Here is a 72,089-nt window from a genome sequence, read left to right as displayed (position 1 = left end):
ACGAAGAAGGAAAACCTCAATTAGCTACTTTCAGTCATTTAGCCTTCTAGACCCTTCGATTGGAGATGCTTATTTTAGCCCTCTGGCCCTCCAAGATATTAATATTTTAATGAACAGTACATGACCATATTTGCCTCCATCTTCAACCGAGGGTCAAAGGGCCATATGGCTCGTTTTAGCCCTGTCACAAAAAATCGTCTCCAACCGAGGGCCAAACATAATTTATTATTTAAAAAGTACAACTTAAATTCAAATCCAACGGTTAAGTGACATAGAAGTTATAGGAAGTTATAGAAAGAAAAAAATTTGTAAAATAGAAGTTATATGAAGTTATAGGAAAAAAATTATGTCAAAAAAAAAAAAATTCAAAAATAACGGCTAGCTAATGTCAGCTAACCGTTGCATTTGAAATTTAGCCTAGAATTCTTGTTGGATATAACCGACAAGAATATATTTATATTAAATATATTCATGTCAACTATATCCGACAGGAATACTAGAATTTATGGCCCAGCCCGAGGCTGGCTGGCTGGTTGGTCCTTTGGCCCTTTCATATTCCGTGGGGCCCACAAGCCCTCTAGCCTAGCCCTCGGTTGATGATGATTTTCGAGTTATTTTCGGCCCTCTAGACCCTTCGGTTGGAGATGGCCTAATATTTTAATGAACAGTACATGACCATATTTCTTATCATCTCCAACCAATGGCCATAGGGCTCGTTTTAGTCTTGTCACAAAAGATCTTCTTCAACCGAAGGTCAAACATAATTTATTATTTAAAAACTACAACTTAAATTCAAATCCAACAGCTAAGTGATGTCAGCTAGTCATTGGATTTGAATTTTTTTTTGCTATAAATAAGGTGAATGTTGGGCTATAATTCACACAACTTTGAATTCAATCTCTTTCAATTCAAGTTTGCAATGAATTCCAACTTTGGATCATTTTCCGATTCCAACTGGGGGTCCTTATCCAATTCCAAATTGGAAGAAAAATGGGCGCAGATGAGACGAGAAGATGAGGAGTCTGATAAAGAAGATGAAGCATGGTTCAACGCATAAAACAAAACAGCAGACATAGTGCGTCAGCCAACTACGCAACAACCTCAATAGGGTGGCTCTGTTGCTGGTCGCTCTTACAAACCATGAAACAGAATGATGATGCATGCCAATCTGATGACCAACTACTTCAACCCCAACTCGGTGTACACAGAAGAGGATTTCAAACGTTGCTTCCAGATGAGGTGTCATGTCTTCGAACGTTTACTTCATGATGTACAGCAGGTCAATCCATACTTTCGATAGAAGTGGGACAGAGGAAGCCGTCCTGGTTTCTCACCTCATCAGAAGGTTACTGTTACACTCCGAATAATGGCTCCCTAGCTAATTCGATGGATGAAACCCATGGTATGTCTGAGTCTACATGCCTTGATACTCTTGAACAATTATGTGTCATAATTGTTCAGGTTTACAAAGACGAGTACCTCCGTGAGCCAAATAAAAAAGATCTGGATCGGCTCTTTCGTAGAGCTGAAGACCGTGGGTTTTAGGGCATGATAGGGTCATTATATTGCATGCATTGGGATTGGAAGAAATGTCCCACCGGATTACAAGGAGGCTTATGCGAAAGGTCGAAAAAACCAACTGTCGTGTTAGAGACGGTTGCCTCGTATGACACATGGATCTAGCATGCTTTCTTTGGAGTCCCTGGATCCCAAAATGGCATTACAATTCTTGGGCATTCACCCATCTTCAATAGCCTGACAGAAGGTAAAGCACCTCAACTTGACTATTACGTCAATGGCCGTCAATACAATATAGGGTATTACTTAGCAGATGACATCTATCCAAAGTGGGTGACACTTGTCCAAACAATTCCAAACCCTAAGAATGATGCCAAAAAGTTGTTTACCTTACACCAAGAAGCATACCAGAAAGATGTTGAAAGAGCTTTCGGTATTTTACAAACACGGTGGAAGATTATCGGCGAACTGGCAAGATGGTGGAGTTGAGAAAATTTGGATTCCATCATGATGTCTTGCATCATATTACACAATGTGATCGTGAATGATGAGCTAGATGAGTATATTGATGAAGAGTCCGATGACGACTAAGATGATCCAAATAGGTCAAGAAGGGCTTGTGCAAAAATATATAACGGGCCTAATTTCCCTTTCAATCCAAGAACTGGTAATAGGTGATATAGAATGATCTTGTTGCACATCTTTGGCCCAAAAATAGCATGGAGTAGGCGTTTAAGTTTTATGTTGTTAAATATTTTTAAAAATGTTGTTTAAGTTTCATGTTCTTAAATGTTTTTTTATTTATAATGTTATGTTGTTTAAGTTGTTAAAGTTTTTTAAAAATCTTTGTTCATGTTGTTTAAGTTGTATTTGTTTCATGTTACTTAATGTTATGTAATGTTTAATGATTTAGAAATTATAGGGAAAAAAAAAAGAATTTTTACAATTTTTAAAACAAATTTTGTAAAAAATAAATAAAAATAACAGCTAGCTGACGTCAGCAGTTAGCCGTTGCTTTTTTGAATTTCAGCCTGGCCCGGGCCAGGCTGGTTGGCTGGTTTAGGTCGGTCGGTTGGCCCTATGGCCCATTTTTGTCCAGTAAGGCCCACGAGCCCTCTGGCCTGGTCCTTGGTTAAAAACCGTTTTTGGGCTATTTTTGGCTCTCTGGCCATCTGGACCCTTCGGTTAGAGATGATCTAAGGGCTTCGAATTGTAACATCTGTTATAATTTTATTTTATAATACAACCATTTTCCACTAAAGGGTAGGGTCCATAGGCCAACAAAAATAATTTGGTTCAAACTCGCTTCGGCGAGAATAAAACCTAAGATCTCTCGCATACAATTGAAGATAAATATTATTAAGTGACTCCTTAAATAATTTAAGATTATATAAGAACTATAAATATAATACCATTAGTTATATGAGTCAGTTCAGTTTTTTCACCGGTTTAGAGATCTGGAGGCATAAATTAACCAAATAGAAAAAGGACAAGTGAACTTTACACTCGCCATGACGGTTTTACCTTTGACGTTGTGAGTAGAGATACAAACCACTCAAAGGAACGTGGCATTTGTATGCCCTCCATGAGGAACGTGGGTGACTCTTCATCTACCCACTCACCTCCAGCATCTTCTTCTCACCATAGTGCAAAGATGAAAAAACTTTGCGTTGGTGCCTCCGTCCTTCAACCAATTAATTCTCGAGCGTTGCTTCCAGTGTTGTTCTTCCTACTCCGTAATTCAGATAGCTAGTTGTTTATCTCAGTTTCACATACATAACTTTGTGCACACATGAACGAGCCTATAAAATTGTCAATTCTTATGTCCACCAAATGTAATATTTTTCCACTCATTTTATAACTAAAATATGGATGACAAAAGAGAATAATGTGAGTATAAAAAAAAAAAAAAACCGAGTGGGTGGACTGTGGACATAATAGCACTCTCTTCCTCATGCATCTGAAAACATTTTGTGTATGGACACGGTTTTGTAGTAGATGTGGAGCCTAAAATGATCCCAAAATTTCTAGAGGTGACACGTGGACTTTTATTCAAGAAAGACAAGATTGCCCTCAATAAATGGGCAAGTTTCTCAGATGCTCCCACGCGCAGTTCACATCCCTGGAGGTTTCAGCAGCTAAATACGATTGCCCAAAACTCATCTGCCCTTGGCAAGGAATTAAAGATAAGGATTAATTATTCAAATCCTATCTTTAATACATTCCCATTTGAAGATTGACTCCAATCAAGTAAGTAATCCTAATTTAAATAAATTAGGGATAATTACACCATTATCTCAAGATATTGTTTCCTATTTGATATCTTGGGAATATTTAGAGAATATCTCTCCATTAAACACTATGACCAGCCTTATCCCAATAAATACCTCATATTCTACCAAATTTTCATAGCTTTTGCAACCCTAAAAAAGTCATAAACATTTTACTCTCTGATAAGCTCATATTTGTATATATTTTACATCAAATTCACTTGTCTTTTCTTAGTTAGTTCCTTATATTTTTGAGCTATTTACTTTGTTTTGGTGTTTTGTAGGATTTGTCAAGCAAAGAAAAGAAAAATAGCACAAATGGGATTTTAAGTAACAAATTCGTCAAAATTACATGTGCATATCAACTGACTTTGGAAGCAAGTTGCGAACAAATTCATAAAATATGCTTGGAAAGCTACAGATGTCTATTTTCTGGAGCATTTCACGGATTGTTAATATCATTTTTCTGGAAGAAGTTATGGTTGTTTTAACACTGAAAGGTTCACAAGAGACTGAACAGTTTGTAACTGCAATGAAAGCAATATACCCAATAAATCTAGCAGCCAAAACTGATGCAGCCAAGAACAAGCCAGCTGTCACCTATTCAAATATCAGAGGAAATGGAATTAAAGATGAGGATTAAGTGAGAGTAATTAGCATAAAGGCTACCCAAAGAGTTACAATTGTTTTACCATTTTCTCTCACTTATTGTCATAACTAAATTGCTATTAGTGGGGGGAGTTATGGAGAAGAAAATGATGCAGCAAGAATTGGCTTAAAGGAACGTTGGGGGAGGGAATAAAGGAGAGTTTTTTTTTACAGAAAATAATTTTGAAAAAAAAGAAAAAGAAAAAAAAAGGTTGCAGGTTGCAGCGGAAAGGAATAAAAAAGGCAAGGCAGCAACACCATTGGGAAGGAAGGAAAGGAGAAGAGACCTTACTCGATTTCTTTCGGTTTTATCTTCACAAACTCATGTTGTACTTTTGGTTTAATTTGAGAATTATGTGTAACTAAATTTTTAGTAGTTAGGGGTTATTTTGAAGCCCCTAATATGATTGCAAGTTTGTTATGACATTTCGTTGAATTACTTTTATGAATGGATGAAAATTGGTTCACTACTTATGTCAATAATGAATTCTTTATATGTTTTCTACGGATGCATACTTAGTAAGCATATCTAGGATTCTAATGCTATGAATATGTGTGTACCTACCCTTCTCGAATGAGGACCTACATATGTTCTAGAGTAGTACTTGTTAATTGCAATTAAAACGTGGACCAAATTCTAGGATAAGTAAGATTACGCTAGTACTTATGATGCCTTGTGATGACTCAAACTCTTTTCGTTCTTAATGATTTCTACCTATTAAATCTATGAACACGTCATTCTCGATTGCATGTTAAGGACTAAGTTAAGTTGAAAACATCATTCTCTTAACATACTACATAAGAAAGAGTAATAGGTTGAGTTCCAACATTGAGCTAACTTCAGCATCTTCATCCGGAAATAAAAGGAATTTGAATGAAACGTAATATGTTTGCATGATTATTTGGTGGTGGATAACAATTCCCCTAACTCTTTTTTCTTAATTTGTGAACTACTTAAAATCTGTTTCTGTCCTGTTTTTGTTTGATTTAATTCAAAATAGAAACTCAACTCTAAAAATCCCAAAAATTTGTGTGAGTGTAGCTCTATGCGTCTAGTGTCTGCATATAAAATTTCATAGATTTCAGATCAGTGTAAGTCAGTATAATAATCATTTTTTGGTGGCTGGTCAATAGGGATAGCAACCCAATTTTTGTGACATTTTAAGTGGTTAGATAAAACATTTTTTTACGGGAAATACCCTTATTTTCATATGCTACAATTGACAAATCTTAGTATTAATAAGGAAAATCAATAGGACATTTGTGTGCTACTTTGTGGTGTGCATTTAATCCTATCAAATTTTTGGCACCATGTCGTCGGGGATTGTTATTTTTAGTTACTTATTTCTGTATTGTTTTCTTTTCTTGTCTAATTAGTGTTTTTTATCTTTTTATCTTTTTATTTTTTTATTTTTTTTTAATTTCAGGTACTCTTCATAGTATATACATACTTGAAGGTCCAAGAGCATTGATCTAACTTCTTACGATCTTGAGCTTGAAAGTACACTTCGAAAGCTTCAGAGAAAAATCAAGCAGAAGTGTGCATCAGTGTCTTTACCATTATCTTCTCCACCACATTTGAGTTCAGAAGAAGAGGAAGAACCACAAGAAGGCATGGCTGATAACTGTACTTTGAGGAAGTTGGCAACGCCAAATACGGATCAACAACCATTGTGCATCACATATCCAAATGCAGAAGGAGGATTTGAGCTTAAGTCTGGCATGATTCACTACTTGCCTAATGGCTGGTTTGGTATTGTTGTGCTTTGAAAAAAAACTACTTCTGTTGTACTGTAAGAATAAACAACTATGAAATAAAGCAACAGAGTGTTTAATAAAATTTTTTTTGTGAAAGTGCTTTTGGAAAAAAAAAGAAAGTATTATAGTGTTTGGCAAACTTTTATGTACAACAGTTGTGACTATGTGAAATGACTAAAAAGGATATAATACTGGATGTGCCATTAATTTAATTTTCTTAACAAATAAATGTGAATTACTAAATATACTTTAAATTACTAAATATACTTTATTTTTAAAAGAAAAATATTTATAAACTTTATCTTAAATATTAATTACTATGACAAACTATTTCAATTGAAATATTTTAGATTGAATAGCTAGGATTCATTAGTACAATATTGTTAATGTACTTGAAAGTAGTCTAATTAGATGCATTCATCAAACTTGTCGCTATTCTATTTCTTAATGCTTCTATCTCATGTGATCCTTCAACTTGATAATTTTGGTATTCTTCATCATAATCATCATCACTACTATTGCTCTCTTCACAAAAGTCCCTGGGGTCATCAAAATGACGATCACGTGCAAAATACCTCTGTATGTAGCTATGAAGAGTCATTGTAGCAATAGCAATCTTCACTTGCTTATTGAACGGGTAATTAGGCATATCCCTTAAAATTGCCCATCTTTTCTTCTATACCCCAAAAGTTCGTTCAATGATGCTTCTAAGAGAAGAATGCATGTGGTTGAATACCTCTTTATGACGCGTTGGTTCGGTACCCCTACGAAAATCTAGAAGATGATATCTTTCACTTTTGTATGGTCCCAAATAACCTCTCAATTGAGAAAGCTCTTTTTCTACAACTGAATCTTGTGGTTTTAGCTCCAAAAACTTTTTGCAGCTCTTCTTAGATTCCTCATATCTACATCAGCCAAAAAGCGCCTAAATCATATAAGTTTCCAATCATTAATTGGAAAGACAATGGAGATGGGGATTTCTAGAGACCTTTAGAAAACTTAAGAAATTAATACAAGCTATATTAGTTATGATAAGTTATCTTTTATCACAATGTCAGGGTACTTATTGAATTAATCACCGAGTAAAGGCCAAACAACAATTTTGGTCTAATCAACAATATTATAGCGGCTGACTAGTGGTAGGCTAGTAGCCTAGTTGGATAATGCATGAATGACTATCAATAATAACCCATGGTTAAGTTGTTTTTGGCTTTTGAGCACACACAAAAACATAGCTGATGTGCTGCATAAAGTTTTGAGATAATGGAACTTGGAACAACTAATTATGCAAAGTAGATCACAATGACGCAGAGAGAGTGTGATCACAACAACTGGCAAAGAAGGGTGAATATTTAAAAAGTACTTGCATATCTGATGAAGAATGGATGCCCGATGATAATATGCTTCTGAAAGTGCTGGATCTACCTCTACAGCAGCATTAAGATCATTAAATGCCTCGTTATAACGCTTCACCTTTATACTCTGTGAAATCCTCTCGAACAACTCAGCTGCATTACCCAGTTTTACATCTGTACAAGGTTCATGTTCTGTAAGCCATTATCAACACACCTTGACAAGCCATAAGTAAAACTCAACAAATTCACAGCACAGTAGGTTTAACATCTCTGTCACTACAGAATATCCAAACTACCATGCCAACTCCATACAACTCGACATTGTATACGTATAAAGACAAGAGTTTACTCTAGAATCTCCATCTACCAATTTCATACTAAAACTATAGAGCATATAGATAATCCAGATTCAGTCAACTTCCACGTATACAAGAGACGAATGGGTGTGAAATTCGTGATTAGAATCGTCAAGTTATTGTCTTTTTCCACCAATATGATTACAATCTTCAAAATGCCAAAAAGATTTCATCTAAAACCTAAACATTCCTAATGTTGAACATGTAGCCGTCTCACTCGTTCAAGTTTCAACCTTTATACACTTAATTAATGCAAATAATACAAGGTTAGGTCTCATCCCATGTATTAAGATGATTCTTTGATTGACATAGTCTTATAAGTGCTGCAATCTAATTAAAGCCCAGAATACAACATTGTCAAACACAAAGCTGGCTCATACTTTTCCTAGTATAATGGAAAGTGACAACCGACAAAGCCATTGAATAATCCAAACACAATAAATACAGCAAAATAGTTTGATGTCTGCTAAAGCCTAGAACACCAATAACCTTAAAAATAGCCCAAAAGCAAGAATCTTTCAAATTTGGCGCAAAAATTAAGGCAACCCAACTGAGAAAAAACATGAAATTTAACAAAAAGCAATAGATCAACGCACGAATAAATAGATCAAAGAGTGAGAGAAATAGTAGTCGAGGTGGCGCTGATCAGCACAACCCTGAGTTGGCAAGATTCTATCATCGGCTACATAGTCAATGAAACACGCTACTATATGTGGAACAACATGCTCGTTTAAAGATCCTTTTCTGGACCACATCTTCGCTGCCTATTGCCTCCCGACGACCTGAAGATTCTTAGCTCAATCCATGAAGGTGTCTATGGAAACCACTCAAAAGATCGCTCCCTGACACAAAAAGCTCTTAACGTTGGCTATTACTGGTCAACCATGCATCAAGACGCCAAGGAGTATGTACAAAGGTGCAACAGCTACCAACGTTTCAAGCCCGTGCCCGCACTACCTACTAACAAACTCCACCTGCAGCGAGTCATTGGCCATTCATGCAGTGAGCGATTGACTTGGTAGGACCAATGTAACCTGCCACTGAGGGCAGAAGCATGAAGATCATTGCAACCAACTACTTCACAAAATGGGTCGAAGTTGAACCCATGACTACAACTACCCAGACGGACATAGAACACTTCATATGGAAGAACATCATCTGCCACTTTGAGATCCCACACTCCATCGTCATCGACAATGGTCCACAGTTCGTGGGCAAAGATTTGGCAAAGTTCTTCGAAACATATGGCATCAAGTAGCACATATCCACGCCCTGGTATCCACAGGGCAACAGGCAGACCGAGGTATCCAACAAGACCATCATTGATTGCTTTAAGAAGACCCTCTCAGGCATGAAAAGCAAGTGGCCAGACGAGCTCCCTCGTGTTCTATAGGTATACTGTACCACCAAAAGGGAACCAACCGGCAAAACTCCATTCTCCTTGGCGTATGGTTCTGAGGCGATCATTCATCCCAACGTCATGGTGCCAAGCATCAACACTATACTGCCAAATTTAAAGCAAAACAAGAAGGAGATGGTCACCAACATAGACTTGGCAAAGGAAGATCATGAGAAGGTTATCACCCGTATTGCAGCCTATCAGCAGCAGCTCTTTTCCAACTACAACAAGAGGGCGAAAATCCGGCAGTTCCAGCTATGAGACTTAGTCCTTAGAAAAACCTTCATCACTGCCCTACGGGAATGCTTTAAAAAGATTGCTCCCATCTGGGAAGGTCCGTACAAAATCAGCCGAGTAGGCGGAATAGGCAGCTACACCCTCACCACTATGAGCGACAAAAAAATGGACAAGCAATGGAATGCCTACAACCTGAGAAAGTACTATGTGTGACCTCCTACCATTCCTTGGACCCTGTTCAAGACAAAGAAAGTTCGAAGACTCAAGCAGCTCGACGAACAAGACCTTGCATACCGAGAATTATCAGTTGTTATGCCATTACTGCATACGAGCAAAGTTAATAAAAGCCTCTATTTTGTATAAAGATTGAAGGAATTATTCACAAGCTTAAGTCAAATGCATAAACAAGATGACAAACTCTATGACAAGTAAAAGATGCCCTCTGCCTTGCAGACATGGCGTAAGCTCTCCAGTGTGAAAGGGTAAACTAATTGCCCGACACCCATCTGGGTAAGCTCTCCAACGTGATAGGGTAAACTAATTCCCCGACACCCATCCGGGTAAGCTCTCCAATACGAGGAGGGTAAATTGATCTGGAATATCCAGACGTGGATGGGTAATACAACTGCTTAATTCCCCCTGAATACAGCGACTACCTAGGCCAAACGATTCCTAGAATTGGCCACGATAGTCATTCCCCTATAATAGATTTAGCCAACTGAAAGATTTAATTCTGCGGGATCCCAAGTCTTTAACCGAAAGAGACACTAAGTGTAGGACCCTGCCCATGAAAGAGTTCACGTGACAAGATGGTCTATCTTCGACGTCCAAGTCTTCATGAACGTGGCTTGGTTTTAAAGTGTTGCAATACTAGTTAAGCGACTTGCATAATCAAATTATAGCTTGGAAGGATGTGGCATCTAAGGCGCAATTCCGCTTACACCTCACGCCTAAAAAGCCTCCGAGAGTTAGCGACGAGGCCTGAAGTGGTTACGCAGGTCGTTTGCTTTTATAAGTAAGACGTATGGCCAATGACCCAACGGCTAATAGCCCAAGGCAATCTGTAAGCCGAGACTTACACCTGCTATGACTACACGGACTCGCCTACTTGCTTAAAAGCAGCGCTTCCAGCCGACGATCTACGGTTTAAGTTTTGCTAGGATAAAGTCGAGGTAAGACTATAACAACTACACGAACCTCTTCTACTTCTTACGAGAAGCATGAGTCTAACCAACGACTCTTTAAGTTAAAACTTCGCAACATACCCCAGGAAGGCCTAGGCTCAAGAAGCCACTCAAAAGCTGAAGTACAACCATAGTGGTCACGCGGACTCATCTGCTTTCTTCGAGAAACACGTGTTCGGCCATTGGCCCTATAGGTTAAACATTTCACAATACACCCTGGGAGGGTTAAAGCTCATGAAGCCATCCAAAGCCAATATTCATAACTATAATAGCTACACGAACTTGCTTGCTTCCTACGGAGGCAACAAGTTTGGCCGACGGCACTATAAGTTAGAAATCTCTCACTTTTTCCTCTTGCAGGTGAAGCCCCGAAGACAAAGCTAAAACCTAAGTGACGTCGTGGATCGACTGCTTCACTGAGGCAACCTACCCAACCGATTGTCATAGGATAAAGTTTTTCAAAAAAAACATGGCAAAATAGAAGAATGAAGCAAAACAAGGAAAACTGTTTATTAAATTTCTAACAAATTGATAAATCGGCTCAAAGGTCAGCAAAGTTCAAATAAAGCGTAACAAAAAGGAAAAGAAGAAAATTCCTAAGTCTAAGCAAAAAGACTACTCATTGGCAACCTACGCAACCACTGGTTCCTCGACTTCCATGCCTTCAGTAGATGCACTGCTCTTAGCAACCAAAACTTACATCAGTTCATCCTCAGTCTTGCTGCTCCACCAAAGGCAGCCTCAAATGAGAAATCAAGCAGATCAACTGGAGAAATGGAAAAAGTCTCGAAGTACTTATTGGAAAACTCATAATCCGACGGCCTACTCTGGAGATGGTCTACGTAGCCAAGTTTGTAGAAATCAGCCTGACAAGAAGCAAGCGCCACTTCATAACCAACTTTCTCATTCTTCAGCTGCATATTCTCCTCAATAAGCCCAGTGTGAGCACCCTACAGCTCATCCAGTTCCTTTTTCAAGTTCTCGCTAGCAAATACCGCACCTTGCAGATCCACTTCCTTAGACTCAAGCTTACTGGCAACCTCCTTGAGACGAGACAATTCAACATGCATGAAGATAAGCTCCTTGTCGTTGGCAAAACAAGCAGGTCGTAGCTTTTAATTGACATGATTAAGGTCCTCGACCATCGGAAAAACATGACCGACTTTCTTCTCTGCAACTTCCAACATCGCTTGAGTTGCACTAAGCCTAGTCTTCAAGTTAACGACCTCTTGATGGGCAATCTCCATCTGCACAGAAGTGGGGGCAAAAACATCATACCCCTTTAAAATGGCGAGTTCAGATTTGAGCTTTTCGATATTTTCAGCAGCCAAGTGAAGCTGAGCCACCAACGCCACTTCGGCTTTCTTAGCACAATTGACAGCATCCTAATCAACGCATATAGACTCAATTGCTAAGATCAAAGTCTTATGCATTGTGGCAATCAGGGAGAACCTCCTCGAGTAGGCAGTACGCTTCACAAAAAAGTCTGAGTAAACAACAACTTTACCAACACTGTCAACAAACTTGAAGCATGCATCTACGTCCTCAAGCAGGTCAGCCTTCAGCAGCACACAAACCTTAAGAAACTCTCCAGCCTCAGACTCAGTAGATCTCTCACAACTGCTCGTGCAAGCAGATTTCCCCTTCTCAACAGACAAGTCAGTCATGGCAGAAGGAGGAACAGGCTAGGCACCACCTTAGCAACATAATCTATCTTACCACTCTTCATAGCAGTGAGCCTCTCAGAAACTGAACCAGACTTAACTCCTGACAGCAGGCTCAACAGCAGTGATCGGGCGAGTCAACGCCTCGTTCTTTATCCTCTTTATCTCTTCTTTCGGAGGCAGACCACATTTCTTCTCACGAAGAAGGTTGAGCAGCCAGCGCCACTCACGGTACTCATCAAGGATGCCTAAGGTAACATGTACTTTCTTCATATCTACCGAAGTATTTGAAGTTGAGCCAAACTCCGAATCTACATAGAACAAGAAAATCGATCAATAAATTAAAGTCATGGAGCAGCTCAACAAAAATTCAAGGACAAGAATGAAGTAGTTCACTTACCACTGATAAAGGTAGTCAGGACACATAGCTCAACAGAACAGTTAGACTCCTACTTTCCACTCACCTCCAAGGTATCTCTCGCCTACTCATGATCACATTTGCTAAAAGCATCGAGCAGCCTATAGCGAGACCTTAACTGCCCCACACCTTCCTTGTGGCCGATCTCAAAGACGTATTATAACTCATTTATGGTCAAACCAAGATCACAGAACTTACTTAAGTTCGAGAATCCCACCATCGCACGAACTGTATTTGGGGAGCACTGAGCATGGGCGCATTTCATGAAGCAGATCACCTTTTGGCAAAGACGCAGTATGGGAAAAGTAAATCCCAACACAAAGTAGTACGAATGGAATTTGATGGCCTTCTTCCTAGCAGTGGCACCCTCACCGCATGGCTCATGGACGCTGTCAGCTTTCACTTGCTTAACGCGAACCCCTGATGGAATCGTATGCTTGTACGCCTCAAGAAAATCCTGAATCAACTCGTCAGAATTGATCTTGACATATGCAGCCTTGAAGTAGCCCACCTTGTTGGAATAACCATATTAACAATACAAATGTAAAGGATATTCGTCACTTTTAAGATTGGATGAAGACATCTCAAAGTCTCTACAAAAAGCACAAAGAAAAATATTTAGAGGGCAACTCACAAAAAGAGAATAAAAAAAAAAAACCGTGAAGCCCAGAGCCAGGCCGCAAAGGCCCAACTTTCTTTTTTATAGTGCGACTCGAAGGCATCAGGCCCTTATGCACGCTGCCCAGCGAGAAGGAGGCCCATACCTCATTCCGCTATCCTTCTTCATGCGCTAGGCGCCCCAAGAAACAAGCCCAAACCTTACGACCCAAGCCACCAAAGCCCGAGAGCTGGCTTGAACCAGTCTCTCATGCTCTCCCACCTCACGGCTGCACGGGCCCGTGCCCAGCAACACTCCAAGCAGGCCTCAAGGCCCACTACGCGGTTTAACAAAGAGGGGGTAAGTGCCCCGCACCTCTATCCCTCTCCGCTATAATCCAGCAAGGCCTAAGGCTTATCGGCCCAGCCTCCCTCGCTCCCTCTCGCCTACCACAGTAGACCCAAGCTTGCTTCACCATGTTTGGCCCGTACCAAGCTTACCTAGGTGGGCTAAAGCCTCACGGCTCGCCCAATACACTGACCCTCTTGCCACACCACTAAGCTACATCGTGGTATTCCTGCCAAGCGTTTCTTACCTCTTCGGCCCCCGCCGAGCCAATTTTTCAAGTCCCAAGACTACCAAAAAATTCAAGAAGAAGAAAATTCAAATTTTTCTTACCTTAGTGCGGCACGAAGAAGAACAACAACAAGAGACGACTCTTTGCAAGGGCAAGAAAAGAAGAACGCTAGGGGAAGGGGAATAAAAATTTCCTTTGGCTTCTATTCCTTGTTGGAATAATGATCGCACTCCAAATTTATTTAATCCCCTGCTTAAGGCAAAATTAAATAGGTATTGGGGGCAATTGTTTTCCTTTTCCTTTAAGAAGTTTATCTCCAAATCAAAAAAGAAGATCAAGTTCAAATTGGGAAACAATTTTACAAGCCTAAGCAGCTTGGGATTCCTACACCTACTATCTTTTTCCTGCATGTAATATAATAGGTGTGGGGGCATTTATGGAGCCTAAAATAATCCCAAAAATTCTAGAGGCAGCACATGGACCTTTATTTGAGAAAGACAAGATTGCCCTCAATAAATGTGCAGGCTTCCCAGATGCTCCCACGCGCAGCTCACATCATTGGAAGTCTCAACAGCTGAATACGATTGCCCATAGCTCACCTGCCCTTGGCAAGGAATTAAAGATAATGATTAATTACCCAAATCATATCTTTAATACATTCCCATTTGAGTAAGTAATCCTAATTTAAATAAATTAGGGATAATTATACCATTATCTCAAGATATTGTTTCCTATTTAATATCTTGATAATATTTAGATAATATCTCTCCATTAAACACTATGGCTGGCCCTATCCCTATAAATACCCCATATTCTACCAAATTTTCAGAGCTTTTGCAACCCTAAAAAAGTCCTAAACACTTTACTCTCTCAGAAAAACTAACTTAGTCATCGAAGATCCATTGACCTACCCCCTTCGTGGGCGCGTGAGGCTTAGGTCTTTGATCAAAGGTGTTGATTGTTTTGCAGGTGCATTTGCTTCAAGACTAAAGATGTTGGAAATTTGCATCGACAATAAAATTCTCTTCCCTCCTATTCTCATCCCCTTCCCTCCTCTTCTCTCACAAATTGCTTTTTGTCTTCTCCTGGCTATTAAAATGTAATACAAAATATTGACGTACCTTAACCGTAACCATTCAAATAGGAGGAAAGGGAAGAGAAGGAAGACTAGGAAGAGAGATAATCATACTCCATCAATTGTACATGCAGCCAACAACCTGAAACCGATGTCAGTATTCTATTTGAAACATAAACCGAATACTAGGAGCCGACATTGGTCCACGGGCATACCCACCACTCCCAAAAATGTCAAGTGTTGAAGATTTTTTGCTTCCCTCGTTTCATCATTATTTGGAATTTTGGATTCCTTTATTCAGTAGGCTTTCGAGGTCATTTCCTCTCTTGACCTTCACCTCCTGCTGCTGGTTACTGGCTGCTTTTCAATGTTGTAGAAGATACTTTATGTGCATGTCACTGAATTATTTTTTGTTTGTGCTAGTGAATATGGCTTTTCTCTTCGTACTATTATTCCGAGTTCAAATCTGAACCCCTCCTCGTAGGCCCAAGGCCCATGTTTTGACGTTTACTATATAGGTAGGTGCAAGTCCCAACCTTCTTGATACGTGTAATCCAATTTACTAAACTTTTGTGAATATATCACATAAGCCTAATAATTGGTATTAGAAAACCTCCTTTTATCAATGTAGGACAAAAGGACTTAATTTATTTTTCGTTCAAACTTCCAACAAAAAAGGTGATCGACAATTAGATGAATTTTCTGTCAATTGAGAAATATAAACTCATATTCAGGGTAATTTCAAGTAACACAAAAGGCAAAAAATGTAAATAGTAATAGTTTATCTTTTTGATAAATTAACAAACAAACAAAAAAATCATGGCATATATTAAATTTTAGTGCGTGAATTAACTGTGGTGTGTACATGAAAGTAAACTTAGATGCTCGTGCTGCATGACAAGATATGTCCCCAAAAAGATGAACGATTGAACGTTAGTGAGTAGGGGAATCTTGAAAGAGTTCGCCTAATAAAGCGACAGAAAATTACTAGCATTGAAAATTGGAATGATTTTAATAAGAGTGATACTTTTTATAGACTATATGTCATTTTACAATTTAACGTTAATTTTCGCACTAATATTATAAAATATTATGCCAAAAACATAATGTGTGGCAAAGAGTCTATTAAAAGTCTCACTTTTAAAACAATTCCCTTTACATTTCTCTTTGTAAATATAAAGCCATGCAATGAGTTATAAGACTAAAGACTAAGAGCTCGTTTGGATGTGCTTTTAAAATGACTAAAAGCACTTTTAGAGAAAATATTTTTGGTTCCAAAAGCACTTTAAGTGCTTTTTATGAGAAACATCAATTATGTGCTTTTTCCAGGAAGCACTTTAAGTGTTTTTTCAGTATTTATTAGCATTTTTACTAAGGATTGTTTCTAAAAATATTTTCACCAAAAGCGCTTTCAGTTATTTTAAAAGCATATCCAAACGAGCTCTAAATGAAGAGGAGGAGAAGCTTGATCTTTATGCATTTCATATCATTTGAATACAAGTCTAAATTTATATTATATATAGCACAACAAGATATCACAATGTAATCAACTACCATTTAATTGATCATCTCCCTCTTGATCATGATGCCATATAATCGTGGGTACTACTAACAAGATCAAAAATTTAAATCAAATAATGTGTCATCAATAGGAAATAAGCACGTTAATCAATGCTTAAGTAATAATCTAATCATTAACAACCACATTATTTGGTTTATAAATTTAATTTAAAAAATGTGATTCCCTTAACATTATCCAAAGAATGCTAGATAGACAATATGTATCATGCTGATGTTGCTTGACACACCCCGATTGAGATCAGGGTATGCTGGCCGTCACGTGGAAGTGACGTAACCATGTGCACAGTGCGGAAGCTAATAAAATAATAATAAAAATAGTACGAATAAATAAAATCCAGCTTACACAAGGGAATAACATACATGTGCAACGTAAGTGTGAAACAAAGTTCAGAGCACGAAGACCTAATGCAGTTCGGAAGAAAATGACACTACAAAAGCACACCCGAAGGTGATCCTACACTGGTGATAGACTGTCAGATATGCCAGGGAAATCCTCAGGGAAGCCACCAAATGTGCTAGTCAACTAGAACCTGAAGGGGAGCAAAACAAAAGCGTGAGTGGGCAAAAACAAAGCTTTTCAAAAACCATTTCATAAATAAGTTCTAACCCCTCGCCATAAAACTTGTATACTTCCCAGAAAATAATATACATATATGAAAATCATGCTTAGAAATATGCTATGCCAAAACCATTTAATAAATATGCAAGTGCTCAGGTAATATCACATCAATGTCATATAATCTGTCAGACGGAGTCACCTAACGTGACCGCGGCTGAATCTAGAGCTCAAATCTCCGTCTCACTAGCTATACCTGCACACGAGTCGGAACCACCTAAGGTGGTCTGTACGACAGGCCTGGGTGTAATATAAGTACGCTCAAGTACTATGATCACATGAAGGCTGGGCGAATAATCGCGGGTCACCTACGAGTCGGAACCACCTAAAGTAGTCTGTACGATAGGACTGTGCACCTAACTTGGATCCAAGATGAGCGTGTGGTGCGGGAGGTGAACATCACGTGAAGGACTATGCCCAACTCTGGGCGGGAGCACTGACACCGGGGGTGCAGGTTATGAGCTCTATATGCATCTCAAATCACTACTGAATATAAACATGAATTATACTCACCTGGCACTTACCTGTGCGTCCGCAGCACCAAACATACATATATATATATATATATATGCAACTAGCAATGCATAAACAACGGCAATATAATGCATGGCATATAAACGAATAAACGTTTCAAATCAATTTCTGGGAAAAACATAAGTATATAGGTATATACGGAAAACCAAAAGCCCACTCACTGGTATGTGGAAGGGTCGTAACCCCCTAGCCTCGAGTGACCACGCTCGTCCTCGGGATAGGTATCACCTATATGCGAAACAACTATAAAAATGTTAATTTTAAAGCACATAACCAACCTTAAGAAATAACTTCTCATACAATGCTCAAATGGGGTGTATGAATACACCAACGTGATCTACTCAACCTCAGGAGCATCCCCAAATTTTTAGAAAAAATTTTCACCGTCGCACGCGCCGGCCACGCGCAGGCACATGCCTGGCACGCTGACGGCGTCAGTTAACGCCGTCAGGAATATTCCGTTAACTTTAACGGATTCCGTTAACGCCGTTAGGAATATTCCATCGTCTGCTCCGGCAAGGCTCCCTTCAAACCTTCATATCTTCTTCGTTTTTCAACCAAATTTCACAAAATTGGTACCAAAATGAAGCTTACAACGAGAGGAACAAATTCATACCACTTCCAAGTGCTAAAACACACGGGATCTCGCCAGGAAAACACCACCAACTCCGGCAAACCTCGAAACTCAAGATCCCAACATCCAAAACCTTCAAACGAACCACCCCGAGCCTCCTAAGGACCTCACCAAGCTTCATACAAGCTTGAAATTCCCAAAAACATAAGAATTAACGTGTGCATGAACAGTGACAAAAATCAGGTATCCCGAGTTCGACGTGAAAACGAAGGTATCCTTACCTGAAATGGGTATGGTTGAACTTCTACGGACCTCACGAGCAAGAATATATACTTTGTTTCCTCGATCTGTGAAGATTTGGAGGGTTTCTAGGTATGTCCGTACAAATGGAGGGGAAAAATGGGAGAGAGAGGGCTCGGGACAGGTGCAGGGACAAGGAAAGGGTGAGGGAAAATATGGGAGAGTGTGTCTGTGGTCCACAATCAGCCACACCAAGCTCAAAAACAACTACACAACGAAATTTCATGCTAGGGGCAAAATCATCTTTTCACGCGTACGTTTATAAAATTTCCGGGACGAGCTGTCACATTGCTTGCTATGCGCGAAACCACATGTCCATCTAACAAGTATGTGGTTGAGACCTAGGGCCGGTTCAGAGATTTTTGAGGCTCTGGGCGACACCAAAAATGTGCCCTCACTTCATATAAAAAATCATTTGCTTTTGCACATAAGACATTGATAAATTATATTTAGAAAAACACTTCAAACTCAGTAATTTAGAAACATGGAAAAACTAATGTATTTTGTATTGAGAGAAGGAAACCAAAAAACTTCAGGCTTACAAGTAGATAGATTATGAATTTTGTCTTCCATCTGAACTTTTAAAATGTTTTTGTATAAATCGTGAGGTGTTTTTTCTTATTTACTAACCTTGTCAATATAAGACTAAAAAAATAATGATATTTCAAGTTTTTAAGGATATGTATAAGTAATGAATGGGCACCAAATTAAACATTTTGATGACACATCATATGATTTGCAAATTTGGTTTAAAAATTTAGTCTACGCATTACCTTTTGTTGAAGATTAGACTTGAATTGGAATGAATGTTTAAAAATACCAACCCACATAGTTACTAGCTTGTAATTAAAAATAAATTAACAACCAAACAAAAATTGGTAAAGATTGAAAAAAATAAACATGCACATATCATTTCGAACTTAGGACCTCTCGTTAATATTAAATACAAAAATCATTGTTTCTAATTAAACTTCTAATCATTTAGCCAAATTTTATAAGTTTATACTGTTAGGAAAAGAAATTTGTAAAAATTGAAATTTAAATAAGCACACATGATGTTTTGAACTGAAGACCTCCTCATTAATTTCAAACAACAAAATCACAAGTTCTAGTTAATTTCTTTGTCATTAAACCAAATTTTATAAATTTATACTTTTATGAAAATGTATATAAATATGCCACACTAATAATTTTGGTGCTCCTAATTTTTTTGGACCCCATATAATCATCTTGCCCGCACTGGACCTGAGCCGACCTGTGAGACCCCAAGACAATTGTGAAAAATTATTGAATTAATAATAACATTCATTGCCTCTCACTCATTGAGCAATTAGATACATAATACTTAATGACAACACTTTTCAATATGATTAATCACAGCTGAGCGTTTGTTCGATCTACTTTTTCCATTTTATATTAAAATAGTATAAAATGTTTGCATTCATGTTCATGCCAGATCAGTTTTCATTTTCTAACCACAAGCGGCAATGTATATCAAATTCATATAAATTATAACAATGAAGATTCGACATGAGTGCAGAGATAGGATACTCGTCAAATCTTTTTTGTGAGGATTTCGGAAATTTTTTAATCATGTTCATTCATTGTATTTCGTGCGGTTAATTTTCGTCAGATACGGTTTATATTCAATTTTAAATAATATAATTTAAAATAATTTCTGACCATATGTACAATGAAAAGATATGATTAAAAGATCATCGGGATCTTCACAAAGAGAATCCGACGAGGATCTTATCTCATGAGTGCAGAGAAATAAGCACATTATTTAGTTAACTTGGCTAAGTCAAAATATGCAATTGTTGGATGGCTCTGGCCACCATCGACACCTCTCCATTTTTTCCGGCATACCCTTTTGAAGTTTCGACAACCATTGATGCTCTCCATTTTCTGACTCCTTTCTCTCTTGTTTCTCTTTGCAAACGTAGATCCAATCAATTGGGAAAGAGAGGCCGGTGTGAAGTGGAGTTATACGGTGCGAGAGAACAGAACAAATTATATAATCTCAACTACATATCTTGGAGTGGCGGCCAAATTTACAATTTATACATATACCAATCATGAAGGAAAACCCAATACAACAAGAAGAGTCAAACGACAATTATATGACTGCTTTTATTGGACAGGAATTGCCGAATTGGTTTCCAATATCTACTACAAGAGGCTACGTTGATGACTGATTTGGAGTTGTAGATGGTTTTGGTTTATCAGACGGGAGCATAAAGCGAAGTCATGTTTGGTGCAAACGCCGACAGAGTATGGTGGTTCCTATTCTTCTTAAGAGTATAACAGTTGTCAACAACCTCAAGGAAAAATTTTGCTGGGGAGGAGTGCAGAGGTGTGGTAGGGTTTGGGTTAGAGATTGAGTGTAGAGATAAAAACACACTTTCATTTTCCTTTTCTTATTTATTTTAAGGGCAAATTTAAACATTTGATGGATAACATTATTTACTTGGGTGCATAGATAAAATAAATGAATTCAAATAAAATTTCCACCTATGTTTCCCAATCATCTTTGTATTTATCGGTTGTATGAGAGGTGTTATTTACTTTTTACTTCTAGTGTGTTTATTTGAAATGGCCAATCTATTGTGATATCTCTTGAGCTATTGGAGGTGATTCCACTTTTTTATATGCTCGGTTGCTCCAGTTTTGAGTACTTTTTTTTTAAAATAACTAGCGAGAACATAGGCAGTTACTCAACTAGTTTAGACGTGTAAAAATGACTGGTCGCATGTTAGCTTACAACTTAGCATAGGACCAGATTCCATTGAGATTCGGATTAGTTAACCTTTTATCGACACTTGGACCGCTTTTTAGGTTATCCTCGCCTTGGGGCCATTGGCCTTGAAGGGTGAATTTGAGCTCGTCAAGTCGAGATAGATGAAAATAGGTATCAACAAAGCCTAATAAACCAATAATCTGCTTCTTTTTTTTTTTTCTTTCGTGCGGAGCCGGTTAATACTCGGGTAATCTAATGAGCTTTGTTATTTAGACACAACATTGGTTTTATAACTATTTTTGATACAATGATATTGAGATGTGAAATTTGGACTAAATCACATAATGTGTCATCTATTTTGGTATTAAATTTGTCATAATCGAACTTAAAGTCTCATTCTTATAAATAAAAAAGAATATCATTAAGCAGTAGCAGTAGCAAATAACTTTCTTGAAATTAAATAAAAAATGGTTAAACAGGATAATATTTGAAGGCTTCATAAGAAACAACATTATATGAAGGTTAAATTCTTCTCTCGGTGCCACCCACTCATTTTCCGAAGTTCATCTGCAACTCTCTCCGTTGAAGTCTCGATGACGGCTACCACTGTCACAACACTGCGTCATATGTCTCAGAAGGCTGACATTGAGACGATGTTGGCCACCAAGGTCCATCTGGGCACCAAAATTTGACAGAAAGATGTTGCGCGTCGAGGTCCATCTGGGCACCAAAAATTGATAGAAAGACATGTCTTCAAGAGACGCAACAATTGTAAGCATCATATCTCCCCCTTAATTTTCCTCCGATTTACTTATTTTTTGGTAACGTAATATAAAATTTCAGATTTTTGAAAATGTTTTAGTTGGTGTTGTGGTTTTTAAAATGGTGGGTTCTTTCTAATTTAAGCTGAAATGATCAATTGCATCGTTTGGTATATTGAGTTTGCATGTATATATGCAGTGACGGATCCAGAATTTCAAGATCGGGGGATCCCAAGATAAAAGTTCAAAATATATATATATATATATATATATATATATATTAAACTAGTTTTGTTCCATATCATTATTTTTTATTGAATTTAGTTCATTGAATAATCAAACAGTGATAAGAGCACGGATTTCAGCTCTCAAAATACAAAAAATAGGGGGGTCCCGGGTTTGAGGCTCCAAGCTGGTGAGTCTACTTGACTGTAGGCAGGAGAAAGCTGAAATAAGGTGGTGGACCAACAAATGGTGCTGGGGATGGAGTAACTTGAGTTTAAAGTTAGGAGGTTGCAGCGATTTGGGGTTAGGAGTTCTTAAATATAATTTGGGCATATTGGAAAGGACCGGGGTTCTCGGGCTCTGTATAAAAAACAAAGATATTTTAGTTTTTAAATACTTTATAATATATGGCTAAAAAACGCTGTCGTTTCAGCTAGGTCTTTTAAAACAAAAATTAGAAACCTCTTCTTCTTCATTATAAGCACTGTTGCATGCACATCCATGGAGGCAACAAGTCACTCCATTGCACCTGCCTAAATTGTTGAAGGGTCCCGAAGATCGATCACAAGTGTTTCTTCGAGCTTCCAGAGGGTCCTGGGACCTCCCGAGTCCCTATATGGATCCGCTCATGTATATATGTGTGTATTTTTCCTGGGTTTCTATATATGTGTGTGTATTCTTGCTGGGTTTGTAAAAAATTGTGATGGGTTGCTTTGTTGTGGATGGGTTTTTGTTTACATGTGAAGCAAACTATCAATTTTTGGGTCTGAAATCTCAAGAATTTTGCAATTTTTTATATGGTAGATGGCAATGGTGGCAATTGCTAGAAGAAGAAAGGAGGTTCAGTTTGATAACATTGTGTAGGTTTAACTGTGGATTAAACAAGGTATTTGAGTGATAACAGCATACTTTGAACACGGGAAGATGAAATGTTTAATGGAAATAAAATGAATATTTGGTTGAAACTGAAGTTGAAGTAAATAACATAAATATTTTGTTATATATCAGGACTTTTTTTTTCTTTCTTTTTTATAATTCTGCTTTTTAGTTCATGATTGTACTAAACGTTTCTTTAAGTTAATTCAGCGTGATCTATTTTAAGCCAGTTCAACTTAATCATTAAAGATAATTCAGTTTGAGATAATTTAGTCATAAACGCACTCTTTATATGGAGGAGGATTCTCTACCCCTCCTATTCTCATCCCCTTCCTCCTCCTCCTCTCACATATTATTTTTTGTCTTATTATCTTTATAAAAAAATTAATATAAGATGTTGACGTGGTTTAATTGTGATCATTCAAATAGGTAGGAAGGCATAGAAAGATAAAGAGATTAGGAGGTTAAATAATTTTCCTCCCCATTTATGTACTCCTGAAAAGTCCACTTAGTCACTGTCTCTCTCTCTCTCTAGCCCGTCTGTCTGTCGTCTTTAAACGCTACAACACCATTTCCGATGACTTCTGGGGACCGTAATTACTGAAACTCAGGCTGCTTCCACTGCTGCTTAAACCCTGCCACATGTCCGAAAACGACGTCGTGACGCGGACGTTCCGGGCCCTGGTGGAGGGCGCCGACCGGAAGTTTGCTAGGGTTCGCGACGTGCCGGCGTACGGACGCCTCCACAACCAGCACTACTTCCACAAGGTCTTCAAGGCCTACATGCGCCTATGGAAGTACCAGCAGGAGAACCGCTCTAAGCTCGTCGCCGCCGGCCTGAACCGCTGGGAAATCGGCGAGATCGCCAGCCGGATCGGCCAGCTCTACTTCGGCCAGTACATGCGCACCAGCGAGGCCCGATTCCTCGTCGAGGCCTACGTCTTCTACGAGGCCATTCTCAGCCGCAGCTACTTCGACGGCTCCACCGGTTCCAGAGGTTTCGGGAAGAAGGATATCGGAGTCCGCTTCAAGGAGTTGAGATTCTACGCCCGGTTTTTGCTTGTTTCCTTGATTTTGAACCGAACCGAGACGGTTCGTCTTCTCGCCGAGCGGTTCAAATCGCTTGTTGATGACTGCAAAGCCAATTTTCGGGTAATTTCTCGTTGTTTTCTGGGCATTAGGATTTGTTTGGTTTCTGAGAAAGTGAGAAGTGAGAACCAATTAATCATACAAATTATTAGAATATTTTGACTGGGTTCTTAATATTCTAGGAAATACAGTGCACTAACAAGTCCAAGATAAAATCTTTCTCAAATTTAAGGACAAATTTTTATGGTGGTTGCTGTGATTGGATCAATTGTGCGATTTATAGTTGCACTTCTGAATTTTGTTTCACCTTTTAGATATATGCAATCTAGGGTCTTCTGTCTTCGGTTTTCAAGCTAAGATTCATTTCTATGTGTTGTGTTAATTGTCATTTTACTCAGTGAAAAGGACCTGTCCCATAAAGTCGAGTGTTGCCATGCTGTTATGAAACTTATTAAAGAGATGTGAATTCCTCCTTAATGAAAGTGGTACCGCCAGCCGAGTTGTTCCGTGAGGAAGGCAGCTCACCAGCTCAGGTGGGTCTGAAATCCACATCATATTGATGGGGAGATAAGGGAGAACATCTAGAAAAACCCAGTCGCCAATCGAAAGTCTCGTTTGCAATATATTCATGAGCTGGTTATTTTTTGTAATTTAGAACAACTGCCAGCACATCGGGTAGCTAATTTTAAACATATGAGAATTTTGGTGGTGTATGATTGAAGCTCAGATCAAGTACAAATTGGCTAGATTTAAAATTTTATAAGTTGAGACTAAATTTAGCATCTCATGCATACGGAGATGGGAATACTTCGTTGGATGTGTGGGCACACGAGAAAGGACAAGATTAGGAGCGAGGATATTAGAGTTAAATTAGGAGTAGCCGAAATTGAAGATAAGATGGGAGAAAATCGGTTAAGGTGGTTTGGACATGTGAAACAAAGACCTACAAACGCTCCGGTTAGAAGATGTGATTACGAGACAGAGGCTCAAACCAAAGGGGTAAAAGAAGACCTAGGAAGACTTGGAAAGAGACTCTAAGAAAAGACTTGGACTACCTGGTTCTAACGGAAGACGTGATGGGCGCAAGGCCTTCTAGGATTCATATAGCCAATCCCACTTAGTGGGATAAGACTTTGTTGTTGTTGTTGTATGGATGCGGAGGGATGATTTGGGGATTATGATGGAAGTGAGAGTAATCAGGGACAAATCTGGAATGAAGCCAAATGATGTATACACAGTATGGTGGGCTTGCCTCAAAATAGTGATATGTGATTTCTGGATATGTATGCATTGCTTAAAATGCACTGTGATCTATAGGAATGGTGCCAGTAGTTCAGATACAAGTGGGCAAAGTGACTGAGAGAAGCAGGTGGATTAGGGTGAAGTCAGTGGAATTATGCAGATGCACAGGGACTCTTCAGGTTTAGGGGTGGTTGATCTCTTGAGGTCCAACGCGTGTCTCTGGAGTTACTAAGTTGTTGGGTGAAGCAATTTGAAGTTGCAAGTCACCGAAACCCATTTGTTTTCTGCTTGGACTCTTTGAAAAATTTATGAATGAAATAACTGAAAACCACATGCAAGAGTTGATCAAATTTTTACTGATGGAATATTTATGCATTCACTTATGTCCCAATTTAAATAGCTTATGTCACTTATGTCCCAATTTAAATAGCTTATGTGTCTGTAAACTTTTATTTATGTCTTAGTTCAAACTTCAAATAGTTAACTTGTATTAGTGTTCCTCGAATAAGTTCTTGCATGGTTCTTTCATTAGATTACCTGCATGATTTTGGACATTTGAGTTATCTTTTCTCAGGACACTAATTTTAAAGAATGGAGGCTAGTGGTGCAAGAAATTGCTCGATTTATGAAAGTTGATACGGCCTTTATGAATGTCAGGCCATTGCGATACTCTACCTTGTTTGATTCGCATCCAGCATCTCTTCCATATGTTGCTCGTTTCCATGCAAAGAGAGTCTTAAAATTTCAAGATGCATTGTTAACAAGCTATCACCATAATGAGGTAAAAATAAAAAGATGATTGTTTATATCTTTAATCATTGATTTTAATTCATTTCAGAATTGATTATAATATACAGCCGTCACAAAGGAAAAAGTATGTGAATGTCCATGCATTTTGACTTGCAGGTCAAATTTGCTGAACTTACATTGGACACCTACCGAATGCTGCAATGTTTGGAATGGGAGCCAAGCGGGTCTTTCTACCAAAAGCGTCCAGTTGAACCAAAGGAGAATGGTGTTTTTATTGAACACTCTGGGGTTTCTGCAGCATCTGGAGTAATTGATATGAACTTGGCTGCGGACATGACTGATCCAAGTTTACCCCCAAATCCAAGGAAAGCTGTTATCTATCGTCCATCTGTGACACATTTGATAGCGGTTAGTGCTAAAGAAATTTATTGTCATGTTTGTTATTTGAGGGCTATGTCTCTGGAACTGTAGGGATCTGCTTAGAGCCTTGAAACTCATGTTCTGTGATGCATGAAATGTGCACATTCAAAATGACAAAAAAGTTACAAAACTACAAACAGAAATGGAAAAATCCAAAATATAGGACACAAGAAAAAAAATGTAATTCTGTATTTTTATTCTATTTGGCACATTAATTGATTTACAAAAGGTATGGCTGATTTAAGGTATATTAATAAAATTTTGGTCAAAGTCTCACATCTATTTTGGTTTGAAAACAAAAATATTGAAAAACTAGTTGCATGTATTTTAACCTTTGCTTTGTTATCATTAATCCTGTGGTAAAGGAAGAAACACTAGAGTGTGAGCCTTCATGTCTTACTAGTCCGTACTTTGTTAGTTGAAATGCCAATGAATGCCCTGGCCCCTTGGTCTCCATTTCATGGGTATGATGAGGGTTTTGGTTGATGAAAAACATATTTTTACCAAAAACAGGAAGAATCTTTTTATTATTTTTTCTGTACTACAAAAATGAGCCCAAGTCTTCACTTATTTTTTTTTCTTTTCATTTTGAAATTGGCCTATTGTGTGGAGTTCATCCTGGATGTGTCCACCCTTTCTTTTTGCAGGTTAAATATAGGGATGCATCCCATGTATTCACATGTTTTGAACACACAATGTCATGTCATATTTGTTTCGTCAGCTTTATCATGCAGTTAAACCTTTGTTTGAAAAATGGCATTGCCAATTGCACTGTTCGTTCATATACCTGCAATAGAAGTAATGGTGTAATGTTTTAATGCAACTACGTAGTGTGGGACCATTAAATATTGGTTGCTTCTTTGCCAGTGAAAATTTTCAATCTATCATATACATATATATTTTCTTTTTTCAATGTTTAGTTGCCAATGCTGAGATATTATTGATGCGTCGGCAGGTGATGGCTACAATATGTGAGGAGCTTCCTCTGGACAGTATTATGCTAGTTTATCTGTCAGCCTCAGGTTAAATTTGGTTTCGTCAAATAAATATCAACTCATCAATCTTCGTGTCTTGTCATCCCAAATTAGTAAACTTGGTGATCAATTGTGCAGGGAAGGTTGGTCGCAGTAATGCTAGTCAGGTGTACAACTCTGGAGGATCACAGAAGTCCTCAAAAAACAAAGCTCCTCTCCAAGATCAGAATAAGTTTCTGCCTGAATCATGTATAAATAACAAGGGAGAGTCGAGTGGCTATTATGATCAATATCTGTGGTTTGGTCCTAGAGGAAATGGTGGTAGGTTCCTGTAATGCATCCATATGCTGCCTTGTTTTATTTAGGCTACTTTCATGCGCAGTAAACTGTTTAAGTCATTCATTTATTTGTTGTCTTCCCTATGTTATTGTTCCACTCTTATATTAGTTTTACGTTTTTTTTATTTTCAGGTTTGAACAACCTTTACCCTGGCGATATAATTCCTTTTACTCGTAGGCCTCTTTTCTTGATAATAGATAGCGACAACAGCCATGCATTCAAGGCAGGTTTGTCAAAACTTGTGCATGAATTCTGTAGTTGCATGTTTTTACAGTGGAGTGTAGTTACAAATCAGATTTTCTTCCTTTATCCCAAAATGTTTTTTGACATTTTATGGTTATTGTTTTGATTTCATTTTATGGGGTCCACATTTCTTTGTTCTTGGAGTAAGTTTTGAAATGTTGAGAGTAACTTATTAAGTTACTGGAACTAGCAATGTTTTACTCGGTAATTGTTATTGGAAACGCGTACATCCCTAACAACCTTGAAGCCCTTCTGGCTCAAATATGTTTTGGCATCTAACTTCAAAGGAGTGTCAATGGCTAGCGAATCTTTCTAGTGTTGCACTTGTGGAAAAGTCTTCTGATATATTGGCCCTCCCATTCCCTCCCCAAATGCCAACTTCTGTTCATGGTTCTTGGTCATTTTGATGGGATTGGAGAAGGTTTCTCTCCATCTTATGGTCTTTGTTCATTACCTGATGTTTGAGACGGTGGATTGAGTTGATCTGCGTCTGAGCAGTGTTTGTCAGTGAAAATACTTACATTCTGCTGATGGATGATTTCAGGTTTTACATGGAGCGGAAAGAGGAGAGACGGCTGCTCTGCTTCTTTCACCTTTGAGACCAGCGTTCAAGAATCCAGCTGATGCTGATTTAACGCAAAATGGAAGTCAGTTTACCTTTTTCTTGACTGCTCCCTTGGCAGCATTCTGCCAATTAGTTGGATTCTCCTCTTCTGATACCAAAGCAGTAAGTTAATTGCAAGGACTGCAGTCCATTTTATTTTAGTTGTTCCAATTGATTTATTCTGTTTTCAGGAGGTTTATAGCAATGCTGAAAGCATACTCTCGGCTGCCTTCTCTGAGTGGGAAGTTATTCTTTGTACGACAAGAAGCCTGGATCTGGTATGGGCACAAGTTCTATCAGATCCTTTTTTGCGGCGACTTATTCTGAGGTATGCATCTTCCCCAGTCTGCCAAGGAATAGAAGGCAACAAATATCTGGTTCTGTAATTTGTTATGTTTAGCATTATCGCTATCTTACTGCATTTGCCTTAATGATGGGAAACGAGAGATGATAGCAATTGTCTTGGTGTTTCGTTGTTTTAATTATTTTGTTTAAAACTCAAAATAGCGGAAATGCTTACATAATACTCCTACTTCCAGATTTATATTCTGCAGAGCTGTGCTTTCTTTCTTCTGCCCTCCTGAAGATAGTGAGCAGCATTTGCCGGTTTGCCTACCTATTCTTCCCAATCCCGTTTCTCCAGATTCTGAAGTTGTGTGGTCTGCTGTCCACAGGCTTGCAAAGCACCTCAGCGTCTCTGACTATTTTCACTTTGTTGACACATGATTATCTAATTAGATAGTAAAGCTAGATTGTAAGTATAGCACTCTGGGGTTAAGGGCTCCTCGATCTGGTGTGACCATGGCACAGATAAATCAATTGGCTTACTAGGGGCGGGGTTGAGAAGATACTAATCGGCTGATGTGTAATGGGTGGTGTTATTGTGTTTAGGTTGGTGTCTGATCCTTATAGGGTGTGAACTTTTCCAGGTGAATCTTCAAATTACATATAGTTGTCAATACCTTGTAAAGAAAATCAGCTGGTGAAACAAATTTTAAATTATTTTAACCTCTCGTGACGGCAATTTTTACGGTCTTGTTGAAGCTTATGGTTCTCAGAGGAATTTTTGAATGGCCTCTGCTACTGCTACTTCACAATGTGATTTGAGTTTTTTGGCTTGTATTTTGTATTTTGTAATTTGTATAAACACCTTCATTTTTATTAATTTATTTGGTGAGTGTATTTGAGGGAGTTAGGAAGGGAAAGTCTGGTATGATACATTTGATAGAGATTGCTCCATAATAATGTACTAATAATACCGTATTTTGCACAACTTTGTTGGCTGGATTTTCGTACATTTATTTTTACCTTTCACATACTCTTATTAATTTTTTGCTATTGGTCTTCTTCATTTTATTTAATCCGACAATCGAAAATTGAAAAGGGTGTGTGAAAAGTAAACTTCTCATACCTAACCCTCCCTCAAAGAGCAAGTGGCTAAGAGCAAAGAGCTAACTGCTAACAGCTAGTAGCAGGACTAAGCAAGAGCGGATCCACATAGGGACCTGGGAAGTCTAAGGACCAGTCGACAATCCTAAATCGCTGCTATAAATTTTCTGGGGACCCTTCATACTCAAGTATGAGGTCTGTGCAGGTTGTAGGTTGCAGTGGCTGTCTTCTTCTCGGAGAAGATGACCACGCACGGAGAAGAAAGAAAATAGGGACCCTTCCTGCCTTTTTCCTCCTTGCTTCTGCCATGGTCTCATTCGTCGGTGCCACCCACTTCTCCTCCAACCTTTCTCTGTCGTCTGGCGGGGGGCAATACATAAGCCCAAATTTCCCCAAATTATTTCAACCATCTTAGTAATTTTTCTTATGGGTGAAATTTCCTTCATAAGGTTAGTAAGATGGATATGATCTATCATGGGTTGGTGAAATTTGGGGGTGGAGCTGCCATGGCTTCGGGAGAATGGGGAGGGAGGTAGTTGGTGGAGGTATGGCAGTTTTGTTCTTAGTGAGATAGAAGGTGGATGTTTGGAAACTAGTAAAAGAGAAAAATGGTGTGTTTGGTTAGAAAGATAGTGGGAGTTTGGGGAAGTTTTATTTGATCGGTGTTTTAAATTTAGTGGTTCATATTAGATAATCAATAACTTAGGTACTCCCTAGTAACTTATGAAACCTCGTAATAGACGCTTGAATTATGATTTTATAATTTGTAATATTGTTTTGCATATGATTTTTGAATGAAATGTATTATATTTAAATTTTCAATGTTATTTTTGTCTATAAATTTTTTGACCTTTATAATTGGGACCTCCCGAGTTTAAAATTCTGGATCCGCCACTGGGACTAAGATAGTAGATAATAAAGAATGAGTATGTGGATAGCATTATCTTTTTTCTTTCATAGTAAGTAGTACGTACTGCTAAGAAAAATCACGGTTATATATACATACATATATATATTATTTTTTAAAATATACGATATTATTAATTTTACAGGGTAAGAGAGTGGACCCAGCCTCACAAGGGTCTTAGCTATAAGAGCATTTCTAGTGGGGCTCTATATGGGACTAGAAAAGTGGTGGATATAGCTCATTTTAGAGCTCCGAAAAATCTTTGAGGTTTTATAAAAGAATTTCTCCTAATAAGGGGCTATTTCTTTCGCGCTCTATATATTTATTTATGTAGATTTGATCATGCGATAATATATTTTTTTTGTGTGAACTTTTTTTAAGTTGATTTTTTAACGTGTTATTTTAAATTTTTTTTATTTTTTTTATTTTTTATTTTTTTATGAATCTTTCAACCTAAAAAAGTTTAAACTCTGACAAAGTTAGATTTTATCACTTATGAACCGTTTGTTGGATTAAATTCTCTTATCTCAATTTCATTTGTTGAAACAAACTCCTACTTCGCCTTCTAAAATAATTTGATTTTCATGTACAACACAATAATTTACCTAGCACCAATTGGTAAATTAGTATCACATAATTTTGAAAAACATATTCGAAAATTTCACCCACCAATGCCCATGAAATCAATTTGAAATTTAATGCTTATGGAATTTAAAACAATCATTAATTAGCCAAATTGCAATAAATTACAAACAAACACAACCAAATGTTTCATCACATAATAAGGGGCATTTTAGGACTATAAAATTTTGTAATCTGACTCATAAAGCAAATTTAATAAATTTTTATTTTTTTTGTTAAAACCCAATAAACGGGTTATTTCATGAAAAGATATATATGATGTGTTAAGGGGGAAATCCAAATTTTTAGATTAATAAAAGTGAACCTTTTTAGTAAAACAGTTTATATCATTTTATGTGTTAAGCATTAAACATACAAATAAAATGTAGGAGGATCTTTGGAACAAAAATGTGTAAGAAAAAAGAATAAAATGAGAGTATAAGTATTCGCAAGTAGAGGGAGAGTGATAGAATTTGGCTCACATGAATTGCTACTTTTCTCGTGGGACGCATTGTTTTTTGGGCCAGATGTAGACTAATTTTATGCTATCCAAAAAAGGAAGTTGATAGTCCAAGTGGTGGATTTAACCCCATTTTTTGGCTCATTGGGGATGAAAAGTTTTCACTAAGGTTTAAAATGTAGTAGCCTCATAGAAGAGAAAGCCCCCATTGGGGATGCCTCTAATAATTTGGTTCATATTTATTTTTTACGACAATCAAACCAAAGATCTCTCACTTACAAACAGTGTTTAAAATATCGGTATTAGTGGAAATATCAAAATGCAAATTTATGGAAATATCAACGGATATATTGAATAAGAATATCGAAATCGATTGCTTTCAATGAAAATGATGGAAATTTAAAATGAGATTTTGGAGATTGTCAAACATTGGTTTAAACGAAAAAGAGAGGATCCTCCTTGTGAGAATCCCAAGATCCTCCAATTACATTCGTTTATCGTACATCGTGCGACTAATTTTTGTCAAGCACTGTTTATATTCAATTTTAAATAATAAAAAATTACAATGATTTCTAACCACACGATGTATGATAAATGAATGTGAATAGAGGATCCCCAAGATCCTCACAAAAAGGATCCGGCGAGGATCCTCCTGGTGAACGAAATATAAAAGTTTCTCCGATATTTAACATATGTATAAGAAATATCGACGATGTTTGTCAATTTTAGCCTAAACTTAGGAATTTCTTCGAAATGAGGTGAAGATAAAACTTCACCCCACATTTCTAAATATTTCTTTTATTTTTTTGGATATTTTCATGGAAATATCAACAGTATTGAAGAAATTTTAAACATTGCTTGCAAATGAAAATGAATGCTACTAGACCGCAATATTAAGGCCATCTTCAATCGAGATGGCTAAATATAGTCCCATCTAGAATTATAGTTATGCACAAAATTATTTTAAATGAATAGAGTCAAGCCATACTCATATGCCTTTTCCAACCAAAAGAGCTAAATATAGCCCACTCAATAATTTATTAGTTTTAAGTTTATACTTTAAATTTATTGGTTAATTTAATTAAACTACATTTGGATGTTTTCAATTCCAATTGTTGAAGTTGAATAAAATATTGTATTTGAGGAGCTGTGTCCCAAAAAGGGCTAAGAGTAAGACTACATTTGGCTAGGCTAATGACCCTTTGACCAAATAATGGTGACTCAACAAAATTATAGTTTAGTCATCGGTTGAAAATGAGTTTTTGATCAAATCAGAACATTTTTTGGCTTTTGGACCTTTAGAATGGTTGGATCTTACATACAATGTGTACTGCTGAGTGAGATGCAGTATTGTAGTTGAATCCTAAACTAAATCACAAAAGGTCAGTTTGTTGTTTCCTAGCTTTCCAATTTAACAATTACTTATGAATTTAGGGGGCGTTTGTTGCAACGGATTATCTCGGACTGGACTAACTTCAGGGACTAAGCTGGACTGGCTTAGAATAGACTAAGTTTGACTGACTTAGTGAAGTGTTTGGTGCAATGTCGGACTAAGAAGCAGAACTCTAGTATTATATTATATAATCTATTATCTTTTAATATTTTATTATTAATTTAATCAAATACTAATATTTTATAATATTCTACCTTTTTTCTTCTTTCTGGAATCATCTTCTTCAACTCTTTTTTCTTTGTTCGACATCTTCTCTCTGTCTAAACCTCTCTTTTTCTCCGCCCATTGTTTACCTCCTTTCTCTGTACCTCTATCTTCTCCCATCTTCCTTTTTTCTTCCGATCCACCTCAAATAACTTTGGCCTCCTTCTTATTTTTCAAAGTTTGAAACTTTGTATTTATTTTGTTTTGCCTCAAAGAAAACGGCATGGCGCGGGTGCTGTAGCTGTGGGTAACGGAACGAGTTGAAATTTCAGAGTTCATTCTAAGATCCTTGCGGTGATTGTGAGGCGTTGGAATTGAGGGCTCGAGGACTATCTGGGAAAGGGTAGAGAAGTGCTTAGGCTTAAAGCTGTGGTGTGGGGGATTATCTGGGATTATGCCATGTGAATTGTTTCTTTCGGATATATGGGGTGGGCTGTGGTGGTCGTCCGTTTCTCTGCTTTTATTCCTCAGCCGCGGGAATGAAGTGGGAAAGGAAAAAGATGCAGTTCGTGCCCAGCTTATTCATTTCTCTGTTTTCTGGGTCGAAGGGCGCGACCAATGAGCTTGGTCTGAGCGGAGGTGAATCGGACGATGGAGCTCGTGAGTTCTCCGATTGAAGTTTGAATCAAGGTCTTTGTTCATGATTCAGGGTTGGGGACGAGGAGAGGTAGAGAACGCGAGCAGAGAGGAGAGTAGAGGATGCGAGCAGAGAGCAATCGAATGGATTAGCTAGTCTCATAGTTTGCGACATCTCTCGCTAAGACTATCTAGCATGGTCCTTAGTCGAGGCGAGTCCGACTTACTCCCATTAAAGCTAGTCCCGTGAAGTAACAAACATGGGATTGGACTAATTATTAGTCTAGTCCAGTCCAATGAGGGCTAGTGAAGGGAAACAAACACACCCTTAGCACTTGTTAAAATATTTTGCAAAATAGTTAAAAGCATTCTTTTACCGGTCTGAAAACTAGTTGTCTACAACACTTGCCACCATCACAAAGAAATCATGACTCCAAACCAAGGCGAATAGGGATTGTGAGTGCGGCTTGGTTCCTAAAAAATTTGTGCTTGGGAAGTCTTTATTTTATTTTTTATTTTAAATATAGGGGGTCTTTTAATATATACTGATAATATATTAATCTTTCTTAATATGCACTTCTAGTAACACATATGGCAGTAGCGTACTTTTTGTTTCGAGTCAGATGGTATATCAAAAGCAAAATTAATGTGATGGTAAGAAATGCATCCGTGGGAGTTTGAATACAGATTTAAGTTAGATGTCTTTTTAATTAAGAAATTCTATTATTGTTAAAGGAATTTGCCGTCCCAAAAGTCAATCTACAGTATAATATCAACTTTAAAATTAAAAATTCCCACCTAACATTTTTCATTTTGTTGTTTGTTTTTTGGGTGAACAACATGTTTCATTTTTGCCGGTAACAAACGGCAACGTTTTTCCCTTCCAACAATTCAACTCCCCGTTTAAAACAAAATTTTGCAAAACTTCGTATCCATATGAAAATAAGTGGACCAATAGGAAGCCAGAATTAGTCATTAGGGATCCGCGTCACCAACCTAAAATCAAATCACAACCGGATATTGAAAGTGAGAAAACACAGCTAAGCCCATTCATAGCCGTTAGATACCACTAAGAGAAAACACACGGATAATGAATCGCAACCGTCGGATCTCCCAGAGAGTTTACAGTCGCACGTATATATACCCCTTAACCTCTCAAACGTTAGAATCTTTGGTTCATTCGAAGACGGAGAAGACCGAGATAAACAGAGCGCGAACCAAGGAAAGGTACGAATTATGTGTTAAATTTTCAAATATTTATTTAATTTTTCTGAATCTAAATTAGGGTTTGCTTATCGTTCTCGATTCGGTTTGCTTATGATTTTGATGTGGATTTAGGGTTTCGTTTTATTTTTATTGCGTCATCGGAGTTCGAGTTTCAGAATTAGAGTTTACATTGCTGTCGTATTTTTTTGTGAAGATCTAGGGATTTGAGGTTGTTTATGGTATTTTAATGTTATGGTTTAGGGTTTTACGTTGTTCATGGTAGTCCAATGTAAAGATTAGGGATTTGGGACTGGGTCGGCACCCATTTTTGAATGAAAAGATTTTGGGGCTTCTGGGTTTTTGGTTTAGTTAATGCTTTGGGGTTATCGGAAAACCTAATTTTTTTATTGTCATGTTTGTTTTGTTTTCTCTAAGTGTTATTTAGATCCGTAATTGTAGAAGTTAAGTTTGGTTGCTCGGAAAACTTGCATCATATTTTTGGTCGAAAAAACAGGGGGTTTTCTTTCGGTAAAATGAAAGCGTTGATGTAATTAAATGTATTGATCTCCAATTTCTGAATGTGTTTAGATGGCCCGTACCAAGCAAACTGCTCGTAAGTCAACTGGAGGAAAGGCTCCCAGGAAGCAACTCGCTACCAAGGCTGCCCGTAAGTCTGCACCAACTACTGGCGGAGTCAAGAAGCCCCACAGATACCGCCCTGGTACTGTCGCTCTTCGGTAAGTCAGTTGACCTCTTTCTTTTGTTGGTTCATAATTTTCAATTTTATTTTGTTGTTTCTTAATGGGTACGTAGTTTAGTCTGAATTATGCATTGTTTGGAATGTTTTGTGTAGTGAAATCCGTAAGTACCAGAAGAGTACTGAGCTCTTGATCAGGAAGTTGCCATTCCAGAGGCTTGTTCGTGAAATTGCCCAGGATTTCAAGGTATTAATGTTTTACATGTTACGTTGACTTGGTGATTTGGTTATGCTTTCAATGAATAAATGTGCTGATATGGGTTTTGTGTCTTCGCAGACTGATCTGCGTTTCCAGAGCCACGCGGTGTTGGCACTGCAGGAGGCTGCTGAGGCCTACCTTGTGGGTCTTTTTGAGGACACCAACCTTTGCGCCATCCATGCCAAGCGGGTTACCATCATGCCAAAGGATATCCAGCTTGCCAGGAGGATCAGGGGTGAGCGTGCTTAAGTGACATGCCTGTCTTGCAACGTTGAGGGCTATTGTGGTGGCTGCAGATGGGATTGAAGGGGTGGTATGTAAAATGCTTTTGTGGACGGATGGAGGTGTTTTTGTGGTAAATGATAGGTGGGGGTAGGGTTTGGTACGAGATGTAGTGAATATTATGGTTATATGCAAAACAATCTTTTAAGAATTGCTCTTCTTTTGGTTGGTTTGTATTGTAGAACGTGTGGAACCTGCTTCTGTTGGTCCAACATTTGATTTGTGTTTTTTGGTTCATTTGGTTGTCTGCGGCCTGACTGTTTGGAACAATATTTCATCTAATCTAGTCTAGTTTGTTATATCTCCTTGTTCTGTTATTTGTTGTGTGCGTTGGATGATTGAAGAACGTTTTGGCCTCGCATCGCATCGCATCATCATACTCATCAAAGATTTGTTGAATCGTTGTAATCAAGCGTCTTCTTTGAGTCGTTAAAAATTCGATTTCAACTGTGTCAAAAGTACTCTAGTACCAACAGTACTGGAATATAGGGAGCTGAAAGATTTTGGTTGTCGCTTGTTGAAAGGACTGCTACCACTAACTTTCGTCATTACCTGCTAGTACAACCACTAACTCATGTCATTTGCAATTTTCACCATCACCTCCACTGCCATAACTGCTACCACTGCTGTAGCCACCACCTTTATTCCCTTTATGACCTTCATTTCTTCTGCACACCAACCACGCTCCACTATTGGTATCACCACCATATCCTCATAATTATTGCAAGTGCAGTGCTGCCCATACAATTATTTTTACTTTCCATACGCTGCTTTTCATTTTCAATCGTCATATCGAATGAATCAAAGCAGATTAATGGTAAAAAATTAATAAGGGTGTGATCTAAAAATGAGTGATGTGAATATAAACGTGTGATATAAAAATGTGCTTGTGAATAACATCATTCTTTCTGCAACACTGTGGAACAAAAAATAATCAAGAAAATTATGAAAGCGATACATGTACTTTTGGGTTAAAAAGATAAAATTACTCTCGAGGCACACCGGGATTCCCATGCGCATGCAACGTTAATAACGGCTCAATCAAGGAAGAGACAAAGGTGATTAAAATGATATTTATTCAAAACTTTCTCATCACTCCTCATCAAATCCTCACTCAAAAGGTAATTTCCAATTATCCTATTTAAATTAGGATTCATTACCAAGTTAATTGCAAGATAACATCTTGCAATTAGCCTCATAAAACCACCATAAGTGGCTGGTCCCTATTCTCCAAATAGGGCTGGCCATAACCCTATATATAGTCTCATTTCTCCACCAAAAAACTAAGTTCATTCTCTCCCTAAAATTCCCTAAACACTTTATCTCTCAAATTCTAACTTTGGCATAAGAGATTTTTCAGCCAAAACCCCATATTCACCGTGAGCGCGTGAGGCTCTTGGCCTTGATCTTAGGTGTTATTATTTTGTAGGTGCATTTTTGTCAAAGGAGAAGACGGCGAAAATTTACATCCACAACCACCATTGCCCAAACACACTGCCACCATTTTTTTTTTCCATTGGGTCGGGTAGAGACCAAAGGTCTTGAACGATCTATTTGGCAGAACAACTCAAAAGATAAAAAAATATCATTACTTACCGCATGTTCATTCCAAGTTCGAAGTACCATTTGAACAAATAAAAATCCTCCATTGTTGCCACCACCTACAACTGCAATCACCAACCTTACATCCCTCCCGTCATCACCACAACGGTTGTTGCCATTGCATCTATTTGGCAGAACAACTCAAAAGATAAAAAAAATATCATTACTTACCGCATGTTCATTCCAAGTTCGAAGTACCATTTGAACAAATAAAAATCCCCCATCGTTGCCACCACCTACAACTGCAATCACCAACCTTACATCCCTCCCGTCATCACCACAACGGTTGTTGCCATTGCAACCCCTGCCGCTGCCACCACCGCCACCTCTAGGCTGACACCATTGCTAACTCTACACCTCAACTACGACATCCTATTATTGGCACCACCACCATACACCCACCATTAACGCTGTCACCATGGCAACTACCCCCACAACTATTGTTGCCACTACCCCCACTATTATATTTATTTTTGTCATTATATATAATTATCACTCTTATATTAAAATTACTTAACCAAAGAGGCGAAAAGAGTGTTTTTCATACTTGCAGCACATAAAAAATACAGGTTATTAAACGCTTAAGTGTTTTATTTTACAATTAATTATTCTTAAAGTATAACAAAATCAGTTTAAAGAAAAAAAAAAAGCATGGCCCTAAGTTGGAACATTAACCCCTTAACAGTTCCGGCAGACTTATCAAAAGCGGAAGGTTGAGTAGCTCAGGAACGTCATCTCGTAACAGTGTCCGGTTTTTATCGGTCCACGAAGAAGCATAGTACATACATCCTCATACTTCTCGGAGACTTGTCAAATTTTCCAAAACTATCCCAACCTTATTCACTGAAGGAAAGTTAACAAGGGGTTTTGCCAAAGCCGCTATTAATCGTGTTTATGTTGCCAGATTAATGCGATTTGTTCGATTGCCTGTCCGTGTCCGTGCCCATGTCAACTTCATTGCAGATACTTGTTGCATCCTTCACTGCTTGATTTCTCTACGGTTGAAGCTTTTCTCAACTTATGATGTATATACTTGCAATGTCAAGATTGGTGTGTTATCAAGAGCGGGAAAGATTGAAGCCGCCCGCCAATTGTTCGATGAAATGCCCACAAAAGACGTAGTTACATGGAACGCCATTATTACTGGGTACTGGAAAAATGGGTATTTTGGAGAGTCCAAGAGATTGTTTGGGCTGATGCCTGTTCGGAATGTTGTGTCCTGGAATTCCATGTTAGCCGGGAGTGTCGAGAATGAGATGGTCGACGAGGCTTTCATGTACTTCCGGGAGATGCCAGAAAGAAATATTGCTTCTTGGAATGCTATGATTTCGGGGTTTGTGAAATGTGATAGGCTGGAGGAAGCTAGTAGGATATTTCAAGACATGCCGAAGAGGAATGTTATTTCTTATACTGCAATGATTGATGGGTACGCGATGAAAGGAGAGATAGAGCGGGCAAGGGCACTGTTTGACTGCATGCCTCGCAAGAATGCCGTTTCTTGGACAGTGCTGATCAGTGGGTATGTGGAGAACGGCAAATTTGATGAAGCACGGGAATTGTATGAGCAGATGCCGGAGAAAAATGCGGTTTCAATGACAGCTATGCTCACGGGGTATTCTAAGGAGGGAAAGATGGAAGATGCGAGAGCATTATTTGATCAGATTCAGCGCAAGGATCATGTCTCTTGGAATGCAATGATAACAGGTGTGCCATGTGCAATTACTCATCCATCACGATATACCTTAAAATTTCTTAGTTGGTATTTTACTTGAGCTCGTTACATTGGTTTGCTAGCACTTACTAATACAATTAGGTCAGCATCTGCCTCGTCTGATTTTTAAAGCATTGTCCTAATCACTTGTCCCCTGACATGCCTGTTTTCATTTACAGGCTATGCACAAAATGGCAGCGGAGAGGAAGCACTGAAGTTACACTCACAAAAGCTTAAGATTGGTCTGCATCCAGATAAATGGACCCTTGTTTCGGTTCTGATTGCCTGTTCTAGTCTTACATCTCTTAAAGACGGAAAACAAGCTCATCTGCTCATTATTAAACGTGGATTTGAATCAAACCTCTCCTTATATAACGCTTTGATTACCATGTACAATAAATGTGGTGCAATCCTTGATGCCGAGCTAGCGTTCAAACAAATTGAGTGTCCAGACCTCGTCTCATGGAACACCATTATTGCTGCATTCGCACAGCATGGTCTCTATGAGAAAGCTCTTGATTTCTTCAACCAGACTCTGGTGCACGGCTTCAAACCAGATGGTATAACATTTCTTAGCTTGCTATCTGCCTGTGCTCATGCTGGCAAGGTAAACGAGAGCTTGAAGTTGTTTGATTTGATGGTCAGCAGCTACAACATTGCCCCTAGATCGGAGCATTATGCTTGCTTGGTTGACATTTTGTGTCGAGCAGGCCAGTTAGAGAAGGCTTGCAAGATGATCCAAGAGATGCCATTTCAAGCAGACTCTGGAATATGGGGCTCTCTTCTTGCAGCTTGCAGCGTTTACTTAAACGTGGAAATAGGGGAGCTGGCTGCAAAAAATATATTACATTTGAATCCTCGTAGTTCTGGGCCTTACATCGCATTGTCTAACATATACGCAGCTGCCGGAAAATGGAGAGATGCTGCAAGAATGAGAAGTCTCATGAAAGAGCTTGGAGTGAAGAAGCAACAGGCACAGAGCTGGACAGAGATTGGGAATAAGGTGCACATTTTCTTGGGAGGGGATGTATCTCATCCAGATATTGATAAGATTCATTTGATGCTCAAAACGATCAGTCTCCATATACCTGCGGATGATTTTGTAGACATTACGTTTCATGGAGCTACTAGGTAATGAGTTCACTGGACTAAATGGTTCCATTTCTTCCAATGTAGACTTTGTAAAGTTGTGCATGAAGCGTTAACATGACATGAAACTGCATAAATTTCGTTTTCGTCTTGTGGTTTATGTCGGGTCATGTTAATTTTGGCTTTCAGTTTTTCAATTTTCTTTTTTTTTGAAAACTGAAAGTAATTATCAAAAGCTTTTTCAGTTTTTGAAAAAATTGAAAATATAATCGTTATCAAACGGCTCATTAGTATGTCGATTCATTTTCGTATGCTGATTGGGCGAGATGTTCTTATGATAAAAGATGAACGTGTGGTTTTCGTACCTTTTTTTCCGGCCATTCTCTTACCAGTTGGAGTGCTAAGAAGCAACCGATAGTGGTTTGAGAATTAAATAAGCGTACATTTATTTGGTAATGGGTGACAAAGCCTAAGAATGCTTTCAACACATCTCTTTACGTGTAATGTGGGTTTAGGGCTATGCGTGGACAACTCATAATCATATATAGTTAGCTTTAATATAATCATATTATGCTATACTGTGAGCACTCAACTAATAGAGAAAAACCTAAGAGCACTTCCACTGGAAGTAAAGGAGACCAGCACCCAGTGGAAAAAACAGACTGGGGCTCAGCCAAACCACTCCAGCCCGTGGAATAGACTGGCACCCAACTCAAGCTAGTCTCCAACCCAGCCTAAAATGGACTGACCAAGGGACCGGCCCATTTGTTTTTTTGAGCCTGGCGCGTGGCCTTCACTCGCAAGTGGGCACGATTAGCAGACAAGAAAATCAGAGGCGGGTCCTGCTGGCAGGCGCACTCAAATTGCATCCGGGTTGGGAGACGTGGCCCACTCTATGGCGTTGGATTTCCAACGGCTAGTTTTTCTACACTATTGGATTTCCAACGGTAAAAAAATTTTGAATTTCACTTTTAAACTGGACCGTTCGATCACAGATCAACGGTCCACGTTTCCCCCCCTCCCCCCGAAAAAAAGGCCCAACGGTCAGAATTATGACTGTTGGCCACGTGGCAACTCGTTGGCTATTGGATTTCAATATTTTTCAAATCCAACGGTCCAAATTAATTAACAACATTAAAATTTATTAAAAATTATGAATTTTTTTTTTTAAATACAGAAAAATTAAAAAAAAAATATTTTTTTTTCTATAAATACCTAACCCTTGTCTTCCACCTTTACACCACATTTCAATATTTTCCACACTTTCTACATTTCAATATTTTGTACACTTTGAGAGAAAAAAATGACTTCATGGAAGCTCATTGAAGATGTTACGTTGTGTGAATGTTGGGTTCACACTACTCAAGACCCGATTACGGGTAATGAGATGGATAAGCGAGAAATGTGGAGTAAAATTACGAAAGCGTTTTGCGATGTACATGGAAAAGATGCCAGAAGTAGTTAAGGTCTTCAAAGTCGTTGGAAAAAACTCAACGCATCCTTTACTTGTTGGAAAAACGCCATCTCTCATGCTTCCGGTAATCTGCGTAGTGGTACAAGTTTAGCGGATCAGGTATTTTAATTTATTTCATTTGTTATGTAATTTATATACATTCCACGTGCATCAATATTTTAATTTATTTATTTGTGTTACACCCGCATTTTTTAATACTATCTTATCCCACATTTTTATAGAAACTACAAGTGTGATAGCCCGTCCCGGACTTTTCGTACCGTAGGGGTGAAATGACGATTTTGCCTCTAATGGATAATTGTTGTTTGTGTGGTTGCTTTGGGTTCTTGGTTGGTTTCATCCCAGCCACACATCCATCATCATCCTCATTCCCCTCTCCTGTTCACCCTATCTATCCCGAGACTCTCTCTCTCTCTCCCCCTTTCCTATCCTTTTCGTACGGACAACACCACAAACCCTTGAAATCGTCACGGATCGAGGAAACAAACTACATATTCATGCTCGTGAGGTCCTTAGAAGTTCAACCATACCCATTTCGGGTAAGGATATCTTCGTTTTCATGTCGAACTCGGGATCCCCCGATTTGGTCACTGTTCATGCACACGTTAATTCTTGTGTTTTTGGGAATTTCAAGCTTGTAGGAAGCTTGGTGAGGTCCTTAGGAGGCTCGGGGTGGTTCGTTTGAAGGTTTTGGACGTCGGGATCCTGAGTTGCAGGTTTGGTAGGAGTTGGTGGTGTTTTCCCGGCGAGATTCCGTGGATTTTAGTGCTTGAAAGTGGTATGAATTTGTTCCTTTTGTTGTAAGCTTCATTTTGGTACCAATTTTGTGAAATTTGGTTGAAAAACGAAGAAGATATCAAGTTTAGAAAATTTACCGGTTTTCCGGTGCCAGAGTTTGGCCGGAGAAGATGACGGAATATTCCGTCAGTTTGGATGGAATATTCCTAACGGCGTTAACGGCATCAGTTAGATTTAACAGAATATTCCTGACGGCGTTAACAGTCGCCGTCAGTGTGCCAGGCACGTGCCTACGCGTGGGAGGTGCATGTGACCGTGCTTTGGCCGGCGCGTGGGAGCGCGTGCGGTGTTGAAAAATTATTTTAAAAATATGGGGATGTTCGTGAGGTTGAGTAGATCACGTTGGTGTATTCATACACCCCATTTGAGTATTGTATGAGAAGTTATTTCGTAATGTTAGTTATGTGCTTTAAAGTTAACGTATTTATAGTTGTTTTGCATATAGGTGAGACCTATCCCGATGACGAGCTCGGTCACTCGAGGCAAGGGGCTTACGACCCTTCTACTTACCAGTGAATGGGCTTTTGGTTTTCCGTATATACCTATATACTTATGTTTTTCCCAGAAAGTGAAATGAAACATTTATACGTTTATATGCCATGCATATTGTTTGCCCATTTAATTATGCATTATTAGTTGCATATATATATGTGTGTTGGTGCTGCGGATGCACAGGTAAGTGCCAGGTAAGTTATGGTTTATGTTTATGTTCAGTAGTGATTTGAGATGCATAGAAGGCTCATAACATGCACCCCCGGTGTTAGTGCTCCCGCCCAGAGTTGGGCACAGTCCTTCACGTGATGTTCACCTCCCGCACCACACGCTCATCTTGGATCCAAGTTAGGTGCACACTCCTGTCGTACAGACCATTTTAGGTGGTTCCGACTCGTAGGTGACCCCCGATTATTCGCCCAGTCTTCACGTGATCGTAGCACTTGAGTGTACTTATTATACACCCAGTCCTGTCATACAGACCACTTTAGGTGGTTCAGACTAGTGTGCAGGTATAGTTAGTGAGTTGGAGATTTGAGCTCTAGATTCAGCCGTACAGGTCACGTTAGGTGACTCCGGCTGATAGATTACATGACATTGTTTGGCATTACCTGAGTACTTGCATTTTATTTCAAGGCATTTGGCATGGCATATTTCTGAGCATGGTTATTATATATATGTATATTCTATTTTTTTCTAGGAGGTATACAGGTTTTACGGCGAGGGGTTAGAACTTTGTTTTTAAAATGATTTTTGAAAAGCTTTGTTTTTGCCCACTCACGCTTTCTGTTTTGCGCCCCTCCAGGTTCTAGTTTGGCTAGCACTCTTGGTGGCTCCCCAGAGGATTTCCCGGCTTATTTGAGAGATTATCACCAGTGTAGGACCACCTTTGGGTGTGTTCATTTAGTGTTGTTTCTCCCGGACTACACTAGGTCTTCCGTGCTCTGAACTTTGTTTTTACACTTACGCTTGCACATGTATGTTATTTACTTTGTGTATAGCTAGGTTTGTTTTTATTCGTACTTTTATTATTATTTATTAGCTTTCGCACTGTGCACATGGTTACGTCACTTCCACGTGACGGCCAGCATGCCCTGATCTCGGTCGGGGTGTGTCAACAAGCATAAGCATTCTACAATGCAAAGAACTATAACAAATCATTCAACAAATGGGAATGTTGGCAAATTGTCAAAGATTGCCCTAGATACAAAATTGTGGCAACCGGTCCAGAAGTTGTCATGCACGGCATGGGTCTACACAGTTCGCCAGAAGCAGACACGATCAAACAAGAAGCCAACACATTTGAAGACACGGAAGGGACGCCTGAAGAAATGTCGGAAACCCAACCGACTCGTTAGTCCCTTAGGCCTTAAGGTAAAAAAGCATCAAAGAAAAAAGGTAGTTCTTCCAAAAATGACTACACTAAATATATGGAGGAACTTGCTCGCCAAGGTGAACTAAACATGGTGTGGAAAAAGGTTAGAGATGAGGAAAAAGCTGCTACTATGACAACAATAATAGCAGCCACTGAGGCTCGTGATGCAGCCGCTGAGAGACAAAGAGAAATAGTTAATCGAGAGAACGAGATGATTAGAGAAGCACTTCATCGAGAGAATGAGATGCTTAGAGAAGAAATGATGGCTCAAGCAGATCGTGACACTATGAACAAGCCTTTAGTAGGACTGTCTTCGAATTCAAAATATTTTTGGACATCGGAAAAAAGAGATGTCGTTCGAAGAAGGCGTGCAAGAGATGCCGAAACAAGTCGAGGGGGTTCTAGCTACAGAAATCCTACCAACAAAGATCCTAGCACCACATATCCTAACTCCACAGACTTTGTATAATTTCGTATTTATTTGTAATACTTTATTTAATTTGTTATGTAATTTCTTATTATTTTTAGAACTTTATTTAATTTCTTATGTAATTTCTTATTTATTTCTAGAACTTTATTTAATTTCTTATTATTTTTAGAACTTTATTTAATTTCTTATGTAATTTCTTATTTATTTCTAGAACTTTATTTAATTCCTTATGTAATTTTTATGTAATTTCTTATTTATTTTTAGAACTTTATGCAATTTCAAATTTATTTTTTGTACTTTATTTAAACACATCAAATAAGATTACATAAACTCATCAAATAAACTTAAAAAAAAAAACACCAAATAAAATTACATAACCTAACGTTCTAGCTTAAAAAAAAACACACTAAATAAGATTCCTTAAAAACAATACACTTTATTCTTCAACCACAAGCCTCATTTTAATTATCTTCGCCATCGTGCAATCCCCACTGATGCTCAATCAAGTCATTCTGACGGTTACATGCCAATATGGCTCTTGCAATGAAGTGTACCGTTGAATGATCAATTCATTGTAACGTCCATCCCGTTCCAACGGCTCGTGTTGCACGGGATCTTCGGTCCAATCATGAGCATAGTAGATTTGTGTTCTTGAGTTGTTCATCGAATCCGGCTTGTATTCATCGACGACATCATAATCATACTCGTCTTCAACAATCATGTTGTGGATAATAATACACGTCATTATGATGGATCGAAGAGCCTCGACATCAAACATTCTAGCTGCAGCCCTGACAATCGCCCAACGAGCTTGCAGGATACCAAAACAACGCTCGACATCCTTCCTACACCCCTCTTGACACTTTACGAAGTGTTTTTCTATTTCACTTTGTGGATGTGGCACTGTTTTGACAAACGTTGACCACCTTGGGTAAATGCCATATGCAAGGTAGTATGGTCCCTCGTATTTATTACCATTAACCCAATATGTGCATCATGGCCCCTTTCCTTGTAACAGTTCGTCAAACACTGGAGATTGGGCAAGGACATTTAGGTCGTTTTGAGCTCTTGGAACACCAAAAAAAGCATGCCAAATCCATGTATCAAATGAAGCCACCGCTTCCAAAATGATGTTTTTGGCTTTTTTTCTGTTGCCATAAGCTCCTTGCCACACACTTGGACAGTTTTTCCAAGTCCAGTGCATGCAGTTGATGCTTCCAATCATGCCAGGGAAGCCTCGCATCTCACCCTTCCTCAGAAGCCTTTGCATGTCCCTTGGCGTGGGTTTCTGGAGGTACTAATTGGTGTAGAGGGTTTCAATTACAGAGCAAAACCGCATCAGGGACTCTAGAACAATTGTTTTTCCCATCCTTGCGATTTCATCCACTTGACCTGCAGATGCTCCATATGCAAGCATTCGCAAGGCATCCGTAATTTTTTGCTCAGGAAGAAGACCTAGAACATGAAAAGCATCATCTTTTTGCACAAAGTATGGATTATGGTTATAAACAACACTCATTATTTTGTCGAACAAACTTCGTTGCATTCTAAAACGATGTCTAAAAGCATGATCAGGGAAAATGTTGTTGGGAATAAAATAATCTTCCAAGAGATCTTTACCTCGTCTTTCCCTTCTTCTATCGATGTTTGCCGCACGTCTGGGTTTGGCTATCTAACCTACAGCTTCCATGATACAGCGGGAATGTGAGACCCTCTGCCTTCTATGGTGATCATCCTCATCCTCCTCCATTACGAAGGCCTCATCTTCACCTCCACCTTCGTCAAGATTGACCAATTCTTCCTATTGTGCCAACAACCTTTTTTGCTGCTCTTGTAACTGTTTATACACTCTCCTTGAAGAAAACATTTTAAGAACTCAAGACTTGAAAACGATAAAGAAGGATTCTGAGCTAAAAAAAAGGATTGCGTTTAGTGTGAGGATAGATGTAGGGATGTAGAGTTTATATGGACAAAAAAAGAAAGGATGAGGTTCTGGACAATGCCACGTGGCACTACGTGATTGGTTGAAAATCTTATCGAAATCTTGGCTAAATTATTGTAAACAGGAAGTGACACGTGGCGTATCAGGATTGGTTGAAAATGTCACATCCCGGCCCGAGGAGGACCACTTCTCGGGCCCGCTCCACCACCGTAGCACGATATTGTCCGCTTTGGCCCCCATCCACGCATTCACGGTTTTGTTTCTGGGAACTCACACGAGAACTTCCCAATGGGTCACCCATCCTGGGAGTGCTCTCGCGCACTACTCACTTAACTTCAGAGTTTCGATGGAACCCGAAGCCAGTGAGTTCCCAAAAGGCCTCGTGCTAGGTAAGGATGAAAATATACATTTAAGGATCACTTTCCTGGGTGATGTGGGATGTCACAATCCACCCCCCTTAGGGGCCCGATGTCCTCGTCGGCACAACACGGCCAGGGTTAGGCTCTGATACCAAATTGTCCGCTTTGGGCCCCGATCACGCCCTCACAGTTTTGTTTCTGGGAACTCACACAAGAACTTCCCAATGGGTCACCTATCCTGGGAGTGCTCTCGCGCATTACTCACTTAACTTCAGAGTTTCGATGGAACCCGAAGCCAGTGAGTTCCCAAAAGGCCTCGTGCTAGGTAAGGATGAGAATATACATTTAAGGATCACTCCCTTGGGCGATGTGGGATGTCACAGAAAATCTTAGCGGAAATCTATTCACAAAATAGTATGTTCGGATAATGACACGTGGCGTGACGAGATTGGTTAAAAATCCCATCCGAAATTAAAACTATTTTATTTATTTATTATTTTATAAAAAAATTATTAATATTTTAAATGGACTGAGTGCCAGCGTATTTTTAGACTAGGTGCTAGCACATTTTTTTAGGGGTGGAGATGCTTTGGCTTATTACTGTTCATTATGGTATATTACTGTTCACTGAGTGGATAAATGGGCTGGGTGTTGGCGCAAAGTCTTTAGGGGTGGAATTGCTCTAACATATTCTCCCCGCCTATTCTAGACTCATGGTTCAATTAAGTTATGACCACTCACTGTTTGATCTTAATCCAATGGCAGGTGATCATTGTTTTGCCGTATTTTCTCCTTCACCATTAAGTTAAAATCGAATTCAGTGCCCATAGTTTTTATAAACCGAAGTCTAAGAGAACTGGACTCTCGTATATCCTCAAACAACATATCCTTGTATACTTATTGTTTATAGGACACCTTTTGCGTTTTGTTAGCAGTAGGACACAACCGGACCATCTTGTCTCAAACACAGCCCTACATGTCACATGGTTGAAACATAAGAGCAAGTCCAACCTTATCTTTTAGGCTAGCCCAAAGCCTAAAAACATAGGCTGGCACCCAAAAAACACCCCTCCACCCCTAAAAATAGTCCAGCTCAAAGTCCAAGCCAGTTCGTAGGCTAGCCCAAAATAGGCTGAGGTAGGAACCGGCCTATCTGGCATCATGCTCACGACATCATGATGTCAACGGATAACATACATTTTTTTTGCATCAGGCGCGTGGGAAACACACACATGGGCACACGTCCACGACACGCCGCCCTTGTGCTGCAGGAGCACTAAAAGGGTGTGGGACATGGGTCACGTGTCTAAGCCTCGGCCGTTGGATTTCCAACGGTAAAAAAAATTTGAAATTCAAACCCAACGGCTAGTGATGTGGCACAATCTAGATCGTTCGATTTTCAAATCAACGGTCCAGATTTTTCAGCCAAAAAACTTTAAAAATAAATAAATAAAATGTCAGAAATTAATATTATTTTATAAATAAAAAAGTCAGAAATTAAAAATAAAAATATTATTATTTATTATTTTATAATAAAAAATTAATATTATTTTAATAAATGGATTGGGGTATTTAGTTTTAGGGGTGAAGATGCACTTAGCCAATTACTATTTATTTGGGTGGATTAAATGGATTTTAGACCAATTCATTTTTTAGGGGTGAAGTTGCACTAATGAAATGACCCATTTTAGGAGTTGGAGTCATGGGTCCAAATTAATGATGCTAAAGAGTTTAAACTTCTAAATTAATTTTTTTTTGCAAATATATGATGTAGCAATTGATGGTTATATTTTTTTAAATTATTTAAAAAGAAATCCAAACTGTCACATCTCGGCCCGGGGCGGATCACTTCCCGGCCCCGCTCCACCATTGTAGCACGATATTGTCCGCTTTGGGCTTACCATTCCCTCACGGTTTTGGTTTTGGGAACTCACGAGCAACTTCCCAGTGGGTCGCCCATCATGGGATTGCTCTAGCCCCCTTCTCGCTTAACTTTGGAGTTCCTACGGAACCCGAAGCCAGTGAGCTCCCAAAAGGCCTCATGCTAGGTAGGGATGAGAATATACATATAAGGATCACACCCCTGGGCGATGTGGGATCTTACAATCCACCCCCCTTAGGGGCCCGACGTCCTCGTCGGCACACCACGGCCAGGGTTAGGCTCTGATACCAAATTGTCACATCCCGACTCGGGCCGGACCACTTCCCAGGCCCGCTCCACCACCGTAGCACGATATTGTCCGCTTTGGGCTTACCATTCCCTCACGGTTTTATTTTTGGGAACTCATGAGCAACCTCCTAGTGGGTCACCCATCATGGGATTGCTCTAGCCCCCTTCTCGCTTAACTTCGGAGTTCCTATGGAACCCAAAGCCAGTGAGCTCCCAACAGGCCTCGTGCTAGGTAGGGATGAGAATATACATATAAGGATCACACCCCTGGGCGATGTGGGATCTTACACAAACCGTAAACCGTTACATTATATAATTACAAAAGATAGTTTAAAAATGTGGCCCTTCTACTATTTTTCAAGGAGTATGATTTTCTCCATCTTTTTTCCCTCCCCTTCTCTCCCTTTTTATTTGAACGATCATATTTAAACCATATCAACATTTTATATTAATTTTTTAATAAAAAAAGAAAGACAAAATATAGAATGTGAAAGAAAGAGAGAGAATGAATTGAAAAGAGAAGGGAAGAAAATCTTAATCCATTTTTCAATCCATAATGTTCATGTTCAAATTTAATTTTGTTTTATAATACTCTAGTTGTCAATTCACATAATATTAAAACCGTGTATCATTACAACCTGAATTATTGGGGAATCAGTTCCCCACAACTAACCATATCAACTTATCTTTGTTTTTGCATTTTTTATTCGTATAGGAATAACAATAAGAAATAATTTTACTCGGTGACTACGTTTTAGTAGTATTTCATTTACACTTATACGTGAAATGTTTTTTATTTGATTCTAATAAATTAAAAATTCGATATTCAATTGTTATGATGGCTGTATTTTTCCCATCCCTTAATGTAATAAGCAATTTCTAAGACCATATTCTTGTGTTCAAACATAAAAATTTTAATTCAAAAAATTTAAATTTAAATTTAGAAATATATTTTTCTTCTCTTATTTCTATGCCGTCCGATCAAAATGGAGCCGTTGGGATTGCACATGGGTGGTTGACAACCCTATCAAGTTGGGCCCCACTTCTGCACAACAATGTCCCCTTTGCCTTGCTTTTGGCGCGTTGATTTTCATCTGGTCTCATTTTTCTGGTGCGTTCACGCGCCTGCAATGGATTAGGGCATTTACCTTGGCCGGTTTCTTGGTTTAAATTTAATTAATTTTATAACAAAATTTCAACTTTTTTTAATCTCTCCCGTCAAAAGATAACTCACATTTATGCCTCCAGAAAAATAAATAAATGCGCATTTCATCATTGGAGATAGCTCTAAGAAATACTGATTAAAATTGCGAGAGAAACATTATTCACATGCATCCAACGTCAATATAATATTAGGATAATTTCGATTTGTTTACTTAATCCTAAAAGGTAATAAGCGTACGTGGTACGCGGGGAATCATCTCTCCACAGTGCACCGCCGCTCCATATAATCACACCTCGACACCTTTCCCTCCCTCCTCTCTCAAAACTCCTCCTCTACGTAACAGTAAGGATTAAGGAATACTCTGCTGCCCTACGTGAAGCTCAAACCCATACCTGAAGGAAAGTTCAGAGAAACGACATGTCGTTTGGAGTGGAGTTTGCGCCTTCTCCGGAGGAACACGATGATGCCGACAACGAACGGCTGGATTTGGTCGATCCAGCGGCTCCGAACTTGTCACCTTCAAGCGGGACTTTTCTCAGAGCGGCGGTGACTCTCAAGGATCAGGTTTACATTTACCTGAAATCTTCAAATTATTTATTTTTAGCTTAATCTTGCTTAATTTGCTCCATCATTAATTAACGAACTAAAACCTTACTTTACAAGTTCCGAGATTTTTTTTTTTAATTTTTTATTTAAATTATAAATGATATTCTATATTAATACAAGAGGAAGGTGATAACCATCCGAATAATCCACGGCTTGCTATTTCCAAATTTTAGTTATTATTTTTTTTGGGAGGATATAGGTGGTGCAGGCTACGTGGGAAGGAGGACATGATTCGGGTACGCCTACGGGTATGGTGTTGGATCCGACAGTTTATACGGGTCTTCTTGGTACGGCTTTTACATGCTTGAGGTCGTACGAGGCCGCCGGTAACCGGCAGGACTTGCTGCTGTGCGCTGAGATCGTCGACAAGTGCCGGGCTGTCGCAAGTGCGTCAAACAGGTAATAATTCTTCTCCCGAACAAATCGATTATAACCTACGCGGAATGGAGGAAGCAATTACGTGACACATTGTGGTCTACAAAATGTCAAGGTCTTTGTAATTCCGTTGTATTATTAGACTTGCTGTTTTCATAATTCCGTTGTATTTAAGTTGCTCTCGTATAACACATATTGTTCTAGTATCTCATGCTACAATACGCTTAGAAAATGAGAAAACTTGAATGTAGTAAGCAAGAAGGTGATTTTTCAACTAACAAAGGTCAATAAGTTAGGTGATTTGTTGGAGCTTAAATGTCAGAAAAGACGTTGTACAAGGCGAAAGTGATATGGTTTACTTCATCTAGTGTGTTTTAGTTTTATGCCTATTTGCGGTCAGAATAAATCAAAAGAGAATAAAACATACAAAAAAAAAATATCGGTAGCGGAAGAGAAAACGAGAGTGTGATATCCCTATCGAACACTAATTAGTGGCAAAAGGATATTTTAAGCAGTGAGTCTTGATCGATTTGCAATTTTGTTTTTGTGCAGGCACGTGACTTTTTTATGTGGTAGAGGAGGAGTGTACGCCCTAGGAGCTGTGGTGGCCAATTTGATTGGGGACCATGAAAGACGTAACCTGTATTTGAACCTGTTTCTTGAGGTATTTATTTCTAACTGATATTTGCCATTCTGTCGCTTTTTTTAGTATTGTCAAACCTTCTATCACCTATATTTGTTATTTGGATACTTTGTTGATACCTCGAGAAATATCAAATATGAAAAGTAGTCTAATTAGCAATTTTAGTTAGACTTGGCAAACGGGTCGTGTTTATCTTGTTTGTGACGTTTTCGTTATCTTTACATGTCGTGTCGCTTTAAACCCTTTATCTTGACGAGTTCTTAACAAGTGACTTGATAACGACTCAATTCGTTAGCTCGTTGTGTCATTTCGTGTTAGGTTAATGGGGCATGGAATAAATTGTCATGCCTAATGACTAGAGTCTTGTTCGTATCGTTTTCGTATCATACTTGTTATTTTCATGTTGGATTACTCGAGCCTAATTTTAGTCCATTAGCAATGTCAAATGTCAAATAGTGTCGATTTAAACATTTAAATGTAGGTTTGCTTACAAAGAATAGGAACTTGAATCATTTTGATTCTTGAGTGCCATGCTTTTGCTAAATTATGGGTAAGAAAATTGTTTCTCCTGCCTTTATTTACACATAAGAAAACAGAAAAGTGCAAGACCTAAAAATAAGAAACCAGAACGATTATGAGAAGGAAATTTCTCTTCTAAATACTTGGAAATTTCATCAGCTGAAATGGTCTTCCCGCATTAATTAATAAAAAATAGTTTTTGAAATTAACAACTTTTTCCTTATTTTTATTTGTTTTTTTATGTGAATTCATTGTGAGTCGAGATCCCTACATTCAAGTATTATTGTTTAAATCTTCTAGTCTGTCAAGTTGAGTTACTTGAAAAATCATGAAAACTTGCCATTCACTTTAACAAGTAATCTATTCTCTCTCAAAACACAAGTAATCTATCTCACAATCATATCATGGATTTCTCTCAAATATCGGGTCGTCGTTGTCATGAGATTACCAATAATTTTCAAACAGAACCAAAGTGCTAACTTAACATACAAGATATGTGGGAATATGCTTTCCATGTGATACTTTACTAAAGAATGATGCTTTTATTCTCTTTAATCTTTCATTTTCATGGTATCAGAATCAGGTTTCGTCATGGTTCTGAGACTTGTTGATTATCAACCCACCACACTGTTTGCTTTAATTTTGTGGTTCCTGCAAAAAGGAAAAAAATTGTCAGCTTTTGTTAAGAAATGTGTATATTTCTTAGAAAATACACACACACACACACATCAAGTGATTTATTGTCATCAAAATTTTAAATATATATTCCTTCTCCAAAACCAACGAAAGTCATATATGTTACTTGTACGAAAATGAACCCAACTTGCTATACAACCTTATCACCTTAACCTGCTTTGTTTTAATTAATTCTCTAATTAATTGGACTTTGGAGCGTCTACTTTGTGAAAAGGATGCGTAATTGCCTCGTAAAGTCTAAACAAAGTTATTCCTTTTCTTTTGGGTTGTGTTCTTGTAACTTATCATTGTATTTATAGGAATTAGTCATGTACTTTCTCATGGGAAAGCTAATGAATAATGATTTGGGGACTTGCTTAGTGCTTTCACTAAGGAATCCTCACTACGCCGAATGTGGTTGGTAGGATTCACACGTATTCATTCAAATTAAATTTAAGATAAAATTACGGTGTTGTTAGTGACATTACTACAAATTTATTAAATTTAATTTATTACAAATTCATCCTGCACTCTTAATTATTATGTCATCAAGAGTGATAGGATACCTGAAAAAAGTCGAGATTACGTGTCTATTACTTAAGTTTGTCCAAGGCTATATTTCTTGAAAGTATTTTCAAGCTGGATGGTTACTTTGAATTGATTTGTTTCCAATGAATAATATGATGTCATGAATTAGTTACATGAGAGAATCTCTCATTTTTAGCTCTTGTATTGTTTTCCCTCGCTAATACCTATTTGGTTGACTATGTACAGGTGGCACAAGAGAAGGCCCTGTCTGTTGGGCCAGAGGAAGGTGGTTTTGGAATGTCGTACGATCTTCTCTACGGGAGAGCTGGGTTTTTATGGGCAGCTTTGTTCATAAACAAGTATCTTGGACAAGAAAAGTTGCCAAATAATCTTCTAATGCCTGTTGTGGATGCTGTGTTAGCTGGTGGTAGGGCAGGCGCATCTCATAACCCGTCCTGCCCGCTCATGTTCAGGTGGCACGGGACTAGGTATTTGGGGGCAGCCAATGGCGTGGCTGGAATTTTGCAAGTGCTGCTTCACTTCCCACTTTGCAAAGAGGATGCTGACGATGTGAAGGCAACAATTAGATATATGATGGCTAATAGGTTCCCTCACAGTGGAAACTACCCGTCAAGTGAAGGAAACCCTAGAGACAAGTTTGTGCAGTGGTCTCATGGTGCAGCTGGCATGGCCATAACCTTGTGCAAGGCATCTCAGGTTGGTGTGGCAGCCCTTTTGTAAATTTACTCTTCTCAACGCATTTCTCACATTCGGTAGTAAAAGTAATTGGATATATGTTTTGATGAGCGAGTAGTAATGTCAAATGATCATTCGGTTTAGTGAGACCTAGTATTCACTTTGTTAGATGCAGTAAGTCCTTGGTTCAAATATCATGTATGACATTTTCCGAATTAAAAAAAGAAACAACAAAATTCGTGAGAACTAACTATAAGTCGATGTGCATAACCCTTGACCATAATATTGATCAAATGAAGTTGATGTGGTAACTAAAGTCGATTGTTTTTTAGATTAGATAAATTAACAGTTGATTGAAATAATGCGTGTTTTCTATTTAGACTACATTTAAAGAGCACCTTGTTAGTAAATGTGGGTCGAAAATATAGTCCCTTTAGTCGATTACCTAATTTATTTTCTGCAAGATGTGCTGAGAATTGTTTGTTCTGATCCTTGACCTTTTTTCATATATCCCAAATTCTCAAAGTTTGTTTCTAGCACAAAAGGATGGTCATTGTATGTGTGTATTTTCCGTCTGTCTGCAAGACAAATGAGTTAACAGTTGTTCCTTTACTTTCTTCAGGTGTTTCCAGGTGATCGGGAATTTCGCGATGCTGCAATAGAAGCAGGAGAAGTTGTGTGGAAGAACGGTTTACTGAAGAAGGTTGGACTTGCTGATGGTGTGGCTGGGAATGCCTATGCCTTCCTTTCTCTGTATCGTCTGACTGGAGAGAGCATATACGAAGAGAGAGCAAAGGCATTTGCAAGCTTCTTGTATCATAATGCCGGAGAGTTTGCGACTGCGGGACACACACACGGGGCCGAATGTGTCTACTCTCTCTTTCAAGGTCTTGCCGGAACAGCTTGCCTCTGGTTTGATCTTTATATACCCGAAAATTCTAGATTTCCGGGTTATGAACTGTAGGAAATTGTGGAAAGTTGCATATTGTTATAAGATTTATTAGGATATATGATTCTATCCTGACATGTATATATATAGATGTGCACTCTAGTAAGAAGTGAGAAGATGAAATCTCTAGTTAAACTCCCTAATATTAAGCCCCGGCTTGTTTTGGTGCTAGAGTATTTCTGTAAGGCGTCGTTGTTGCGAGAGGAATCAGTTGTGGAAAGGACATTTGTTGTTAAGTGTTCCGAGTCTTACAGAAATGTATATGTAAAGCACTTCGCTGTTTACAGAAGAATTTCTAACAACACTAATCTAATTACGTAGAGCTGTAATAAACTGCTTTGCTGACTAGACTAGGAAATGACAACTGTCATGAGTAGACATCTTTATCTTTACGCCCCCTCAAGCTAAACTTGGAAAAACCAAAGGTTCCACGGGAGAGCTTCGATTGAGGAAACAAAAACTTGTGTTTGGACAAGGATCTGGTATGAATATTTGCGATTTGATCTTGACTACTGGCATATTGCACTTGAACAAGATTTGCAAGAACCAATTCTCGAATATAATGGTAATCGATCTTCACATGCTTAGTCTCAGCATGAAATATTGGATATGAAGCAAGATGAATTGCAAAAATATTGTCACAGCAAATGGTAGGTTTGTGGGAAAGAGGAAGGCTAAAATCTGTTAACACCTTTCAAATCCAAGGTGATCTCTATTGCAGTGTGTGCCAAAGATGTACATTCTGCCTTAGTAGATGAACGAGCCACTGTGGGCTGTTTCTTGGCACCCCAACTAATCAAATTAGTGCCTACAAACACATAAGAGTCCACTAATGTATCTCCTATCAAAGGTTCAGCCAGCCTAATCTGCATTTGAATAGCTTGACAAATTGAAAGATCTCTTTTTAAACCAGATGCCATGAGAAAGTGTACCTTTGAGCAATCGAAGAATCCTCTTGGCTGTTTGCATATGAATGTCAGTAGGAGAGTGCATGATTTGGCATACCTGATTTACCGCTAAAGAGATATTAGGTATGGTGACCAAGTAAGGTACTGTAAACCTCCTACAAAGGACCTATACTCTGTTGGATTTGGCAAAGGTTGACCGCTGCGATCCAGTTTAGGTTTCTGCAGTAAATCAAGTAGATATTTGCTTTGATGAAGGAATAGACGATATGTAATTCTATGGACTTCCAAGTCTAGGAAATAGTGTAAGGGTCCAATTCTAGGAAATTACTCATGCATTTACGCATTTTTTATTCAACTTTATTTAGGATCTTATACTCAAGGGCGGGTGTATGTTGAGACCTGGGTGGTCTCAGGATCACTCGAGAAATATCCATGTGAAGGTCTTCTAAGGATCTTTCGAATGTTTTGTATGGATTCTTTGTGCTCATCAAGTATTTGATGTAATGCCTGCTAGGTATATTTAGAAAGGTTGCGTCCACAACGCTGGATGAATTCTCTCGATATCACTCATCAGATTGCTTCGGCATATGTCGATATCTATTGACATGTGTACAATATGGTTTGTCTGACGACAATAAGCCCACCAAGTGTTTGATGAAATACCTCAGTGAATAAACTGAAAAAAGATGTTGCGTTGAACTCCCCAAGGTTAGAATTCTAAACTCTCCTCTACTTATATCTATGATAACATCTTACCACGTTTTGTATATGACTTTTAATCGACTAATGCGACGTTCTTGAGCAAAATTAGAGGACGGGTAAACCTTAATTTTTAATATTAGCGACCAAAATTCAAATCAATGTACATAAATTCAGGCACTATTGCTAACAAGACATTGGGCTTTTGTCCAGTTGGGCCTAGTGTATCAGCAATCTTGATAGCTCGATAAAAAGATATAGGCCATTATTACGAAGGGTTTGACTGTATAGAGAGGTATTCTGTTGCATTTGTAATCGTAGAATTGTAAATGAGGTTCTTCGTTTTAATTGATTAATGAAATATTATATAGAAAGGTACGGTTGCTCCCTGTTTTCAAGAATTATTATTGACGCTTACTTGTTATTTGCAAACATTGAGGGATCACTCTTCCACCAGCTTATATTTAGCGTTAATAAACCTGCTTTTTTACCACGCTCACGATATTTTGGAAGAATATGTGGTCATGGATGATCCTTGACTCCACAAACTTAGTGTCGATAAATTCTTTTTTTATGACCATCTTTTGGAATTTGGAGGGGGTATATGCACGGATGATTATCGACTCCACTAAATCACTAAATGTTAAGGTTTATTTTAAATGTCAATTATTGTAACTGAGATAAAAAAAAATGGTGGAGAAACTTAGGAATAAAGAATGTAAGGAAAGAGAATCGGATCACCTGGTCTCTCGTAATGGATTCATTCTTGATATTTCCTAATATTTAGGTATTTGATTACGGATTTTAAAGAGAAGTTAGCATTTACTCGATTTCTTATTCATATATTTTAGTATACGCAAAAGTCAAAATCTAAATGATTTGAATTCTTATTCCTTGTAAGTAAACAACTAAATGATTATGAGTTCGTTTGGATGTGCTTTTAAAATGGCTAAAAGCGCTTTTAGAGAAAATATTTTTTTGGTTCCAAAAGCACTTAAAGTGCTTTTTGCAAGAAGCACTTTAAGTGCTTTTCCATAATTTACTTGCAGTTTTACTAAGGATTGGTTCCAAAAACATTTTCATCAAAATCGCTTTTAGTTATTTTAAAAGCACATCCAAACAAGCACTATATAATTCCTTTACAAACTTTTCTCCTCTTGCAATTGGGTAAGTCTTCAATAGTCTACTGTGTAGTGAGGCTTTATATCCACTAAACTGGAGTAAAAATAATATTTCTTCAGTTTAATCTTAAAGAAAAATAGTTTGGACAAAACTTTAGTCTTTAGGACTCACTTCTAATAATATTTTAGCTCAAGATCTTGATAATATGAAATATTTCTTACAAGTTCTAAGAGATCGACATGAGGCCGTTCTGCTTTTAAGTTTTGAACAATCGATATTATCTACACTATGAAGAGGGGGTGTGCTTAACTTCACAATGAGCTAGTAATATTGTGATTCAAATTCGTTTTTGACAGGAATCGAATCTAAGACCTCTCACTTACTAATGAAGAGGAATACCACTAAATCGTAGTACTAAGTGGGGGATCTGACTCTCTACCCTAATGAGCCACACACACTTTATGACCTAATTTTCTTGAAGTGCTACTTGTGAGAAATTTCTCAAGGCATATAAATCTTACTAGCAATTAATTAAGGTCCCGTTCGTAATCATATTTTTTTTAAAATTTTTGTTTGAGATATGCTCAAAGTATGTAGAAAAAAGGGATAAAGAAGAGTGGAGGATGGATAGTCTAATAGATGAAGAAGAAATAGGATAGAAAGCTACACACAAATGAATACTCAAAATAAAAAATTATTTCAAGCTGTTTTCACTATCAACATTTTATTTTTTATGCATTTTTCTTTATGTTTTCTATTTCCTCTCATTATCCTTTTTAATTAATTATTTCTTTTATATTCTTTCTTCATATCACAAGCACCAAAATAAAGATTTTTTTAATTAACATCTCACGTAATATTCGATACATCTCACGTAAAAAGAAGTATTATTAAATTACTCGTTTACCTAGTATGAAATAACTGTTTAACCCAAAAGATTTTAGAGAATCGGAGGAGCAGCCCATTGATTCCATCCTGGAGTAGTGATTCAGAGAAGGAATCTTCAAAAAATTCCACAATCAATGGCCTATAAGAAAATATGGCTGGTACCTTGTGATGTATTACTTCTCGATTGTTCATGATTGAATTACTATTAAAATAGTACACTTATCAGTAAATCAAGATAAAATACATGTATAAAATTAAAATATGAATTACATCGGATGAGATATATGGATTAACAACTACAATCACTAACTTGCTTTTTGTTTAGGATGACCACTTCAAATACCATATTATAAAAAACGATTAACACAATTGAATAGAGAATATGAGCATACCATTTAAATTCCCAATTGACAGTAATCTCAAAGAGTTTGATGTGAGATTTGAATGGAGAGTGGGGAATATTCGGGGAGTGTGAGTGTAGGGGTAATATTAAAAAGTATGTGGGGTGTATTAAGATAAATTTTTAGAGCTCTTAGATCCATCTCATTGTCCTATTTCTCTACCCATCTTATAACCTCATCCGAAGTTAAAAAATTTAAATGCTATTTCCTTACCCACTATTATTTCTAAAATAACCCCTAATGTACTATATCTCCACCCACTATTATTCTAAAAAATTGAATGTTATTTCCCCAACAACAAAGTCTCATCTGATGAAAATTTACTAGCAAGTGAATGACCCTCAAAATACTTTGTTTTTGTGTGATTATACACTCCAATAACTCTCACCAATATACAATCATCCTTCATTGCTAGCGTCTTTACCCTTCAATTGGAAAGGGCATCCATACTTTTTCTTTCTAGAATTCCTTCTATCCTCACCTTTATGTCTTTTTTACGAATTGATGTACATATTGTCTATTATTTTCACAACCTATAGGGCTTATGTTAAAATTTCGAGCCCACCTTATTATTATACATCTTTTAAGGTCCTTATCGGTTAGTTTACAAATGAGTAAACTTGTAATTAAAATTTTTATTAAAAAGAGAGTGCGGAAATAAAATACTGAGGTGGGAATAACAATACTCTAAATTTTAATTTAGAAAGTAAAATGTGGATTATATTAAGTATGTAAGGTGTAATTAATAAAATGTGAAATGTGTATAAAACAACCCAAAATAAAGAGTAAAAATTGAAAATCAATTGTTACCAAACGAGTCTTAATCTTCTTACAATTTGCTAAATGCTAATCCTAATTATAATTGTTCGGTCATTGGTCAGCAAAACACACAAGATTATCACTGACATCTTTAATATATTCCGCAGTAAAATGACTTGAAATGTCATTCTAAATTATGGGTTCATGTCATTCTAAATGATGGGACTGATGCCTTAACCGAAAAGGTTTGCATTCTTCTTCCTCGAAAGGGATGTCCGCAGCAGCAGCAGCTCCCTTATATTTTCCTAACTGAAAAGAAAGTTTCCGCATCTCTGCATGCGCATGTATAGCTGTCTGTTGTGCATTACGTAGACAGCTTGTATGCTAGAAAACAAAGAAAGAATAAAACACATGACTAAAAGTTAAAGCGCCAATTAAACTCTTGGTCCATACCAAGCCTGCGTCCAATCAAAAGATCATATGAAATCAAGGAATTGTCAAATAGTGAGAGCTTAGCGATGGCTGCACGCACAAGTGTTCGATGTTAGAGAGAAAAAGGCTTTGTGAGGGATAGTCAAGGTTTTAAAAGATGTTAGACACTAGTCGGGACGGCAGACTGGGGTATAGTGCCTAAGCGGATTAGACGAATTTAAGTAAATCTATTATATTTTGTGTAAATAAGTGTTTGTTTATATTTACAATATATATAATTTTATCATAAACTATAAAATAGAATGACATATATATTATGAAGTATTGGAATATAATGAAAATATGAGGAACAAACATATAAGGTGTGTTCATTTAAGTATTCAACAAGTTTCTTATAATTTATTGAAAAAAATAAAATGAAAAATAAAAGTTATCTGTTATCTGTCTAAATGAGTCACAACCTAGGCATGTGTAAATAAGTATTTGTTTATACTTACAATATATATAATTTCATCATAAACTATAAAATAGAATGACATATATATTATGAAGTATTAGAATATAATGAAAATATGGAGAACAAACATATAATGTGTGTTCATTTGAGTATTCAACAAGTTTCTTATAATTTATTGAAAAAAATAAAATAAAAAATGAAAGTTATCTGTTTTCTATCTAAGTGAGTCACAATCTAGACAGGTGTCTAGGCGGGTTTGGGCAGGTTAGGCGGGCCTGTTTCACACTTCCCTCTCTTTCTATTCACTTTCCTTTTGGGATTGGTCAATTATTGGGAAGTGATACTCTTCCAACAAAGCGAAGGTTTGGATGAAGGAATTAGTTGAGGTGCAGTAAGGGGAGTAGTTCAAGTTTTTATAAACACATGCAATTGTCCTTAACTTTCCGATATTCGATACATCCTCACACTAGGGTGCTTTGTGTATGAATAACGCTAGAAAAGCATTATGTAACTCTACAATTACAAACTCATAAAAAATATAATACAATTCCTCAAGTACAGAGGATTGTTAGTCCTCAAACTCAAAGCCCTAATCAAAAGGACTAAACCTTTCAAGTTGAAGAACTAAAGACACCACGAGGAAATGATCACATCATTCTTTGACAGGGCCGGTCCTCAGTTTTCAAATGGTTGGTGCGAAATTTCAAATGGTGACCCTTTGTAGATTGATTAATAGACATTATTCTTTTTACAAACTAATTAATATTATAACAATGATAAAATATCAGGATTATAAAATATGTGGAATAAAAAAATTACAACCGAAGGGAGGAAACTTATGCGATCTACAGTGCACAGTTGAATACATAAACGATGCCAAGATTAAAGTCAAAATAAAATAAATTAGAGAGCTATAGGGTAAGAGATGAATACCTTTTAACACTCAAAACCCTGGAATCGTACAAAAGATATAAACATTTGTGCATATTACACTTTGTTTAATTGTTGAATTTTTGGTCTTTTTGTTCTTCTGGTTTTGCTTGTAATGAACGACTAAGATTAGAACTAGCTCATAGGCTAGATGCATGACATCTGTTATAGTAATTGTGAGTCTTCAGTTGTACACGTGTTGTGCACGTGAGTTGAGTCATGTTGTATACGTGGTCACCTTTCTTATTCCTCTTTGCAGATCAATAGAATCGAAGAGGAGCAAAATACTCCATCTTCTCTCTTCGTTCATCAGCTAAATCAATTCCTCATTGATTTTTAATTTCCAATTTATCAACTCAAGGCCTAATTCGAATGCAAAATACTAACAGCTTCTGACAGTAGCATGGTTGCAAAAATAAAGATGACAAAGTTTTGAGTTTGGATGTTTATTCGATGATTCATGAAACAGTTTTCTATTAAATCACTAATGAGATGAAGAGAGAAAATTTAAAATTTAAATTTTTTAGAAAGGAAGCATTGTTCATTTACTAATTTTCTTGAAAAAGGAGAAGGCTGTTCATTTGCTATTTTTTTGTCGTTTCTAATATATATGGACTAAAAATGATGGAGAGTACTACTCACACTATCATTTTTACCTTCCATATTCCTTTGTTAATTTTTTACCACAGCTGCTAAAGAAATATTTTGATGATAGATCAAACTGTTTACTATTTATACAAATATAACATAAACTCATACAAAGTACCCTAATATTTTTGGTGCCTCCAATTGTTTGAGGCTCCAGACAGTCCCCTCGCCCTACGTCAAGGCCTGCCTTATTCTTTGATTAAATACTAAGTTGGAGTTCGATTTTAAAAATAATACCAAGCTAAAGGAAATCCAACTAAATATATTTAAGATAGGTCACAAGTTTAAGGAAAAAAAATAAATACCTTTTTGTATGTTGGTGTTACATTTGAATGGAAAGAAAAAGAAAAAAAAATACGGAAGTGATAAGTATTGCACTTCTATTACTTTCTTATTCTCTTATAAGATATCTATTATATTATACTGATGTCGTCCAAATACAGCAAACCTTCTATTAAGTCATACAGTTGGGATCAAACTACTTTTATAACTTTAGGGAGGTTGTTTCTTAATAGAGGTGTAGTTAAAAAAAAGGGGAAACTTAATATGAGTTTAATTTTATGAGCCATTATTAGTTATAGTCCAATTTTGTTTAATTTTTGAGTTAGGTTTAGTGATTTATTGTCCACATAAGTTTATTTGTATTCTCTTGCCAAATTTACCCTTAAATTGACCAATTAAGTAATTACTGTTTTTTTTTTTTAAGTTTGTGATTAATGTTAATCTTATCCTTAATTATATGATTAGGGATTTAAATCTCCTTTTTTTCTTCTCCTTCCCCAAACCGTTCATTTCTCTTTTCTTGTTTCTCCCTCACAATCTCTTTCTCTTCCTGCGTTATTTTGCCCAAAATCTTGTTCCATAATATTCTTCTTCTCCTCCTCCTTCCATAAGGATGATCAATATACATTTGATTGGTTTAAAAAAAAAAGAAAGAAATTGCATTAGTCAATTTTGTGTTTTGGGTTCTTCGGTTCTTCGTCCCATCCCTTTTTTTTTTTTTTTTTTTTTTTTTTTTTTTTTTTTTGCTTCATTCTCCTTTTTATAATTTTTTTTTTTAACTTTGAAGTTCCATCGAATTAGCATTTTCTCTAGTGTTTCCTCCCTCAATATCATTTTTCTTCACGATTTTTTTTGGTTTTTATCTACCTATATCACTTGTCCCTTTTTTTATTTTTATCTTTTTATATTATAATGTGCCTGTATCATGAATAATTGTATTTATTTACCTATATATATATTAAAGATTTTGTTGATAATCTATCTAAGATTAATTATGTTTATCTACCTATATATCACAAATTAGTTGTGTTATCTACCTATACAATATGTTTTTGTTCATAGTCTATATGTATCATAGATTTTTTTGTATTATCTATCTATACAATATGTTTTTGTTCACAGTCTACCTCTATTATAGATTCTACATACATCACAAATTTTTTATTTTATTTTTTATCTACCTTTGGTAATGTTTCTTTTAATTTTTCATAAATTTGTAAGATTTGTAATAATGTGTTTTTAATTAGAAAATGGGTAGATAAAGGTATTTGAAGATTCAAATTTTAAGAATTAAAAAAAAAAAAAATCTTTTCAAGAGCAAAACAAGTGTAATAGAAAATCAAATAAAATTGGACCCAATTCAAAAACAGCTGAATTTTTTGGACTTGGATCAAAGTGCCCCTTATAGGGTTTTTAGCCAAAATAGTTGTTGGAATCGGAGTGGGTTGTTTGTGTTGAACATCCATAGATTTGGGTAGAGTGATTTGTAGGATAATATGAGTTCCAACTCTTAACGAGAGTACCAATTGTTGTAACGATGTTTGCGCATGTGATTCCATTGTGATTCCTGTTGAAAAGGTGCCCTAAAACCAATCATGAGATGATACTTTATGAGCATTTCTCATATTAAACTAATCTAGTTTAATGTAAAGGCAAATATTATTGTTTAAAGCCGTCTCATTAAACGTTATATGCTTAAACGTTAAGTCCAAGGAATATGTAGTTAAGAGAATGTGATCTAATGAAGTTAGGTTCATGAGACATTTGTCTTTCTTAAACTAACCTGATCATAGAATTGCCAACTGACATTGGCAATTTAGATAGATTAGTACATACCACGTCTTCTCTTCAGAAAGTGACTGGTCTCGAGTCGCTGGTGTGAATGGCACCAATACAAGTATATAGGTGCTTAATAGAGAGTGAGTTCACTGAACAAGATTAACCAGGACTTTTCATACTCATATCATATGAGAACTCACTAGTTAGGATAATGCAAAGTAGTACTTTGACTTGAGACACCATAGTTGTTTTATGGTTAGGTCTTTAATCTTTGATTATGTTAAAGGCATTCCATTTGAGAGTGTCCACAATATCGTTGGGGTTAAGCCACCTAGTCTTGAAGGCAAGTGAGTGTGCAACAAGGGATCTCTAATCTTCAAACCGTTGAAGGAGAATACTCTACAATGTGATTAAGAGTCTATGCTATAGCACATGCATATGATTTATGAGGTATGTTTCAATTCACATCCAAAGTAATCACACAAACAAGGATATTGGTATAGCGAATGTCCATATTTCATTATAATCCTAAACTAAATAGGTTCTCCACCTGTACTGTCTAGTTTGGGTAGCCATTACATAATGTTAGGTATCACTCATAGCTTGTGGAATCTCTAAATATTAGCGATCACTAATCTTCACTAATGGGAGAATTGAAAGTATGTTTCAATTCACAATCGATTCGTAAGATTTTTAATCGCCCACTGCCTTGCTAATTTGAATTTAATGGATCGTACATTGTGTAAGGTAGAGACTGAAGGAAAAAAAAAATTGGAGTTGAGTAAGGACAATTAAATGGTTTAATTGTTTACGGAGTAGATTAATTAAATATTAACTAATCAATGCAAATGAATTTGGATTGGGCTTTATGTTAGTAATGGCTTAATGCCCGCCTTGAACCTTAAAACCCAACAAGTTAAAGAGTTTAACAATATAAACTTCTAGGACCCAAAAAGGCCGAATAGCTCAAAGGCCATACATAGAGGATTGGCTTAATTTTATTTGTGCTGCTTAGATGCAAGTGGCTACGTAAAAGGATTTAGCCTTTCCTTCCTACAAGGGTTTTCCATGAGGAAAGAATGAACACAAACTTTTTCTTTCAATCTAGCAGGCCGGCCCTAGGGAGAGGATACTAGCATCTTCCCTTTCCTTAGTCACTCATCTCCTTCATCAATCTTGTCCTTGGTGTGGAAATTTAGAGGTTCCCTACTTTGGGAACTTGGAGCAAAGAAGCAAGGAATCCATACAGCAAATAAGTAATGAAGGTCCTCTTTCGTGGGTAATAGCTTGTGCTTATGCAAATAGGAATCTTCGAAGGTAAATCAAATCTCAATTTCCTTTGTGAATTCAGTTAGGCCATTGGTTCACCACACTACTTAACTTTGAATTTCTTGGTCTAAATTTTGTTTTTGAGTGTATACAAGCATGCTTCCGCAATTTAATTGTTAACTGCATGTAATATGTTGCTCAATGAACTTAGCATATTGAAAAGTTTTCCTTCAATTCTAGTAGCTGGAGTGAGTTTGCAAGAACATAAACAAAGAAATGATATTGAAACCTTGCGCCGGGGTTTTTCCAGCGTAGGTTCTCCGACGAGCAAGTCAATATCTAAGAGATAAGATAAGCATAATGCTCTAAGTGGGAAAGAAGTGTCTTTTACACTGTGAGGAGTCGAAGTTCCTATATATATGTATCCAAAATCTATGTCTAGGCACTCTGCCAGCTGTTTGAAGTGTTAAAGCAGTTGGAATCAGAGGCATGGCTCGGAGTAGTCAGACTATGCGCAACATGAATTTGAATGCTACAATCCCTAATTATTCAGAGGCATGGATAAGAGCAGTCATACCATGCACACCAAAGTATAAACCAAAGTATAAACCAAAGTATAAGCCTTTGGCTCTGATACCACGTGAAGGGAAATATAGATTTATGTGGTATTTTTTAATGACTAGTAAGCACATACAAATCAAAATTTCATACATAAGCAACGTAAGCATAAAAATCAAAGTTTTAGTCATGCAAATCCCCTTCAAGAAGCATAGGTTTAATCTTTGATGCATCAAAAGTAATATTGAATAACAAAGGGAAATATTGGTTTTATACCTTTGGATCTTGACTCCAATCTAATGACCGGACACCTCCAACTCCTTTCCTTTTGGAACTCCTTCCTCCTAACTTCCCTCCAAGCTTCATCCACACTCAAAAACCCTAAGTGAAAATATCCACACTCAAAACCCTAAGTGAAAATTACCTCTATTTCCCCTTATATAGAGAGAGATAAGTCAACCAAAATGTGACTTTCTCCCTCTCTCTTCACCATAGAGCCGGCCCCTTAGTGATGGGCTTTATTTGGGCCTTTCTTACTTTAAGTCATCTTATGCTTAAAGTGAAAGCCCAATAGGTTTGGGCTTAATGGGCTTGAAAAAACTCAAACTAGTTTTAAGCCCAAAAGCAATCTTCATCACTTCCATAATTAATTTAGATTTTCTAATTAACTAAATCACTTAATTAACCTCCATCCTTGAGCTATATCTTTGCACAAGTGTATTGGATCGTTTTGGGTTCTAATTAGTGAGGCAGTGAGTTGATTGATATTTAATACAATCACATAGTGTACTAGAATTTACTTTTAGTTTTTCCTTTACTTTGACCATTACTTAGTTAATCATCAAGAGGGACCCACAAGCTAAGAGTGACATCTAGCAATATGTCATGGCTATCTAAGCTAAAATAGAATTTGGTTGGAGAACCTATTCAGTTGAAATTACAATGTAATTCAATCCTTCACTAATTCAATACTCTCAATCACATTACTAGGGTATGGATACTTTATGTCAAACCCCTAATGTTATCATACTAACTTATGTGATTCATTTGAGACGTATAAGAATTTCTTTCTTTATTACGCTCGATACTTCGGCTGAAGATTCGCGAATCATATCTTAGAATCTTCTTCTTCTCATACTAAGGATTAGAGATTCCTTGTTGAACATTCATATCTCTTCCACCAATCCATTGTACATGGCTTCATTATTTGGACGTATATCGTTTAATTGAGACAATCCTAATGAGTGACTTTGCCCATTTATTGTGTTATATATAACTAAAATTCAAACATTAACCCGAAAGATTGATTTTAGGGCATATTTTAACAGGACCCATACTCTCATTAGGACTCTGTGTGTGCATTCCGACTAGACCTTATGGGGGGCAATTCCCATTAAGACTTCGTGTGTGACGGGCCTTATGGGGTGGCGGGCTATATACTCATATTAGGACTCTGATCTTTATGTTTTTTAAGGACCCCTTTTGGTAACCACCCTGAGTCAACTGATCCGTTAGATTGTCATTATGTAGCCTGGATCACCCTATTCATACATGAATGAATGTTGGATGAATAGGATACAAATTGAGGTGAGGGCTCAGGTGCCATATGAATCATTACTCCGGAATGGTAGAAAATATGGTCTTACAATGGTCTTGAAATTGTACAACCCCTCACTTTGGTTCCTGCCAATGAAAATCGATAGAAGTGGTCTTTGAGTTTGTCCACTATAAATCATCTTAGTCCTTCTGTGAAAGATCTGTAAATATCCTTGTTAAATTGTCATATGAGCGACCATGTAACCACTTTTTAAAGGTATTTTTATCAAACCATACAACATAATTACTACATACATGCATGCAAGAAGTAGAGTGCTGCATGAAGTAGAGTGCTGATTCAGCTGAAGTCTTCTACCAAAACAAAACTTCTACTTATGAATATGTAATTATGGATTTAATTAATTAGGACAACTATACTTGCACCCATGTCGTGATTCAAAATTCTTTTTTGTTGACCGGTGTCGTTTTGTTAAATAATTCGAGTCGCTTTGTTAAGGCTTTTCCTTGGAGTGTGGAGAGATGTTGTCCCTTATGCAATTTTTGTAGGTTGTACAAATTAACAATGCTCTTTTAGTTTAAGCAAAAATATTTTCAGTAAAAACTGAAATTCTTATTTCATGTTTGATTCACTTACTTACACACTATTTTCGTTTTGAGCGGAAAAAATGTTTCTAAAATCCTACCAGCATTTCTATTTATTTCAATCAAACATTCCTAGCAGGCAAGTGAATTCCTCGCAGGTTGCCGGTTGAACCTGAGCCGGATTGAATGACTGCTTCTCTTCGTCCATTGTGCTGCCTACTCCGATGTGAGGTAGAGGATGCTCCTTGCGGGCCTAGCCGCAAATAAACACTTCGCCTAGAAGGTTGTTCATGTTGATTATCGAAGTGTAATCCCAACCGTGAGTGTATGCTCGTCTGTGAACTTAACCGAAAGTGCACGTTCCTCGGGAGTACACTATCAGAACGCTCGGTTCGTGGCTGGTCAAGTGGCTACTTGCCGGGACGTTGCTTGAGAGGTTCTTTGTCTGCTGTACGAAGGTACTTATCAACTCTATGACTTGTTGAGATAAGTGTTGTTCTCCATTTAGGTTAGACGAGCTTGGACGGAATGCATCTCCTAAATGGAAGTTTAATGGACTCCGAGCGCGAGATTTGAGTTGGGAAATGTCGAATTTATTGAGAAATGGGGTGAAAATGCCCTCGGTTCAATCATCGGTCCAGAAATCTGAAGCCAAGACAGTTGAACTCGTCTTGGACCGGTTTAGGCAGCTTGGAAGGCCACGAGAGTTGGCTGGACCACGGGAGTGGGCTGGTCAGCATGCGGCACATGTGGGTGTTGAGCCTAGGATCAGCTCAGGAGTGCGTTAGGCTTACGCTGGGCAGCAGCTTGGGCCGGCTCACCTTGGGCTTGGGCTCGTGTGGGCTGGAGAAACGCAGATTGGCCTTGGGGCGCATTAGGCTAGCAATGGAGGTCTGGGCTGCTCCAATTTGCTGTAGTTGCTTGGGCTAGTTGAATCTGGGCTGGCTGCCTTGTGGCACAAGCTTGGGCTTACTGCTGCGAGGTGGCGTGGTCACTGTGGGCAGTGGGCTTACCAAAGGTCACTGTCGTGGTTGCTGCGGTGATGCCACTCTACTCATCGTCGTGTTGAGCCTCGTGGATCGCTGTGGTCCAAATTCTTGAACATAGAAAGTTTCGTTTGTTGTGGTTTCTGAATTTCTTGTTATTCTACTTTTCTTTTATTTTATCAAAGAATCTTTGTAAAAAATTCTAAGAATAAGAACGTACAAAAAATCTACAAATGAATAGGAAAATGAGAAATTTTGAATGCGATAGTCTTCTTTGAGCGTGTGAATCAAGACTCTCAATGAAAGCACCAATTTGTGGATGCAAATGTTTGCCTTGTTCTTCTTTGATGAAAATGCACCTGTAAAACAATAACACCTAAGATCAAGGCCAAGACCCTCAAGCGCCCACAATGAATGGGGAGGGGCTTTGGCCGAAGAGTCTTCGTTGCCAAAGTTAGAATTTTATAGAGAAAGTGTTTAGAGAATTTTTGGGAGAGAATGAACTTAGCTTTTTGGTGGAGAAAATGAGGCTATTTATAGGGGTGTGGCTGAAATATATGGTGGGAATATGAGTATAATTGCAAGATATTATGTGAAATAATATCTTGCAATTAATTTGTCAATTAATCCTAAATTGAATAGGAAAATTGAGAGTTACCTTTTGAGTGAGGATTTGATGAGGAGTGATGAGAGGGTTTTGAATAAATACCATTTTGATCACCTTTGACTTTTCCCTGATTGAGCTGTTATTGTCTGTTGCATGCGCGTGGGAATCCCGTTGTGTCTCAAGGGTAATTTTATCATTTTCACCCAAAAGTCCACATGTCACCTTCATAATTTTCTGATTATTTTTGGCTCCATATACAACTTATGATACACATTGCCGAATGCAAGTTAGTGCATGTTTATCGGGAGAAGAATATGGTGGCAGATGACATTGCCAACTGGAGCTATAATATGGATCTTGGTTACCATTATTTTGAGAATTCTCTTGATTGGATCGAAACTCAATTATTTGATAATATGATGAGAGTCTTTAGGACTCGAATTATTTGTAATAACTCTTTGAGCTAGTTTTTGGGGTGATCCACCCCCAAATCGTTGCAGCTTAATCACCTACACAGTATTGAATTTCATCACAAAATCACGATATTATTAGTAATAGAACTATTCATTTATAGATTGTAATATATTCAAGTTTCTGATGTATTCTTCAACACAATGTTCCACCTCCATAATTAACCTAGACAAACAC

General features: G+C 37.7%; 4 protein-coding genes across 5 annotated transcripts; all 4 read left to right on the top strand.

The window, feature by feature from the left end:
- The first annotated feature begins 23,715 nt into the window (after positions 1–23,715).
- LOC137737130 (uncharacterized) lies at positions 23,716–30,198 on the top strand. The gene is made up of 9 exons (XM_068476519.2): positions 23,716–24,416; positions 26,170–26,376; positions 26,502–26,753; positions 27,721–27,787; positions 27,878–28,060; positions 28,210–28,301; positions 28,866–29,048; positions 29,117–29,253; positions 29,465–30,198. The coding sequence occupies exons 1-9, from the start codon at positions 23,907–23,909 to the stop codon at positions 29,649–29,651; spliced, it is 1,818 nt and encodes a 605-aa protein (XP_068332620.2). The 5' UTR covers positions 23,716–23,906; the 3' UTR covers positions 29,652–30,198.
- A 5,446-nt stretch (positions 30,199–35,644) lies between these two features.
- Positions 35,645–37,278, top strand: LOC137735564 (histone H3.3). Its single transcript, XM_068474991.2, has 4 exons — positions 35,645–35,762; positions 36,330–36,478; positions 36,595–36,685; positions 36,776–37,278. Exons 2-4 carry the CDS (start codon positions 36,330–36,332, stop codon positions 36,944–36,946), a joined length of 411 nt encoding a protein of 136 aa, XP_068331092.1. The 5' UTR covers positions 35,645–35,762; the 3' UTR covers positions 36,947–37,278.
- A 1,814-nt stretch (positions 37,279–39,092) lies between these two features.
- Positions 39,093–41,527, top strand: LOC137718806 (pentatricopeptide repeat-containing protein At5g56310-like). 2 transcript variants are annotated; one of them, XM_088685147.1, is made up of 3 exons: positions 39,093–39,325; positions 39,361–40,285; positions 40,472–41,527. In XM_088685147.1, exons 2-3 carry the CDS (start codon positions 39,490–39,492, stop codon positions 41,425–41,427), a joined length of 1,752 nt encoding a protein of 583 aa, XP_088541273.1. In that variant the 5' UTR covers positions 39,093–39,325; positions 39,361–39,489; the 3' UTR covers positions 41,428–41,527. The 2 variants fall into 2 exon arrangements, with proteins under 2 accessions (XP_088541273.1, XP_068314447.2); XM_068458346.2 differs by having other exon boundaries at positions 39,241–40,285.
- Positions 41,528–51,576: 10,049 nt separating this feature from the next.
- On the top strand, positions 51,577–56,879 carry LOC137735611 (lanC-like protein GCL1). The gene is made up of 5 exons (XM_068475059.2): positions 51,577–52,150; positions 52,392–52,591; positions 53,120–53,231; positions 55,179–55,649; positions 56,251–56,879. The coding sequence occupies exons 1-5, from the start codon at positions 52,004–52,006 to the stop codon at positions 56,590–56,592; spliced, it is 1,272 nt and encodes a 423-aa protein (XP_068331160.2). The 5' UTR covers positions 51,577–52,003; the 3' UTR covers positions 56,593–56,879.
- Positions 56,880–72,089: the final 15,210 nt, after the last annotated feature.

The sequence above is a fragment of the Pyrus communis genome, chromosome 15 (genome assembly GCF_041283825.1).
Source record: "Pyrus communis isolate YQ-2024b chromosome 15, ASM4128382v1, whole genome shotgun sequence".
In the NCBI taxonomy this organism is placed as follows: domain Eukaryota; kingdom Viridiplantae; phylum Streptophyta; class Magnoliopsida; order Rosales; family Rosaceae; genus Pyrus; species Pyrus communis.
This window is presented reverse-complemented; position numbering and strand designations above follow the sequence as displayed.

What these genes read in the sequence shown, in the direction of transcription:
- LOC137735611 (XM_068475059.2), top strand. Translation starts at nt 52,004, where the DNA reads ATGTCGTTTGGAGTGGAGTTTGCGCCTTCTCCGGAGGAACACGATGAT. An exon ending in CGGTGACTCTCAAGGATCAG is followed by an intron (nt 52,151 to 52,391) that starts GTTTACATTTAC and finishes GGGAGGATATAG; the next exon opens with GTGGTGCAGGCTACGTGGGA. An exon ending in GTCGCAAGTGCGTCAAACAG is followed by an intron (nt 52,592 to 53,119) that starts GTAATAATTCTT and finishes GTTTTTGTGCAG; the next exon opens with GCACGTGACTTTTTTATGTG.
- LOC137737130 (XM_068476519.2), top strand. Translation starts at nt 23,907, where the DNA reads ATGTCCGAAAACGACGTCGTGACGCGGACGTTCCGGGCCCTGGTGGAG. An exon ending in TGGTCCTAGAGGAAATGGTG is followed by an intron (nt 28,061 to 28,209) that starts GTAGGTTCCTGT and finishes TTTTATTTTCAG; the next exon opens with GTTTGAACAACCTTTACCCT. An exon ending in CCTCTTCTGATACCAAAGCA is followed by an intron (nt 29,049 to 29,116) that starts GTAAGTTAATTG and finishes TTCTGTTTTCAG; the next exon opens with GAGGTTTATAGCAATGCTGA.
- LOC137735564 (XM_068474991.2), top strand. Translation starts at nt 36,330, where the DNA reads ATGGCCCGTACCAAGCAAACTGCTCGTAAGTCAACTGGAGGAAAGGCT. An exon ending in CCTGGTACTGTCGCTCTTCG is followed by an intron (nt 36,479 to 36,594) that starts GTAAGTCAGTTG and finishes TGTTTTGTGTAG; the next exon opens with TGAAATCCGTAAGTACCAGA. An exon ending in AAATTGCCCAGGATTTCAAG is followed by an intron (nt 36,686 to 36,775) that starts GTATTAATGTTT and finishes GTGTCTTCGCAG; the next exon opens with ACTGATCTGCGTTTCCAGAG.
- LOC137718806 (XM_088685147.1), top strand. Translation starts at nt 39,490, where the DNA reads ATGCGATTTGTTCGATTGCCTGTCCGTGTCCGTGCCCATGTCAACTTC. An exon ending in TTGGAATGCAATGATAACAG is followed by an intron (nt 40,286 to 40,471) that starts GTGTGCCATGTG and finishes TTTCATTTACAG; the next exon opens with GCTATGCACAAAATGGCAGC.